Source organism: Cervus canadensis, chromosome 11 (assembly GCF_019320065.1).
Source record: "Cervus canadensis isolate Bull #8, Minnesota chromosome 11, ASM1932006v1, whole genome shotgun sequence".
Taxonomy (NCBI): domain Eukaryota; kingdom Metazoa; phylum Chordata; class Mammalia; order Artiodactyla; family Cervidae; genus Cervus; species Cervus canadensis.
Genome location: NC_057396.1, coordinates 59,815,861 through 59,887,949, shown reverse-complemented (window position 1 = coordinate 59,887,949; position 72,089 = coordinate 59,815,861). Strand labels below are relative to the sequence as shown.

Here is a 72,089-nt window from a genome sequence, read left to right as displayed (position 1 = left end):
CTTGGAGAATTTTGAGCATTACTTTGCTAGCATGTGAGATGATTGCTTAAACAACGATTGTTTGGAGGAAAGGTTATTTGTCAGTAAAGACAACTTTAACGAGTTTCTTGAAGATGTCCTAAGCCCTCCATTCAAAGAGAAAATACCCCTGATGCCACCATTAATTGAAGTTCTTCAAGTTACTGATAGTAGGACTGAAATACATGCAAAGTTGCAAGAATGCAGTAACTCTGAGCAGCTTCATGAAAAAGAAAAAAAGAGTCAACGAAGGAAGTCCTCTAATAGAAAAAGAAAATCTAGAACATGCTACCACCTCAATAACAGATTCTGATTCATCTGTAGTGGTCACAGTACTAGAAGCAGATAGTTGTGGTTCAGTTGCATGCTTGCAACAAGGGGCTCTTGATGTTTCTCAAAAGTGGTTTGCCAAGTCTCAGCAACCTAAGTCAGAAAAGGAACCTGAATTTATAAAAAAACAAAAGTGCTGTTTATGCAAATGAAAAGAAAAAGATAATTTAAAAAGAACCAGTAATAACTGAAGAGAAAGAATTGGATGGAAAGCACCCATCTTCATTACTGAACAAAACCGCAGTTCACAATACACCTGGTTTTGACCACATAAAGGAACCCAATATGCAAAATGGTAGTGATCAGGAAGCTTCAATAAGCCTCTTATCCCTATCCACCAGAGGGCAGACAGCATGAAAACCACAATCACAGAAAACTAACAAAACTGGTCATATGGACCACAGCCTTGTCTAGCCCAATGAAACTATGAGCCATGCTGTGTAGGGCCACCCAAGTCGGACGGGTCATGGCGGAGAGTTCTGACAAAACGTGGTCCACTGGAGAAGGGAATAGCAAACCACTTTGGTATTCTTGCCTTGAGAACTCCATGAATAGTATGAAAAGGAATATTACCAGGCACAAATAGGAATTATTTTATAAAATTGATCAAATCATCAGAAAGTGAAAGTCACTCATTTGTGTCTGAGTCTTTGTGACCCCATGGACTATACAGTCCATGGAATTCTCCAGGCCAGAATACTGGAGTGGGTAACCTTTCCCTTCTCCAGGGGATCTTCCCGACCCAGGGATGGAACCCAGGTCTCCAGCACTGCAGGCAGATTATTTACCAGCTGAGCCATGAGGTAAGACCAAGAATACTGGAGTGGGTAGTCTATCCCTTCTCCAGTGGATTTTCCCAACTCAGGAATTGAACTGGGGTCTCCTGCATTGCAGGTGGATTCTTTACCAGCTGAGCTAGCAGGAAAGCCCTAAATCATCAGAGTTCAGTTCAGTCGCTCAGTCGTGTCTAACTCTTTTCGACCCCATGGACTATAGCAAGTCAAGCTTACTTGTCCATCACCAACTCCCGGAGCTTGCTCAAACTCATGTGCATCGAGTCGATAATGCCATCCAACCGTCTTAACCTCTGTCGTCGCCTTCTCTTTCTGCCTTCAATCTTTCCCAGCATCAGGGTCTTTTCCAATGAGTCAGTTGTTCTTCGAATCAGGTGGCCAAAGTATTGGAGTTTCAGCTTTAGCATCAGTCTCTCCAGTGAATATTCAGGACTGATTTCCAAGAAGACCTAAATAATGCTATCAAACTAACCTGAACTAACTGGGATTTATAGAACAACAGCAGAATATACTTTCTTTTCTAATATTCATAAAACATTCACTAGACCACATTCCTGGTCAGAAATCTGCTTCATTTATTTTAAAGCATTGATATCATACAGAGGTTGGTTTTGAACAAAATGGAGTTAAATTGAAAATCATAGTAAAAATATACGGATAATGCCAAGTTTGGAAATAAAGCATTTGGAAATTTTAAAATATATTTTAAATAACTCATGGGTCAAATAAGCTATCATAAAGGAAGCTGGAAAATGTTTAACTAAGTAAAAATGATAACAAAATATATTAAGACCTGTCAGATATAATTAAAGTAATGCTTAAAATGAAATTTTGGTGGCTCAGAAGATAAGGAATCTGCCTGCAAGGCAGGATACCTGGGTTTGATCCCTGGCTGGGGAAGATAATCCTGGAGAAGAGAACAGCAACCCACTCCAGTATTCTTGCCTGGGAAATTCCATGGACAGAGGAGCCTGGCGGGCTACAGTCCATGGGGTTCCAAAGAGTTAGACTTGACTGAGTGACTAACACTTTCACTTTCACTAAAATGAAATTTACATTATTAAATGCTTATATTAAAAGGAGAAAGATCCAAAGCTATTTGTCTCAGTTTTCAAATTAAGAAGCTAGAGAATAAGAGTATATTAAACCCAAAATAGCAAGAAGGAAGGAAATAATAATGCTAAGACAGAAATCAATGAAATGGAAAAATGACAAACAATAGAGAACATCATGAAACCAAAATCTGAGTCTTTGAAAGATTAATAAATTTGGCAAATCTGTACTGATCAAGGCAAAAGAGAAAAAGTATAGATTATCTATATCAACAACGCAAGATGCAATAATGCAAGTCCTACAGACATTAAAATTATAACAAGTTCATATAATAACCAACTGTAACAATAAATTTAAACAAATCTAAAGCTACCAAAAGTATCTCAAGAAGAAATTTTAAAATCTTTATAGTCCTGTAACTATCAAATAAAATTACTTTATAATTTAAAATGTACCCACATTTAAAATCCAGGCCCAGATGGCTTCATTGCTATATTCCAACATTTAATTAAGAAAGTGTATCAACCAAAAAGCATGTTCAGAAGGGCTTTCCTGGTGGCTCAGATGGTAAAGAATTTGCCTGTGATGCAGGAGACCCAGGTTCAGTCCCTGGATAGGGAAGATCCCCCGGAGAAGGAAATGGAAACCCACTCCAGTATTCTTGCCTGAGAAAATCCATGGACAGAGGAACCTGGTGGGCTACAGTCCATGGGGTCACAAAGAGTCAACATGACTGAGTAACTAACACATTGATTCATAAACATGTTTCAGAAAACAGATGAGGAGAAACTACTTCTCAATTCATTTTATGAAGCCAGCATCACCGTAATTTCAAACACAGATATTTCAAAGAGGAAAAGAGAACAAAAGCAACAGATAAGTATTTCTCATGAACATAGATGAAAAATCCTCAACAAAATTCTAGCAGATTGAATTCAGAAATATATAAAAAGGATAGTATATTATGACTATATGTGATTTATTCCAGGGGAAAAAAAACAAACACAATGCTGTAGAAATGTGTCCATTTACATAGAAGTACATTAGCAAAGAGACTGGAGGAAAATATCAAGCCATAAAGAGTATCTCTTAAAGGGGAAAATATATAAATGTGTACAAACAGAAAAGAATCTCAGTGACTTCCATACGTTTGATGGAACCATCTTATTCAAGACCAGAACAATGACTTTCCATATTAAAAATAACGATTGAAAAGACATTGTTGAGCTCAACAATAAGATGTACTAGAAACACAACAAATGTGAAGTTATGAGTGTGGTTAAAGTCAAAGATGCACTTGGCTCTGGATCCGGAAGCACATAGTAATAACTGAGAGTCTGTTCCTGGGAGGTAAAAGGAGCAAAAAGTTTCATCTAATAAGTATCACAGTACTGCATAATCCACAGATGGTTGATTCCAAGGATACAGAACTTGGGATAAAGAAAGTTGACTATAGAATTAAATGTGGACTTCCTACTGTGTAGGAAATCAGTGCTCCTAACCCCTGAGTTGTTCAGGGTCAACTGTAGTTAGAAATATTGAATATAAAAAAATAAATACAGCCATAAAGGAAAGAAATGCAAAAGATAGAATCAACTCTAAGTTAACACAAAGAGAATATCAGTTCATTATAATGTGCTGGCAAGCCCTTTGAAAACATAGCATAAAGAGACAAAGATCTGAAAAATTAAGAGGAGATAAGAGACATGAAAGACAGGTTGTCAAGCCTTCAAAGAGGAGAGAGAAAGGGGTAATAGTAGAGAAGCAATATTTGAAAGGATAAGCTAAGAATTTTCTATGATTGGAGAAGAAACTGAATCTTCACATTTGAGATTTGAAGTCAAGCAGGATAAATAAAGATAAATCTACCCTTTAGGCAAAATGTGGTAAAATTGTATAATATTAATGATAACTAAAAATATTAAAAGCTACTGAAAGAAAAACAGTCTACAGCAATACTGTCTACAGCAATATTGATTTCCAGAACCAATAGGGTAATTTCTTCACACTAATAAGGAAAAATACCATTAATTTAAAATTTTATAAACAGTTAACAGTTATTTGAGTGAAAGCAAAATTAAGACATTTTTAGACCCAAAAGTACCAAGAGAAACTACCTCACCAACCTCAAGAACTATTAAAAGATATGTTTCATTAAGAAGTAAAGCAAACCCATAGAAAGAATGGCATTGACAAACACAAAACTTGTAAAATATGCCAATAAATTAAATTAACTAAAAACTTTTATTTTATTTTCCCTGGTGGCTCAGATGGTAAAGTGTCTGTCTGCAATGCTGAAGACCTGGGTTCGATCCCTGGCCCAGGAAGATCCCTTGGAGAAGGAAATGGCAACCCACTCCAGTACTCTTGCCTGGAAAATCCCATGGACAGAGAAGCCTGGTAGGCTATAGTCCATGGGGTCACAAAGAGTCGGACACAACTGAGTGACTTTACTTACTTTACTTTATTTTAAAATTGTATTTTGCTTATTTTAGAAGGTAAAAATTAAACTTCACACAACACAAACAAGATGAGGAATATGCAGTGGATAAACTTAAGGCATGCTAAGTTCTGAGTCTTGTGTATGAAAAAGTAGACATATAAGGCATTGATTAACTTTGGACTGTCAGAAAAAATTTACAATTGTGTATGTATGGCAAGCTGTAATTCTATTCAGCAAAGTTTATGCTTCTTGTGAGGTTTCCCTGCTTTTAAAATAATAATACTTCTCTGAATTACTGACATTAGGCTTGGTCATTGGACTTCTTTGGCCAGTGCAATGTATTTGGTAATAATATACATTACTTCCAGAACCTTTCAGAACCACTGAAAGGAACTTTCTGTGGTTCTGTTTCAGAACCATTGTGTACTTCATGACTTTTTTTCCCTCTGCTTTCAAACTGACATTGCCAGATAAATTGCAGGCTAACCTATTAAATTTGATTTTCAGAAAAATAACAAGTTTTAGTATATGTCCCATACAATATTTGTGACATGCTTACACTAAAACATTACTCATTGTTATCTGAAATTCAAATTTAACTGACATAAATATCCTTCCCCAAAATTAACTCAAAATGTGTCACAGAACTAAATGTAAAACACAAAATTGTAAAACTCCTTGAAGATAACATAGAAGAAAACCTAGACAGCCTTGGGTGTAGCAATGACATTTTAAATGCAAGATCAAAGACCTGGTTTGTGAAAGAAATAATTAATAAGTTGGACTTCATTAAAATTTAAAACTTCTCCCCTAAAAAAAAAAAAAAAAAAACAGTGTCAAGAGACTGCAAAGACAAGACACACTTTGGGAGAAAATATTTGCAAAAGACATCTCTGATAAAGGACTGTTATCCAAAATATATACAGAACTCTTAACAACAAATAACCTGATTTTAAAGTGAATCAAAGATCTTAACAAGCATCTCACCAAAGAAGACATACAAATGACGACTAAACATATGAAAAGATGCTCTACATAATATGACTTTCAGTTCAGTTCAGTTCCGTTCAGTTGCTCAGTCGTGTCTGACTCTTTGCGACCCCATGAATCACAGCACGCCAGGCCTCCCTGTCCGTCACCAACTCCCGGAGTTTACTCAAACTCACGTCCATTGAGTCGGTGATGCCATCCAGCCATCTCATCCTCTGTCATCCCCCTCTCCTGCCCCCAATCCTTCCCAGCATCAGGGTCTTTTCCAAAGAGTCAACTCTTCACATGAGGTGGCCAAAGTATTGCAGTTTCAGCTTCAGCATCAGTCCTTCCAATGAACACCCAGGACTGATCTCCTTTAGGATGGACTGGTTGGATTTCCTTGCAGTCCAAGGGACTCTCAAGAGTCTTCTCCAACACCACAGTTCAAAAGCATCAATTCTTCAGCGCTCTGCTTTCTCCCCAAAGTCCAACTCTCACATCCATACATGACCACTGGAAAAACCATAGCCTTGACTAGACGGACCTTTATTGGCAAAGTAATGTCTCTGCTTTTTAATATGCTGTCTAGATTGGTCATAACTTTCCTTCTAAGGAGCAAGCGTCTTTTAATTTCATGGCTGAAATCACTATCTGCAGTGATTTTGGAGCTCAAAAAGATAAAGTCTGACACTGTTTCCACTGTTTCCCTATCTATTTGCCATGAAGTGATGGAACCAGATGCCATGATCTTAATTTTCTAAATGTTGAGCTTTAAGCCAACTTTTTCACTCTCCTCCTTCACTTTCATCAAGAGGCTTTTTAGTTTCTCTTCACTTTCTGCCATAAGGGTGGTGTCATCTGCATATCTGAGGTTATTGATATTTCTCCCAGCAATCTTGATTCCAGCTAGTGCTTCTTCCAGCCCAGCGTTTCTCGTGATGTACTCTGCATATAAGTTGAATAAGCAGGGTGGCAATATACAGCCTTGACGTACTCCTTTTTCTATTTGGAACCAGTCTGTGTGTTGTGATTAGGGAAATGCAAATCAAAATGATGAGATACTATTACATATCTATTGGAATGGCCAACATTCAAAACACTGACAACACCAGATGCTGACAAGTCTATGGAGCAACAGGAATTTGTATACATACAGCTGATCCACATTATCATACAGCAGAAACTAACAGAACACTGTGAAGCAATTACACTCCAATAAAAAAATTTTTTGAAAAAAAGTTGGCCCAGATTAAAGTGAGGGAGAGGAGTAAATAAGCAAGCAAGAAATTTTTAAGGTCATGAAAATGCTCTGTATGATAATGAATATCATGAACATATGTTATTATACATTTGTCCAAACCCACAGAATGTACAGCACCAAGAGTGAATCTGAAGGTAAATAATAGACTTTGAGTGATTATGATGCATCAATGTAGGCTCATCAAGTGTAACAAAGGTACCACTCCGGAGGGGGTTGTTGATAATGGGGGAAGCTGTGCATGTGTAGGGTCAGGAAGTATATGGGAAATCTCTGTACTGCCCTCTCAATTTTGCTGTGAACTTAAAACTGCTCTAAAAATATTGTGTTTTTTTTTTTTTAAAGCAAAGCATGTACTGATTATAAATACATAGATAGTTGCAAAGTTATAACCCCAAATGGTTCCTATCCAGCATGTTATTTAAAATGCTTACAAGTCAATAAGAAAAATAACCAATGCAATGAAGTATGTTCATGTAAATGAGCTGGCAATTCACAGGTAAGAAAACTTGAATGATAGTAAATATATGAAAATGTGCTCAACCTCATTAACATTTGTGGAATGCAAATTATAACAAAAATGAGATATAGTTTCATATCCCTCACATTCATGAAAATTCAAAATTATGGCAGTGCCTATTATTGATGAGAACATGGAACAATGGTAACATTCATGCCTGTTGGTGGGAGGGTAAATTGATACCACTGCTTGAGAAAATACATTTTGGCATCATCTGGGAACACAGAAGATATTTGTGCTCTCCAATACAACATTCTAGAGAAATTTTAACACATGAGTGCAAGAAAACATGTGCGAGAATACTTATTGCAGCTTTTACATGGTAGTAAAAACTTGGGAGTGGTTTAAATATCTATCAGAAGGATGGATAAACTGTGATACATTTATATAATGGAACATCATTCAGCACTTTAAATGAAGCTGAGAGAGTAGCATATATATATATACATATATATAGGTAAAATATCAATTACAGGATGATACAGACAGCATAAAGCCATCTATATAAAATTTTAAATTGTGCAAAATTTGCTACTTACAGCTTAGAGATGGATACATAAATAGCAAAAGTATTAAATTCAGCATGAGAATTAAGGAGAGTGGTTATCTTTCAGAAGAGAAAGAAGCTAATAGAGTAGGGGATAGGCACCCAGGGGATTCCATTTGTATCTGTCAATGTAATTCTCTATTTCTCAAAAAGAAAAAAGCCTATCTGCTTCTTTATATTTGAAATATTTCACAATGATTTAAAAATTCAGAAGGAAAAGTAAAATCAAGGAGTTGACAGTGCTTCTCTCTGAGTATATGAATTTATTTTATTGATGTTTTAGGATTTCTCCTTTTCATTGTTGTTCAAAGCAAGAAATTCTTTTTTTTTCCTGAATATTAAATAATTAGGCTTTTCTGCTACCTGAATATTTTGGATGTGTATATGAATACATATGTGTGTGTGTGTGTATACACATACATATATGTGTGTGTGTGTGTGATATAACATGTATATATGTGTGTATGTGTGATATGGCACATATTTCTTAATAGTAACAATGACAACACAATTGGAGACATTTTTTTTCTCCATCAGTTTTCTAGAATGCTTGGTGGAAAAGGATTTTCTGGACCATGCAGATGGTAACCTCACAAAGGTCGTGGCATGTGCGGAATGGCCCCACCCATGGTGGTTTCCAGGGTTTGGATGGGAACCAGTTTCTGGCTATTTCACCATCTCAGGAGAGGTGAGAGGTGTTGCTCTAGAGACACCCAGTCAGCACCGCTTCTACCTGAGAGGCCCTGCCCAGCCCTGAAATCGTTTCTGAAACTAATGAGATCAGCAGCTTTTCACGAAACCATGAGTCATCTCTATCGGTGAAGATTTCCAGGAGTCTGAGGAGTGCCTTGAAGTGCTGGCTTCACCAGATGTGCTAGAATCACCAACCTTCCCCAACACCTAGTGCCACATCCAGCCCATGGTCATGAGGTCACAACAGCCAAAGCAAATCTCTTGGGTTTCAGGTGAAGACTGCAAAAGTAATGCAATCCCAATAAAAATTTCAGTCAGATTGTTTTTAGGAACTTTATCTTTTAACACTTACATTAGCTCACAACTAATTAAAACATTACTAGTTTTAAGACACATTAGAAGACCAATAATAGAAACTGTATTGTATTCAACAGAAACAGATAAATCAATCAGTGGAAGAGAAGAAACTAGTGTTATATAAAGACAGATAGATAGATAGTCTGAAAGATTTAGAGACACTTGCTTAATAAACAACATTGAGAAACTAGAAAATTCACTATTATAGGAAAAAATACTAAAGCTAGATTACTAACCCATTAATAAGGGTAGACTTTGGACAGACTATGCAGATGACACCACCCTTATGGCAGAAAGTGAAGAAGAACTAAAGAGCCTCTTGATGAAAGTGAAACAGGAGAGTGAAAAAGTTGGCTTAAAACTCAACATTCAGAAAGCTAAGATCATGGCATCTGGTCCCGTCACTTCATGGCAAATAGATGGGCAAACAGTGGAAACAGTGACAGACTATTTTGGGGGGCTCCCAAATCACTGCAGATGGTGACTGCAGCCATGAAATTAAAAGATGCTTGCTCCTTAGAAGGAAAGTTATGACCAACCTAGACAGCATATTAAAAAGCAGAGACATTACTTTGCCAACAAAGGTCCATCTAGTCAAGGCCATGGTTTTTCCAGTGGTCATGTATGGATGTGAGAGTTGGACTATAAAGAAAGCAGAGCGCCGAAGAACTGATGCTTTTGAACTGTGGTGTTGGAGAAGACTCTTGAGAGTCCCTTGGACTGCAAGGAAATCCAGCCAGTCCATCCTAAAGGAAATCAGTCCTGAATATTCATTGGAAGGACTGATGCTAAAGCTGAAACTGCAATACTTGGCCATCTGATGTGAAGAAACTGACTCATCGGAAAAGACCCTGATGCTGGGAAAGATTGAAAGCAGGAGAAGGAGACAACAGAGGATGAGATGGTTGGATGGCATCACCGACTCAATGGACGTGAGTTTGAGTAAACTCCGGGAGTTGGTGATGGACAGGGAGGCCTGGTGTGCTGCAGTCCATGGGGTCACAAAGAGTCGGACACGACTGAGTGACTGAACTGAACTGAAAAACCTAAATGTGGGCACTAAAACTATAAAATTAACAGAATCAACTGTAGAATATGGAGAGAATTTAAAACGCTTTTATACCTATGCTACCCACTCCAGTATTCTTGGGCTTTCCTTGTGGCTCTGCTGGTAAAGAATCAGCCTGCAATGTGGGAGACCCGAGTTCAATCCCTGGGTTGGGAAGATCCCCTGGAGCAAGGAAAGGCTACACACTCCAGTATTCTGGCCTGGAGAATTCTATGGACTGTGTAGTCCATGGGGTCACAAAGAGTCCCACACAACTGAGTGACTTTCACTTCCACTTCACTTTCATACCTAATGTAAAAAATAAAAAATTGAATGAGGTATATAATCAAACATAATTTACATAAAATAGAAATAATACACCTAGTGTTAGTCGCTCAGTTGTGTCTGACTCTTTGTGATCCCATTGACTGTAGCCTCTGTCCTTGGACTTCTCCAGGCAAGGATCCTAAAGTGAGTTGCCATTTCCTTGTTCAAGGGATCTTCCCAACCCAAGGATCGAACCCAGGTGTCCCGCATTGTGGGAAGATTCTTCACCGTTTGAGCCACCAGGGAAGCCCTACTGTATAATCAAACATAATTTACATAAAATTGAAAGAGTACACATACAATATATATTTGAAGAACACATATTAAAAAAAAAAACCTAAATGTAAACCACAACAACAAACACATAGATAGAATAGAATGGTTGTTCGTGGAAGTAGATATGAAAACAAAAAAAGACAATAAATACATAAATTAAGTAAAAAAGAAACCCTTGAGGGGCCACTAATAATTATGTCCCATAAACTGAAGAGTATGATTAACTCTGCAACTGAAGATATACTTGCCCTGTAAGTGCTTATGCTCTCATAGGGGAAAAGATACTACAAATGTTAAAGAAATTGTATATGTATTAAGGAATTCACATGCCATCTGGCAAAGAAGAGATACTCATTATACAGATGCTCCTATTTAAGCCAGGCAGACTATAATAAAAGCCATCATATAGGATGTATCACAGCATAATATGGAGTGACTAACATCTATTTTTTTTACAGACAGAAGATCCTAGGTGTCTTCTTCTGGAGGTATATTAATGGAACAGTTTATTCAATAAAAATCTAAGCACAACACATCAGAGATGCAAGTGTGGGAATTGATGGAAATGCATTAAGGCATTGCAGTCTTCATCAGCACTTTGGATAATAAATGACAGAAACGTGAGTCTATATCTTTTGCAGCATCAATAAACTGTTTATTACTTATATTTGTTTAAGTTTTTAGATTTTATGACTTTATAGAAGAAAAAAGTATCAACAAAGAAAATGAACCTTTCCTTTGCTCTCTTTTCTCTCCCATCTCTAGAATTTCTCCCCCATCATCTTTTAATACTTTTTCAACTTTAGTTAAATAAGAATAATCCTAAAGATTTTCTGGGGTTCCTTGGAAGCTCGGACACTAAAGAATCTGCCGAGAATACAGGAGACTCAGGTTCAGTCTCTTGGGTGGGAAGATCCCCTAGAGAAGGGAATGGCTACCCACTTAAGTATTCTTGCCTGGAGAATTCCTTGGACAGAGAAGCTTGGTGGGCTATAATCTGTGGGGTCACAAAGTTGGACACACCTGAGTGATTTTCACTTCACTCACTTCATTCACAATCCTAAAGGAAATCAACCCTGAATATTCATTGAAAGGCTGTTGCTGAAGTTGAAGCTCTAATACTTTGGACACATACTGTGAAGAGCTGAATCATTGGAAAAGACCTTGATGATAGGAAAGATTCAAGGCAAAAGGAGAGGGAGGCAGCAGAGGATGAGATGGTTAGATAGCATCATCAACTCAAAGGATATAAATTTGAACAAACTCTAGGAGATAGAGAAGGACAGGGAAGCTTGGCATGCTGCAGTCCATGGGGTCGCAAAGAGTTAGACATGACTTAGTGACTGAACAACAATAACAACTTTATTTAAATGGTGAAAAGGTTGAAATAACAAAAATGCCCGCCAAATAGGGGAATAGCTAAGCCAATGATGTTTCCCATTTGATAGACTATTAGAGACTCATGAAAATTATATTAAAGTAGAAGAGGAAGAATGAGCAATAAGGAGGGGGTGATACACTGTGGCTGGAAACATAGGTCCACAAGCAGATCTCAGTTTCTCCCCATGAGTTGTTCTGGCTGGAATCTCTGGTGATTTGTCTCATCTGCATTGCAAGCAGTATTTCACAAATTCCACACCTCTACCAATCCTTTAGGAATTCAGAATGGTTTTTGCTGACAGAGAGAGATCATGCAGGAAAAAATATGTATAATAAAATATTTTTTCAAGACTGATTGGATGAGGACATAGAGATTTGTAGAGGCAACATAAGTAATTCTGGCATAGCACTACTTGATTTCATCTATGTTAATTGAGTGTAAGATACTCCATTATTTTATGTATCATTAAGTAAGAAAAACACTGTCAATGTAATTATGACATAATGGAGTCTTTTAAAAAAACAATACAGCAGTCTGGAAAGCTGGGGTGTATGTCCCAACCCTCCTACTTCTAGCTACGCGGCTGTGAACACATGAACCAACCTCTCTAAGCCTCAGTGTCAGCATTTCTAATGAGAAAACAGTAGAGAAGTCTGTGTAGAGATTAAACAAGAAGAAAACACAGTGTTTAGCAAGGTGTCTAGAACATAATGAAACAATGGACTGGTTCCAAATTGGGAAAGGAGTACATCAAGGCTGTATATTGTCACCCTACTTTTTTAACTTATATGCAGAGTACATCATGAGAAATGCTGGGTTACATGAAGCACAAGCTGGAATCACAATTGCTGGGAGAAATATCAATAACCTCAGATATGCAGATGACACCACCCTTATGTAAAAAAGCAAAGAGGAACTAAAGAGCCTCTTGTTGTAAGTGAAAGAGGAGAGTGAAAAAGTTGGCTTAAAACTCAATATTCAGAAAACTAAGATCATGGCATCTGGTCCCGTCACTTCATGGCAAATAGATGGGGAAAAATTGGAAATAGTGACAGACTTTACTTTCTTGGGCTCCAAAATCACTACAGATGGTGACTGCAGCCATGAAATTGATGCTTGCTCCTTGGAAGAAAAGCTATGACAAACTTAGACAGCATATTAAAAAGCAGAGACATTACTTTGTCTACAAAGGTCTGTCTAGTCAAAGCTATGGTTTTTCCAGTAGTCATGTATGGATGTGAGAGTTGGACCATAAAGAAAGCTGAGCACTGAAGAATTGATGCTTTTAAACTGTGGTGTTGGAGAAGACTCTTGAGAGTCCCTTGGAGATCCAACCAGTCAATCCTAAAGGAAATCAGTCCTGAATATTCATTGGAAGGACTGATGCTGAAGCTGAAACTCCAATACTTTGGCCACTTGATGTGAAGAACTGACTCATTGACCCTGATGCTGGGAAAGATTGAAGGCAGGAGGAGAAGGGGACAACAGAAGATGAGATGATTGGATGGCATCACCAACTCAATGGACATGAATTTGAGCAAGCTCTGGGAGTTGGTGATGGACAGGGAAACCTGGTGTGCTGCAGTTCATGGGGTTGCAAAGAGTAGTACACGACAAGCAACTGAACTGAACTGAACTAGTACATAATGACCACTGATACTTAAAATATATTGGAAATTTTATGATGAATGAAAAGTTTGTAAGAATATAGACTGCACTCACAGGGTTAGCATGCTCAGTCATGTCTGATTCTTTGTGACCCCATGGACTATAACCAGTCAGGCTCTTCTGTCCATGGAATTTTTCAGCAAGAATACTGAAGTAGGTTGCATTCTCCAGAGGATCTTCCTGACCCAGGGATTGAACTCGGGTCTCCTGCACTGCAGCAGATTCTTTACCATCTGAGCCACCAAGGAATCCCCAAAAGTTGGTAATAATATAGTATGTGCTCACAGTATAATGTAATGAAAAAACAAGAGATAACATTACTATAATCTCAAATATATTTTTTAAAAGTAATGTGTAGGAAAAATACTGCAAAGAAATATATCAAAATTTTCATGTATGTCTTAACATATATAACACACGTTTGGGAGGTAAAACTATGGATTCTTTTTTCTTTTTGTATTTCCCTGGTTTCCTAACTTCTCTATAAAATTAATTTTAATGGGAAAAAGGTATTTTATTACTTTTATGATTTATTCCTAGATGCTTTTTTCATACTTGGGTACCACCATTGAATGAGGAAACAAATGCACCCTCAATGTGGCTACAAAGCATCAGTCCTGCCACTTCTTATTTTAGCCTAAGGACATTGCTAGTTAAACAAAACCTGTGATTCTCACCCTGGATTCTATTAATACCTGATATTTACAATCCTTATAACAATAGTCCAGCTCTTTCCTTCTAATCAATTGAAATAGCACAAACTGGTAAAGCCTATCTTTTGTCCCATGCATTATTCCTCCCCAGGATATTTATACATTAATTATTAACATATTTGATCACTAGATCAAAACTTCAGGCTCAAGACAAAAAAGAAAAATATCAAGGTGGAATTTTAGGAGGCCAATTTTGGGGAAAGGAGATTTGGAAAGAAGGACCTTTCAACCACAGCACCTTCATTTTCTTTTACCAAAAGGCTATATACTTACCAGCAGAATTTCATGTCCTTAAACCTCTGGCAGGATTCCAGATTTCCCTAAGCAGTCCTACTATTGAATGTTCTACCACTTGTGTTGGTCAGGCACTGTGCTCCAACCTTGGTTTTACCTCTAAGATCCTGTGAACTCACCCCTTTTTATATCCCAGGCACCTGGCTCTTGGCAGATGCTAAATCAATTGGTTGCCCAGTGATCAATTTCTTCTAGCAAAACCCTTCCTAGCAAAGCCGTAAATTTCCCCTCACTCTCAGACTTCCTACCTCACCTCTTCAGACCTCTTCTACCAGGATAGCACAGCCCACTCTGCCTGATGTGTGAACTAGACTAGTCCTCCCAGACATGTCCTGGAGCCAGTTTCCCAGAACATGAGAACAGGTGGTCAGGGCCATGCCATGCCCATGCTGTGGAAAGCCACTGAAAATGACTGGTGAGTGAGTCATATAGCTGTGTCACTGTTTGTTTACAGGGGCCAAAGCTACATTTGTTCCAAGCTTGTAGATTCAGAGAAGAAAAAAAATCTCAGGAAAAAACCAGAGGCTCATATTATTCCAACTTACCTGCAAAAGACAGAGTGATAGGCGGCCTACAGGTGGAGATAAGACAGCTCTTGAAATTCCACTGAAAGACTGCAGGCACCTGTCCCCAAGTGTCTTGGGTAGCTGGCAGAGAGATGTTTCCCTATCAGAAGACTGAAGAAGAGATATTGTCTTTGATGTGCCCAGAGAGGGGGGTCTTGGACGGCCTTTGGAATTGTTGGTTGGTGTGGCAGAGACAACTTATGACTTGGTTTCAGAAAGCCTGCATTCAAGTTCTGCTTCTCTCACCTAATGATCGTATGATCTTGGGGGTCACTTAATTTTCCTGACTGTCAGTTTTGTTATCTGTAAGCTGGTGGCAGTAATTCCAGGGTGCTGAGATAATTCAGAGAGTTTACATGAAACTCCTGGCGTATAGGAAGTGCTCAGTGAATGTTTCATTCCTTATCCATTCTCTTTTCAGTTTATTCAAGTATGGAAATTTAGGCTAGGAGAGATTCTATGGTTTGCCAAAGGTCTCCCACATCAATGGTGAATGAATGACAGACCTCCATTTTCTGTCTGGAAAGTGGGAGAACTAGGACTAGAGTCTAGTCAGTTTCCTGTTTTAAAATCAAGGGATTTCCCTGGTGCTCTAGTGGTTGAAATTCTGTGTTTGTAATGCAGGGGTCTGCGTTTGATCCCTGGTTGGGGAACTACAATCCCAGATGCCATGCAATGTGGAAAACAAAGCAAATAAAATTACTTACAAAAATAAAATCCAATGCGTTTTTCTGAAAATTCTTTTTTTTTTTTTTTTCAACGTGCTGGACCTCAGTTTCGATGAGGAGACGGTAGTGAATTCTCACTCATTTTGTTCAGATTTTCCAAGGAATGCATGAGAGGGTGTCGTCATCGATCTGAAAATTCTTTTTGCCTTCTTGCCAATCAATGCCAACTGGTAGGGGCCTAATCAGAACCGGAGTTGAGGAGGGGAGCACAAATTCTTCGGGCCAAGAGAGGAGAAAATCCAACAGGAAGCGCTCACTGAGAAGAGCCCTTAGTTCGGGGCTGCTGTCAGCCTCCCCAGCCAGTGACCCAGGTAGAAGCAGCACTTGGGAGGGTCCAGCCCAGCATCGTCACATGTGTGTGCGCCCTGCAGTCACCTGGCACCACTGATCCAGGACCCTGTCACTGTAACAGCAACAACCAGACAACGACAACTCCCACTTACTGACTGCTTCCCGTGTAACCAGTCACAGGCCAAACATGTCCCTTCCCAAGGTTGTTGTGAGGATGCAATAAGACAACATGTCTACAGCACTGGCCAGAGCAAGCGGTCCACAGTAAGTGTTCGATTAATGGTAGCTTTGGGTACTGTACATACAGTCCCCTTTCAGCTTTGCAATGACTTTATAAATTGCTTATTATCAAAGTCTCTGGGCTTTCCTGGTGGCTCAGACAATAAAGAATCTGCTTGCAATGTGGGAGACTCAGGTATGACCCCTGGGTTGGGAAGATTCCCCTGGAGAAGGGAATGGCAATCCACTCCAGTATTCTTGCCTGGAAAATTCCATGGACAGAGGAGCCTCATGGGCTACAGTCTATGGGATTTCAAAGAGTCGGACATCACAGAGTGACTAACACTACCATTGAGGATGCTGAGGCTTAGTGGATAAAGGAACTTGGTCACAGACAAAAAGCTGACCATCAGTAGAAATCAGGATTTAAAGTAGATATATCTGAGTCCAAAGCCTGTGCTTTTAACCATTAGGACATAGTAGCTCATAGGTCAGCTAGTGAGAGTTGTGAGTCACTAGATAGTCTCAGTGTAATGTTGCCAGAGTCCCCTCTTTCCTGGGGGAAATGGTGCTGAGCCCTCAACAGCACAGGAATGCAGCAAATGCCAGGCCTTCCGGCTCCCTCCTCTGCATTGCAGGAGCCTCTCCGAGACTGAAGGCTGGTGGCTCAGGAGAGAACTGAACTCAGTTTTTATAGGAGAATCCTTAGAGGTTTCCTGATCTCAAGGTCAGGAGACTGGTTAGTTTGTTCCAGTTTGATTTGGTTTGATTTTGCTTTGAAACACTTTGCTCAAATGAAATTTTATAGGAAAGCCTGAAGTGTGAAGTCAACAAAAGTGAAACCACTCTGTTGAAAATGAATGGCAGGGCAAGAGCCTCATCTCCTCCAAGAAACTCTGACATATGCACCTCTTAATGTGAGAAAGGAGGCCATGCATCTGGGGACCAAAGGACCGTGCCATCTGTACATGGATGGAGACAATATGGGCAGTGCAAAGTGCATGGGGCTTTGAAATCAGATAGACCTAGGTTCCCATCACATCTCCCTTCTTTAACCCATGTGTGATTTGAGCAAGGAAAATCATCCTTCTGAGCATGTTTTGTCCCATGTAAAATGGAGCCCTGATCCCAACCTGAGAAGGTTGTTGAGAGAAAATGGAATAATCGGTGAAAATGGCGTCAAACAGTTAAAGACACAGAAAAGAAAGGAAACAACTGTTAGCTCTTGGATCACCAATCTGAGGTTTTGCCTCTTTTATTTTTCATGAAAGGAAGAAGAAATTTTTATGGGTTAAAATGAATAAAGAAAATATACCTTTAAAAAAGCATATATAATCACAAAAGCTGAAAAAATGCACATCCTGAGACTTCCCTAGTGGTCCAGTGGCCAAGACTTCCCAACACTGGGCACCCAGGTTGGATCCTTTGTCAGGGAAGTAGATTCTGAATGCCGCACCAAGAGTTCACATGCTGCAACTGAGAGATCCAGAATGCCTCAGCTAAAAATCCAGCATGCCTCGACGAAGATTGAAGATCCCGTGTGCCGCCACTAAGACCCAGTGCAGCCAAATAAATAAATAATATTTTTTAAATGCACATCCTTGCCTTCATTCAACATTTTACCGCATGCCCAGAACTGTGGGGTACCAAGATGCAACAAGGAATATGACTAGCATCTGCCCCAGAAGATCTTACAGTCCAGTGTGTGTACAACCACACACACACACAGAGGAAAAATTTCCAAACTCGTCCCAGTGTGGCAAATGATGACAGTGCAGCAGCTTGAAGTCCCTGAATCCTGGGAATCCCTCCTCTAGTTCTTGTCAGAGCAGGAAAAACACCAAAGCAGTGAACCAGACCATCACCCTCCCAACTTAGATATGGTAGAATTCCAAGACTTTATGTACCAGAACAAAGACATTTTTCTGCTATTCTTCATCCAGTGAGACCAGAAAGGTAAATATTTTAGATAAAATATAGTGACCATGCAACTCTTCATTGCACTTATTGAGTGCTCACTCTATGGAATGTGCAGACATTACATGGATTATCTTTGGGCTCCAAACTACTTGAAAGCAGGGAGTTTTGTGTTCCCAGAGACAGAGCAAAAGACTAGACTTTTCAGCTCTTTCCAGACTGAAATAATTTTTTTTGTTCCTGAAGAATTCCTTCCAGTATTTGGCTTAGTGTAGCCAAAAAATAACTAAAATTATAAAAATAATATAAAATAATTCCATCTATATAACTTATATATTCTTCTTTACTGAATAGCTCAGCCATTAGTAAAGTTTATATGTAAGATTCTACAGTGTGAAATCATGCTTTCAGCAAAACCTTCCAACCTCCCAACTCCCAGCCCTTAATTCATCTATGTTTTTATTAGTCTAGAAGCCTGGAATGACATCCACCAAATGTGTACATGATTATTTGGAGTGGTGGGATTTGAGGTTATTTTTTTAATTTCTTCACATTTTTCCATACCTCTTTTTTCACATAGTGATCAGATATAATTTAAATCCCACTCTTCTGTGAAGACTTTGCTGACTGTCAGGACCAGAAATTACTTCTTTCTTCATCATCCATACCCCTTACTCTGCAGCACTCGCACGTCATAAACATATTCTCTGAGACTGATGCTATTTGTAGACATGCAATGCATTCCTGCTGTAGCAGCTCCCTGGATGTCCCATCTGTGGTTCCACTGTTAGCATTACAGGGACCAATCAACCTCAAGAAAAGGTGATATCTATCATGAGTTTTTAGTTTCAAATTACACTCAGCGCCCCAGGAAGTGGTTTATTTTTGCATTTTTGGTAAAATTTGACTTCCTGTTTCTAAGAAAGCCTACTCAACAAAAGAAGGGACTTTGCTCAGCTGTTTAAATTTCAGGAGGTTCTTCCTCTAGCAGCTTAATGGTTCTTGCAATAGAAATGTCATTGCTTGGGAGCTGTGTTCAAGTCCCAGTTCTGCTACCCGGGCAAATTGGTTAATCATACTAAGTCTCCACTTCCTCCTCCCAAGGGAAAGATGGTAACAATGCTATTTACCTACTTCATAGAGTTAAATGAGATCATATAAGTAAAGTGCATGGTACTATCCCAATCAGAGTAAGCACTCCATAAATATCAGCCCTCACTGTTACCCTTGAGTCATATTCCCAGGGGCTGCTTTCCCAGGTGAAGATATAGTTCTTAGATCCTGAAGGGCAGCTTTCCCTGGAGTTGACCACATATGTCCAAGGATCCAGGCTCTGCTGCTTTTGTCTCGACTCCCCTTCCCACTTCCACGGCCTTACAAAACCATCAGAGATAATTTCACGTTTACCTTAGTTCACCAAAGCTTCCCAGGGCAGAATCATAAATATTTAAATATATTTCAGACTACATTCAAACTTACTTTCATAAATTCTTGGAACTCTCTATCTGGGACAACCTCAGATGTGATCTAGTCCAACCTGTTGACTTACAAATGAAGAAACCAAAGCAAGAGCGTTTAAGAAACTTGCCTAAAGGCCCATGGCTAGTTAGTAATGGAGCCTTGCCTGGAACCCAGGTCCCAGCTTCCTGCATGTCCCTATTATGGATTGCTTTGCCATGTAATATGCTGGTTAATCGGCTGTCTCCCCGAGAAAGTATAAGCACCAGCTTAGAATACCTGCTTGTTCATGAGGAAGGTGAGGTGTAGAGGTTAAGTCATTGGTCACCCAGGTCACCCAGCTTGTCAGTGAAGGTATGAGATTTGGAACTTGGATTGTTCCCATTCAGAAGCCTGTACTTCTTATTCTAATAGTCTATTTTCCAGTGACTTAAAGATATCTCCTTTCTCAAGAAAGAATGAACATCAATGGTGGATGCAGAACAGTGGTGTAGAACAGGAAGTCAAGTGGGCTCATGCACTAACCTGCTGCGTGAACTTGGACCAGTCCTCTGACTTTGCCTTGTACTGCGTCTTGAGCAGCAAGACTGTGGCAGCCTCTAGTGCCGTGTATGGCACCTGGGCTCTGATCCATATGGAGCTGAAAACTGTTGACTGTGGGAAGCCCTTTTCCCCCAGTACCTCATAGCCACGTTCTTTCCTTCTTGTTTTCCCTCTCACAGGACACCTCAGCGGAGAGTCCCTCACAAGCCCCGAATCCTGTGTCTCCCTCCCCACTCAGGTGAGGCGTGGCCTCAGGTCAAAATGAAGAGATTGCCTCTGTTTTCCCAGCTTCAGCAGGGGTCACCGGCTCTATCGAGTGTGAATACACTGTTTGTTTTTCTTTTTCTCTCTCTGTTTGCCATTGGAAAAGTCCATTAGTGCTGAATGACAAGACTAAATAGTCAAGGGGAGAACAGTTGATGTGTTAATAACTCTTAGGTAAATACCATTTGTTATTGTCACCACTGAGGCTTTCAGAGAGATGGCACCATTCCGGGCCCTGGACTGGAACTGTCGTCTTGTCAGCCCTCCGTCTTTCAGCAACCTGGAAAGACAGGTTTGGAGAGGGAAGGAGTCTGAAAGGGATTGGTGAGCAAGAGGAAGGGAAGGTATGGGAAAGAAACAGGGACTCTGAAAGCGATACAGAGAGTGAAAGAGAGGAGGGTAGGCTCATATACGTGCCCACACGTGCGTAAGCGCACACACGCACACACACAATAATGCCGACGTGCGACGTCAGAGAGCTGGTGATTAATGGAATTTTTACCAGATTTCATAATCTCTTATATTCCTTCCTTCCCAGCACGAGGGATCTCTGCATTCATCACATTTTAGCAGCTCTGACTTGGTTCCTCTGGTTTCACATCTGCTCTTCTACTGACATCCAGGATGTGCAGTTTTTCCTATTGAACCTGTCTGGGGACCCAGAGGGGAGGTGATGTTGAAGAACCAGTATAAGATTGAAAGAATCAGCATAAGAAGGTCACATGGCATCACCGTGGAGGTCCGGAGAAAAAAAACTTTGTAAAGGATATCTCCATGTTACGGGGGATGGTGGAGTCCACAATCAGGAAAGCTCACATTTGCATGAAAAGATGCGTGAACAGAAAAACTGGAAGACTGCCTTCTGCTCTTAGTTAAGAGCCTGGGTGACCATCTTGGGTTTGCACATTAAGCTCTCTGCACTTTTATTATAGTGTGTGTGCTTGCATGCTCAGTTGCTCAGTCATGGCCAATACTTTGCAACCCCATGGACTATAGCCTGCCAGGCTCCTTTTTCCATGGGATTTTCTAGGCAAGAATACTGCAGTGGGTTGCCATTTCCTCTTCTGGGGTTTCTGATGGCAGTTCAAACCAAATGATCTTCCAGCTCCAACCATCTCTGGGGCTGAGATCTTAAGGCAGATCCGACACTGAATACTCCTTGAATCATCATCTCTGGCTAGGGATGATCAAGTATGACTTTAACACAAGGTAAAATGACTTGAAAACAACCTTGTTGGTTAGATATCATTGTGTTCCCAGACTAAAGACCTTAAATACCTCTCTTAGAGTTGTCACAAATTTAGTAATAATTTTTTTACATTGTTTAGTGGTTAATTCTTTTCATAGCAGTCTCCAAGAGAGACAATAGAGCATCATGATTGAGACACCAACTCTGGACTCAGCCAGTGTGTCATGCATGCTAAGTGGCTTCAGCTGTATCCCACTCTTCAGGACCCTATGAACTGCAGCATGCCAGGTTCTTTTGTCCGTGGGATTCTCCAGGCAAGAAAACTGGAGTGGATTGCCATTTCCTACTCCAAGGGATCTTTCTGACCCAGGGATCAAACTGGTGTCTTTTACCTCTGCCTGCATTAGCAGGTGGGTTCTTTACCACTCAGGCAGAGTTTCAAATCTCAGCTCTGCCACACACTAGCAGGGTGAAGTCAGGTAAGATTCTTTGCCTCTCTAAGCCTCAGTTTCCTCAACTACAAGATGGAAATAACAGTGAACCTATCTCATGAGCAAAGATTTAAAGAAACAAATAAATAAACAAATGCAAAGTGTTTAGCACAGTGCCTATCTGTATAAAACCTCCATAAATATTAGATTCTGTCCACTCCATTCCCACAACACTGCTGTGAATTAAGTGTATATATTTCCATTTAGGAAAGTAAGAAACTAAAGAATGGAGAAGTTAAATGACATGACTGCAGTCTCCAGCCAGTTAGAGTTGAAGCCAGGACCAGAAAGAAAATAGCCTGTTCATCCCTCATATCATTACAAAGTCTCTAAACTGAGCTTTCAAGAGCCTAAGCTTTGAGGGTGAGAATGTAAAGAGAGGAGGGTAAGGGCTAAGGATTTTATCTTGGCGAGCACATGTCGTTAGAAGGATGGGAAGAGTAAGAACTGAAGAATGAGGAAAGCAGGAGAAGAAAACTGTTGCAGCAAAGGAAATGGATCTTTTCCAAAGTAGAAAGGGAGGTCAGCAATATCAAAAATCATGAAGTCAAAAGAAAGGTCTTGGAATTTGAAAACAAAAAAAGTCCTTCATTTATTCAACAAATATTCATTGAGCCAGATACATATGTTAGGCACATCCTAACGCTAGGAATATATTGGTGAATGTGGTGGACAAGATACCTGCTCTCTTGAAGCTTCCATTCTAGCAGGGAATACAAATACTGTAAGAGTAACATAATGACCTAAAAATGTAATTTCAAGCAGTGATAGTTCTAAAAAGAAGATAAAATGAGGATAGTACAATAGCAAGTCATGGAGACAGTGGGTGAGCAGCTGAAGCTCAAGTGATTAACAAAGGTGGCTTTAGGAATCTGCCAACCACAAGGCCATCAAAAGTGTATTTTAGGTGAAGGGAACAACTGAAACCAAGTCCCCGAGGTATGGATGAGTTTGACTATGATCTTCACGGGGCATTTTCAGTGACTTGATATGAACAGAGGCCAGATTGTGGGTTAAGAGAAGAGAATTGAGGCATAAGAAAATAGTCTATAGGTCAGCTGGGCTTCCTTAGTGGCTCAACAGTTAAGAATCCAGCTGCTAAGGCAAGAAACACAGGTTCAATCCCGGATCAGGAAGATCCCCTGGAGAAGGAAGTGGCAACCCACTCCAGTATTCTTGCCTGGGAAATCCTGCGGACAGAGGAGCCTGGCAGGCTACAATGCGTGGGGTTGCAACTTAGTGGCTAAACCACCACCACCATTGGTCAACTACTCACTCAAGAAGTCGGTCCTGAAAAGTAGGAAGAAAATGGTGTTCATGACATTTATAGCCAACAGTGGGCAATACCAGCTATTCCTATTTTGGACGTTTCGTTTCCCTTCCCATTTCAGTGATATCTCCTCAATACCAAAATTTTCGACCAGAGAGCCACGTTCTTGGAATGTTCACATTAATAACTATAAAGTATTTGTGGGATTTGGAGATAAGCATAGTCAATTCCTCCCACTCCAAGACTCCACTGACAGCATGGAACTTGTTTGCACTCGTAGATAACTGTCACCATTCCAGCAAACACAGAGATATTTGCTTTGGATCTTTATTAATTTTTTGTTCTCTAGAATTCAGGGTCACCTCTGGTTTCTAAGGCTTAGTGGATCTTATTTCACTGTTGATTAGTTTTGCTCACTACCCTTTCCCCTTTCCACCCTTATCCCATCCTCCCAAGTCAGATTCTAGAGCAGTGCTGTCCATTGGAATGTTCTTTGATTATGGAAATGTTTTATATCTGTTTATCCAATAGAGAAACCTTTAGCCATATGTGACTACACATATGGTAGTGCAATTAACAAGCTATATTTTCATTTCTATAATTTTAACTAACTTAAATGTTAATCACCACATGTGGCTAGCACCTATACTTTTGGACAAACAGATATTTCTAAAGAGTTAAAATTCAGGAGAGTTCCTGATTCCCAAAGAGGAGATACTCCGCAAGCTCTTCATGATTACTGAGACATGTGTCAGTGCAAATAATTCCCAAGGCAATGAGGGAATTTCTCCTTCATGGAAAAAAAAATGGAATTTATATTAAGTGGGCTGATTCTGATGTGCTTGAATATTATCAGCATACTAATTTGGCCTGAAAATGAAAATACTGCTTCTTGTAGCTCAGAGAGGTAATCTCAAGAGATCATCATTTCCCTGAGTGTTCCAAAGGGTGCTGATTTCATGAAGTCTTCTTTGATGAAAAAGTTCCATTGTCAAATAGGCTTGGAGAATTGGGAACGCTTTTTTACCTCTCTTACAGATTCATAATGCACGTCATAACACAAAGGCTCTGGAAAAGCCTATAGTAAATAACTCTGTAATACATCATTTGACTCAGTACTGTTTCTTCAATGTCTTTAACCATGAAACTCTGTGTGTGTGTGTGTGTGTGTGTGTGTGTGTGTAAAACATTAGTGTTCTGACACACTAAAGAAATGTTAGTGTTATGAGTATGGACTTTGGGGGGAATTCCCTGGTGGTCCAATGGCAAGGACTCGGTGCTCTCACCGCCATAGCCCCTGTTAAGTCCCTGGTTAGGGAACCAAGATCCTGCAAGTTGCCTGGTGCAGTTAAAAAAAAAAAGGAACGTGGACTTTTGGAAAAAGAGAGCTGGGTGAACAATGCCAGTTCTACCAATTACTACTAACTGTGTGACATTAAGAAAGTCATTTAACCTTTCTGACCTTCATTTCCTTCATTTGAAAATTGGAGATAATATTTATATATAACAAGATGCATGTGGATTAAATGCAATCATGTATACAAAGAACACATCCCAGTTCCTGGGATCAACTGGTTCTTCCCCAAGTTATTTTCATTGTGACTTATGAATTTAAGTGAAGGACTGAAGACTCCACACCCCCAGGAGAAATATGCTATGAACTGGTAGAACGTATGTCCTGCCTGGAAATGTTTTTAAGTGTGGTATTGGAAAGCTGGATGTGACAGTGATCTTTTCTGCCTCCCTTTGTTCATCCTTCACTAGGAATGTACTCTAAGCATTGAATGGCTTCCTGCAATTTATCCTCAACAGAACAGCTAGAAAGACCCTTTCAAACCAGCAATGGAGCGTGGTATTCCTCTCTGGTTCCCCATCTCACTCAAACTAGAGCCTTCAGCATGGCCTCCAAGCTCTCTAATGTTATTTTCTACTATTGCTGAGTCTATCTTGCAAACAGACTATCTTCCTGTTCTTTGGACATCTCAGGAACAGGTGTCAAGAACCTCAGGAACTTTGCATTTGCTGGTGCCTCCAATAGGGTACCATTCCCCACCCCAGCTATCTACACGGTTCCTTTCCTTCCATCTTTCTTAACCCTGCCAAAACTCACAATCACCCCTACATACCCAGTATACTCTACTCCTCTTCCTTGCTCTACATCTCTTGACGACACATCTGATATGCCATGTTGTGTTTGTCAATATTTTGTTTCTTGTCTGTTTCCATCCAATAGAACATAAATGTCACAAGAGCAGAATTTTTTTTGCCTCTTTCCTTTTCTGCCATAATTCGGTGCCTAGGACAATGCCTGGCACGTAGGAATAGATGCTCGGTAAATGATTATTGAGTAAACACATGCAGAAACTGCCTAAGTTGTGTTGCTACAGACTAAGTGCATTCCTCTAAGCCCAGTTCTGGATGGCTTGTTGAAGCATGAAACACACAGTTACAGGCTGGTCTCTGTAGTTTTTATTAGTGTTTTCTGGGACCCATCAAACAAACAAACAAAAAAAAACCTGTATTTTGAAAAAAATAATTCTTTCATAAAACAGAAATATTCAGTTTGAATTTAACACAGTTTCAAGGGCAAGGTTTCTGATTGTTAAAAAAATAGCGGCAGTAGGGTTGCTTCCCCAAAAAATGTCAACCCAGAAGCCAGATGGGAACAAAAGCAAGAATTAGGCAGACAGTTACAGAAAGGTTAATCCCAATTAAGCTAAACTCTTGAAGGCTTACACATTTCAGTGGTTTGCGACACCCAGTCTCAACACGTTTTTATTCAATGTTCTCTCTCTTATTCCAGAAATGGAATCCTGAGAAGCAGTGCTGAGGCTAATTCAGCTCACGTACTTTCTTTCACATAGGAAGTAGCCATTCCGTGGGCTCCTGTGGAGCATCTCTTACACCCTATATGGTTAGATAGACCCCTCCCAAAGATGGTTCCATGCTGTGCACACAAGTAGTCACTCAACTTTTTTTTTAACGATAGAAGAATAATATAATTGTCTTTCCCTCTTACTATTTTAACTTCTCCTATATTTTATACATTTGAAAAGCAACACACTTGCAAAACTAAAATCTAACGTGCATGACTAACCTTATCAAAAGATCCCTCAATATTTTTCAAAAAGAAAAAAAAATACAAACCAACCCCCAAATACTAAAACTTAGAACTGCTTTACACTTAAATAGAAATTTACATCATATAAACATTCATAATCTTCATCGTTTAAGACAGGTTCAAGGTTCATAACTGGCTTCTCATATACCAGGTAATTCTCACAGTTCCCAGTGAGGTGACAGAATTCTCACACAACATAGGTTGATTTGCAGAACCAAATAACCTGTTTTGGTTTTATTTCAGCTCAGGTAGGAAGGCAAAGTAAAGAATCTCACAGTAAAATGTTCATCTGACAGATAGTAAGTCCTTGAAGTTTTGGCTGTTGTGCTCTTTGTCCAGTAAAGAAACAATTTACATCACGATTACGGATATGGGCTCCCAATCCGAGGAGTCTTCCAGAAGACATTTATTCATTAACTCATCATATAGTTACTAAGGACCTATCTCATGTAGGTATTGAAAAAACAGTATTGCTAAGATATCATCCCTGCCCTCACAGAGCTTACAGTCTAGCAAGAGAAGAGTTTGAAAGGAGAACAAGCACATTTCAAAGAAAAACTCACTGCCCTGGTCTGTGCTGCTCAGAAAGCAACTTCCAGAAGTTGTAGGCACGTCACTGGGAATCAGGGCTTTGCTGGTTTCATCAAGTCAATTAACTAGAGGCCCCAAGATGATCTGAATCTAGTAAAGTCTTAGCAATACATTTCCTTCCTCGGGTTCCTATGAAAAAATAAAATAAGAGCCCAAGCCTTTAGTGTAAGAGGGGTTTCAGGAGGCCATGTGTAGTGACCATAGGAGTGTTGGCTCAGATGAGAGCTTCTTAAGTGAGAAGCTGTGAGTTACCAAAAGAAGGGGGCTTCACCTACTGCTGGCTTGTTGCTGAGATTTTTCTCTCCCTTGCAACACTGGGGTGGGAAAGATTCTGTTCACACCCCAAGTTGGCATGGCTCAATTACCTTGCGTTCTCCAAGTCACGAATAGCACATAGAAAATGCATCAAACTCAAGCCAAGACAATAGAGAGATATGCTGAGAACTTAATACGCCAACCTATTTAAGTAGGAACCAGGTGCCAAGAAACCGTCACTTTCAACAAATAACACAATCTGCTAATTATCTGCAGTGTTCCAGTCAGTACACCCCAGACTCACTACCTAGCAGGGGTTGCTCTTCAACAGAGAGGGTGAAGAAAGAGCCAAGACCAATTTGGAGGAACATGAGAAACTTACAGTTTTGAGGAAGGGAGAGCTCAGAGAATGATCCAGGCAGCTTAGATGATGAACAGGCCAAGCCAGAGGACAGCAGAGAGCAAATTAGCAGATGTCTCTTAATAACTACACACAGACATGCAAACATTCACATGTTTACATTAATTCAAATATCTGGAAGTTTAATCTCTTCTGTGGGAAGTATGGTCAACTGCTGGGAAAGCCTCAGTTCTACAGCCTTGCTTGGAGAGCAAGGTTTGTCTTTCTTGTGGGAATGCCTCCGATTTGGGCTGCTCATTGTCCTTATAATGAGAGCCATTATGGCCAGTGACCTTGGAGCACAGCTTAGTGAGATGAATGACCTTCTGAAGGTACAACTGAGTTGTTTTTCTTTCTGCCTGGCTTGGTAACCTCCAGAGGTACTACTCAGCATTGTCAAATTACAGATACTGAGGAAAGTCTCTAACTCCTTCCTGACCACAGCTCCTGAACTGAGTTTTCTGTTTTTCTCTTTCATCCTTCCTTTCTTTAGTCTTTTTTTGTTTGCTTGTTTGTTTTAACATTCCTCTAGATCCCAATCTAGACAAGACATCATTCACTTTGGAAAGAGTTAAAATGAGACAGGAAGGTTATCCGAAAGAGGAAAGATTATAAGAAGCAATATCTGCAAATATATTTCCCTGAAAATAACCTCTCTCTGTCTGTCTCCCTCTCTCTCTTCTGTGTTTCCTTCTACAATATAATTTTTTCTCTGTTTTGTCATGCTACTGAAAATGTGTTGCATTGTTAGCTCTTGTTTAAGTTATCTAATTCTAGCTCTCATCTGGGGTTCTGAAAAGAAGTCCCTCTAGCGATTCCAACCCATTGTCCCAACATTTTAAAAATGAAAAATAGGTTGACTTTAAAGTCTTCACTCCAGGGATATTGTTGCTGTTGTTCTGAGAGTAAATCACCATCTTCATCTTGACTGGCTAAACCAGTGGTTCTCAGTCAAAGGCAATCCCCACACCTACCCAAACTGGGGGACATTTGGCAATGTCTAGAAACATTTCTGGTTGTCACAACTTTGACGACCACAGTGCTATTGGCATATAGCAGGTAGAGGTCATAGATATGCTAACCATCTCAAAACACACACGACAGCCAAAATAATACACAACAAAGAAGAATTCAGCCAAAAATGTCAATTGTGCCAATTCTGAAACCACAGATAATGGGAATACAAGAGAAAACTCATCATCTCCTTTTCCCACTGATTTTTTTAAGCAATTAATATAAAAATAACCAAGGCCAGGCCTTCTCTTAAATAACCAAAAGTGAGCAGAGGTGGCAACTGAAGTTTTTCACCAATGAGTTGAGAAGGAGGAGGGAAGATAGACTTCACACCAGGTAAATCATTCCTGAATGAGTATAAAGCCCCTTGCACCATTATTCTTCTCTGATTTAAACAAAAAAGTTATGTGATTATGCAGTGATTACAGTCCAGCCTGGACTGCAGAAGTCCTCAGTCTCCACTCACTCACTCCTGAAGGTCAAGGTAAACATCCCAACATCCTTCTGGTTCATCCCATCAATCTGAGACCCTGAAGTTTATCCTGGCGACCACATCCACCTCACTTGAGGAGGCCACGTGAATGCTTACATGTGGAGGACATGTCACCTTTTCCTAAATCATTTTGCATATAAAAACATTTAATGCCCTCTGATTATTTTTCTTTCTCTTAGCAAGAAGCACAAGACACTGTCCTTCTTGCAGCAGAAAAGAACTTCACGAAAGAGTCAAAAACAAATCACAACCAGATACAGCGTCATATTTCACAGAAAACTGTGTACGTTTGTTCCCCATATAGGACATACTTCAAAAGTAACAAAATAATTTTATCAACTGTCATGTTCCTTCTTCCTGTTAGAAGTAGATGTATTTTTTTTCCCCCTCGTGGTACATAAATATCAGAAAAAAGTAGTCTTTGAAATATTTATGTCCGGGAACTTCATGGTTGGTTATCATTTGGGGGGGTGTTTAGCTTTGTGTTCAAAGGTGTCAGCAGCTTCAGTTTTCATTTTCCCTCCATCCACGTGCATTCTTGCCAAATTTATATACCAGTCTTCGGCCATCCACACGTTCCAGAATTTCTCTTTTGTAGTAATATCTGTAACAAAAGACATTGCATAAGGGGGCTGGTCTAATTAAGATGGCTGGGGGAATAAATGGTCATGTGGACTTCTCATGTTTGGAGACGTGAAACTCCTAACCTCATGGCTCGGCTGAGTTTTTCGTAGGTCATGCTGCTGTTGTTTTTCTTTTTCCCCCATAGCTGGGCCACAGCCTCTGATTTCAAGAACCTGAAGATGCCCTCAGACCGGTCTTCCCACTTGATTAACCCTGGATTCTTGTCTGGGTTCAGCAGGATGTCGCGGATGAATTCCCATAAGTGAGTCCCTCGCGGATCTGAGGCCAAGTGGAAAAGAAAGAGTTTATTGGCAGCTTAAGTCACACCAAAGAACAGCTCGAGGAAGCCTGGAGCTGAAACATCTTCCATCAAGTAAGAGATACTCAGTACCTTGCTACCCACCTATGACACCACATCGCAGCATCCCCAGTATTGAGTATTTAAGAATGAACTAACACAGTTTTTTAATTTTACAAATCAGAAAGCTGAAGCATGGAGAAGTTAACTGACTTGACCAAGGTCACACAACAAATCAGTGGCAAAGTCAAGACAAAAGAATTAGGTCTTACCTAGAAAACAGATTTGTGGTTGTCAAGGGGAAGGGGTTGGGGGATGGATGGAGTGGGAGGTTGGGGTTAGCAGATGTAAGCTGTTATAGATAAAATGAATAAACAACAAGGTCCTACTGTATGGCACAGGGAACTATATTTGATATCCTATAAATAAACCATAGTGGAAAAGATATTTTAAAAAAGGATGCAGAGGGAGGGGATATATGTGTGTGTGTGTGTGTGTGTGTGTATGTATGACTGATTCCCACTGATGTACAGCAGAGACCACCACAATATTATAAAGCTATATCCTCCAGTAAAAAATAAATAAAATAATAAAAAAATATGTGTATATAGATATATACATATATGTATAACTGAATCACCTTGCAGTACTGCAGAAATTAACACAACATTGTAAATCAACTTCAATAAAAAAATCAAATTTAAAAAATCAGTCTAGATCACCTAGGCTAGTGGGAGTATCTTCAAAATATGGTTGACAGATTGCTGGGGATTCGTTTCAGCCCGTTACTCCCCAGAAGAACAATGCTCAACCACTTTTATTTATTAATAGAACCTCAACCAATTAGACAGCTGCAACCCAACAATTGTGTGTCAGCCAAATGCTCAGGGTTCTAGAACTCTTAGGTCTAGAATATACTGCCGTGGGGTCTCACAGGGGTTGAGGGAGTCAATCTGAAAATAAAACAGTGACTGTAATGACATTAGCAACCAAATTCAATTCTATCCCCATAGGATTTGTGACACAAACTCCCTCCCCAAGCCCCAGTTAGAGAGGCTGTGTTCCTTCAGTCCTTCAGGATGACCTGGAGCAGAAGATAGCAAAGATGTCCAACCCCTACAATTTCCAAATTATACCACCTTGATCTCTTTCCCCCACCAACTCTACATCTCTGATATTTCATACACTTTCATAAGATTTTATTATTGGGGGAAATACAGCTCCGCAAAAGCACTGCTGACGCTTAAGAATAAACAATATCTCTTGGCACAGTAACTCAACAAAAGTAAGAAGCCAACATTCAGCAAAAGAAAAAAAAGAATACACCTCAGCTGTTTCTTCCCACCTTTCTCCTCATCCCACCCCTTTTTTTACCCCTGGAGAAAGGGGGATAGCCCACCCCAGGCCTATAAGAAGTTCCCATTCACAGAGGTCTCAGTGGTAGAACAAATAGACCAGAGTGAGGAGGAAATAGCCATTGAAACTCTACTTTGAGAAACCACTGCAGAGGGGGTTGCTTGGCCAAGAAGTGATGCCTCTCTTTTCACACCCCACCCAATTTGAGGTGAAGAAATGCAGGCAGCAGGAAGAGGCAGTGTTTGCCTTAAAACTGGTGGCCTCCAGTAACCCTCCACTTGTACGAAAGGAAGGGCCAAGAGGCAACTGAAAGCCAGCCAACTTACTGTGCTTTTTTGTGTGGGGCTTTGTGGGGTGGTCTTGCTCCTTTTTCATATCAGGTGACTCTGCTAAAGAGAAAAAAAGGAGAGCTGCTTCATTTCCCTATTTCCTACAATTATCATCTTCATTCATTCATTTCACCAGTATTTATTGAGCACCTACTACATGCCTGGCACTGTTCAGGTAGTTGGTTGTGAACAAAACAGAGCAGAGATGATAAGTGCTCCAGAGAAAAACTGTCAGGGTGAGAAAAAAAGGGTAGACATGTGGGAATGGGAATAATTTGCAATTAAATATAAGGTGGTCACAGAAGAACTGATAAGGGGACCAGAAGGGTGTGAGGAAGACAGTCACACAGAGAACTTGTGGAAGAGCCTTCTATGCCTGAGAACAGTAAGTGCAAAGACCCTGAGGTTGATGTACACAGAATAGAAGGAAGCCAGTGTGGCTGTGAGCAAGGGGCAGAGGGGAAACAGTGATGTTCAGATCACTAAGGCATTATTGGATATTTTGAGGATTTTAGTTTTTATTCTGTGAGAGATAAGAAGTCATTGAAGGATTTAGGTCATCGAACAGTTTTTTTTTTTTTTTCTAATGTAATACCAAAATGTAAACATTTAAAACAAAGAAAGATGACTTTTAAGCCAAAGGAGTGCCTTTTTTGGCATGCAAAGTTACATTTTAATCAGCCAGACAAAGGTGCCATTGACTGGCCTGAGCTCAGCACAGAGGGCCACAGTGGACTGTGGAAACATAAATTAGTTTAACAAATGACTCATTATGGTGACCCTTGAAATTATCAACAAGAGAAAATGACAGAGGCAAATTTGTGAAATAAAACTTGTTAAAAACAAAACTAAATGACTTAGTGTGTGTGTGTATTCCTGTGTGTGTGTGTGCCTCTGTGTGTGTGTGTGTATTTATGTCAGTGGGCATGTCCAGTATCAGGAGAACTAAAGCAGATCTTACCCAAAAAAAAAAAATCCCACCATCAAAAATCTGCCAACTTGAATACAGAACTGCTTGTAAGTGGTAGCCAATCCCAATAAGAAATTGGGCCAGTTTATCACATCTCTTCTGTGGGCTTTACATCAGAGTTCCCTAACTTAGGGTTTGCTGACCCACGTGTGGCTTTCAAGAGCATTTTAATCAGACCAACACTGCTGGCAAAGGAAGAGGATCCAAGCATTCGAGATTGGCAGGAGTGGTTGATTATTCAGTAAGGTTTGAACACCACTAGCTCCTATGAAAATGGTAAAGACTAGCTCTTGTTTCTTTAGCACTTACTTTATACCAGCACTCGGTCAATACTTTACATGAAGCACATTATGTGATTCACACAATAACCCTATGAGGAAAGTACTAGCAGGATCCAGAGGTTTTACTCATAACGACTATTCTATGCCATTTACAAAGATGGTGCCACATAACAGATTTCATAAATGCTTTCCCTGCCAAGAATCAGGTTCAGTTCTGCAACACTCTAGTCAGTGGGGAGAAGTCATTCCAATTTGATGATTCTGTATTTCCCAACGTGCATAGACGCATTCACCTTTCTGAGCACCCAGACTGTCACAGCTCAAAGCTCCCAGCAGCTTGAAAGTCGTGGTGGGGTGGATGAAAGAGTTTTAATAAGATCTGGTTAGAAGAGAAACCTCTTTTTCTGGTGGTTAAATGCACCGCCACCCTCCACTACCCCCCCCTACTCCCTCCCCACTACAACAATGTCAGCAGGAGGGTTTGCACCTGACTCAGATTTCTCTGAAACCTGGAAAAACAAATTCACAGAAAATGCAAGGAGACTCCACTCTCCCTCTCTGTAGGTTTCACAGTGAGGTTGCGACATCCCATCAGGATGTGACAATATTGCGACAGGTTGGCACCCACCCCGGTTTCCAAGTGATGCATCACTCTGACAGGGCCACGTTGTTCTGCAGACAAAGAGTGGCATTTACCCAGCAGGCCACAAGCAAAGCTTATTTTCAAATGGCATCCAGGAGTGGTGCAGGGCCATTATTTCAGAGCCAGGGCTGAAGTCAGAAAAACCCAAGTGTAAGTGTCTCTCAGCTTATTGGCCTCAATCCTTACTTAGGGGTTGCAAACACATGTAATGCAAGAATCAATTACTTTGGGAGATTAAAGTACCGTTATGAATAAACTGGAAACCTTGGACCCTCTCCCCAGAAAAAGGCACATATGTGTGTGTGCACTCATGAAATTCTGTAGCAATTTCAGGAGTTTGTGGGCCATTTAGCTGTCCATGGATTCCAGATTAAGAACCCCCAGACCAGCTACACCAAAAGGAAATGTTCTCTTTGAGATGTCAACCATTTACCCATGCTAGACTCCATCCATCTTAAGGAAGAACCTCAGCCAAAAAAAAAAGCCCTCAATAAAAATGTGACCATCATTGTATGGAAGAATATGCAGCCACAGGCAAAAAAAAAAACTGGAATTTCTTCTAGCCTCTTCTTCCAGTCCCCAGTGCATGGGGGTCAATCTGTAGAATCACCCACCTGCCTCAGCACTAAAATCTTTTGATCTGAAACTTCACCTTAATATGATGGCCTCTCCCCCTGGCTCTTCCCCTGGCCCTCAAATAAAAGTCAGAACCTTTGAAGTTAGCCGTGTGGTTAAGTGACTCATCCTTATAAAATAATAGCTTGCTCTGAGGAAGTTGTCCAGCTTGGCTTTCTCCTGCTCTGCTTCCAGGCACCTCAGGCCAAGGTCCAGTCTGGACCCGGGCAGCACCAAGGCACAACTTTATGAAGAGTTCCAGAGCATGACTTCAGCTAAGCTGCTTCACAAGAAGCAAAGATTAGAAGTATTTGCATATGATTCAGCTGTGAGCCATTTCTTTACGGGATATACAAATTTCAGTGTTATAATAGACCATGCCACCCTCGCTCTAGGCTCAGCGAGTCGGTGAATAAACACATCAAGCCTGCGTTGGCATGATTGGCTTGGGGACTATCGGGCAGATCAGGAACACTGGCGGCAGCCATTTTATGAAATGAGCAGATGACAGAGAAATCAAAACACGGCCCGCTTCCCCACCTGTGTTTATCAGCGAGGGCATCAGTTTATGTGTGGCCTCACCTCAGTGTGGCTTGTAACTTGCATTAAAACACATAAAGATACTTAACTGCCTTCCATTTCATGGGAGCTGGAAATCAGAAGACTCAGACGAATGACAGGTCTTCGGGCAGGCCTGGGGGGTTGCAGCAGGGTGGGGAGGGGGTTGGGGGGTCCTGGTTCCATTCAGTAGAGACTAAACTATTCTGAAAGGGATTGATCCTTACAAGGCTGTAATTAACTATCCTACCTGGAGGGCTTGTTACCCCAAAGAATTTACCAACCCAGACACCGAATTGATTAAGTGATCATTCTGATAGAGCTCCTGAATGGCTTATCTCTTTTTTCAGCCTGTGTTACAATTTCAGGATAGGAATCCAGGATAAAGAGATTAAGAATCAATGAAGGGACTTCCCTGGCAATTCAGTGGTTATGACTCGGTGCTTCCACAGCAAGGGGCATGGGTTCAATCCCTGGTCAGGGAACTAAGATCCCCACATGCCCCATACCAGAAAAAAGGAAAGGAAATCTCTTGAACTAAATAAAAATGAAAATACAACATATCAACTTTTTAAAAAAGAACCAAGAGGTGTGAAGGAGAATGGATTTATAAAGCTCATTTTAAGAGGGACTATTCAAAAGTAGAGTAAGTGAACTCAGAAGGTAGTGAGTTCCCTGTTACCTCCAGAGGATCTTCCCCACCCAGGGATCGAACTCACGTCTCCTCTGCCTCCTGCATTGCAGGTGAATTCTTTATTCTTGAGCCACCAGGGAAGCCCACAAACATGAAAACGGACATTGGTCCCTATTGATTCTGAGATTCTAGCAGGTAAGTCAGGATGTAAAAGAGAGCAGAGTTGCCTGGCATGAGGGCAGCAGAGCTGTGATTACTGCTTTTGGTTTCCCAGGTGCCTTGAGAGCTAACCACCCCTGAGGCTCGGGAAGTGGTTAGTTCAACTTCATTCTTAGTTGCTATCTTCTGCCCTAAGCCAAAGACTCGGGACATGGGAGGCAATACCTTAGGAAGTATGGCAGGAAGTTAGAGGGTGACAGGGGTGGTTTCTTCAGCTCTGAAAACCTTAGTCTTGACTGAGTGGCAACAAAATTTTACTCTGACTGGCTCAATTCCCCCAGAATGGCAAATCCACTGCAGAACGTTTCCAGTGTTTGATCTAGTTCCCTAATTTCAACAAATATTTAGAGTGACACATAATGCGATGGGCCACAGTGGGGGAGGGGGAAGTAAAAAAATGAACTGTCCTTCTCTCTTCACCTCAATTCCAGAAGCATTTACCCTGGCTCCCAGCCCTGTCTCAATCAAGGGGCTTGAACCAAACAAAACCTCAAACCAAAAGCTTTCGTTTTTTCAGTTCTCAACAACACACTCAACAAAAGCCAAAAAAAAAAGAGAGAGAGAGAGAGAGAGAAGGGGTTGTTGTTTGACTCTTGCCTTTCACAAACACTCTTTTTAAATCCGAGTTCTGAAGCTGCCCCCAAATTAAGTTCCAGGAAAAGATAGAGTCACTTGTAACAGGTCTAAGGTCTATTTTACAGAGCCAGACAGAGCCACAAGTTTGCAATGAGATCAAGAGTTGGCAAGAAACCATCTCTTCACCTTCCCAGTGCGCTCATTCCTACCAATAGACCTATTTGTAAGTGGATGGAGAGGAATAACCTGAAAGCCCCTCTCCCAGACTCCCAACAGACCCACCCTCTCACTCACTGTGACTTTGACTGAGTCATGGATAGCCTTCGGATACATCCAATCTTGAACACAACTAATATGAACATAACTCATAATGTGCAAGTGGTCTGACTAACTATAGTCCTGATGAACCTTCAAGTGCAGACTTTAAAACTGACCCATGATTCCCAAGGTTCTAGAAGTTTTAAGCAGCTGCACCTTCAACCCAGAGACCATCTTCCCAAGTTCACGGACCTCTGGATTCCACTGCGAGACATTCTTTTTCTAAAGCCAAAGACAGCTTGTTGAAAATTAAATAGAGCCTTCTCCCCCATAAATATACCCATTTATTAATGATTTTATCAGATAATTTCACAAAAGTAAGTTTTTATTGAAAAGAGAGTTTTTCTTGTCACAAGAGAGTGACTTGGTTTCACAGTAGGGAAACACTTTTCCTAGACACATGTTTACCGATCATTTTCAATAGATAAATATGAACTCAAAAGCAGTTCTTTTATAAACCTTTCCCAGACCTTCTGTGGGAAAGCCTCCAGCAAAGCTGGAAATGCAGAGCATTGGTAATTCTCATTAATTCTCAGTAAGCACTTGCATAAGGTACACTCAGCCTTGGGTGTCAGGACAACTTACCAATGGGAAGGTGACCAGTGGTTGTCATGGAGATCTGGGCCCGGCAGAAAGTTTTGCTGTCCAACAAATCTGTGGCAGTGAAAACATAAGGGGCATTAAGATCCCCCTCCTTACGACATAAAATTTTGGCTTTTAGAAAAACAGAATCAGAATGTAAAGGGGGTCTTAAGTGCTGGGGAGTTAGTTACCTACTGTGCTACCATAGCTGGTGTCGTATAAATAGTTTTCTTCCTTCCAGGTGTTCATGATGGAAGGGTCTACAAAGGACAGAAAAGGGAAGCGTCAGCAGCCACCTTCCGCAGGCGGGGAGTTTGTCTTTTCTTACTCACTGTTCGTTATCAAAAAGGTGTGGGACAAGAAGGTGGTTTTCAGAGAAAAGAGATCAGATTCTACTTCAGTCACATGTTGATTTACAATAATGTTAGCCCAGTTTTTCCTCCAGCGCCCTGGGGGAGATGGACTTTGCTACAGCCTCATCCAGGTGTTCTAGACCTGTTGCATTTTGAGGGACCTGAGAGTAGTTGCCACAGTGGGATCCTACCCTAGACCAATGCTTTCCTGGGGGTATTTCCAGTCTGCACCTGGGGGTGGGGGAGTTCAGGGGCCTGGCATTGTCATACATTCTACTGTACTGTCACCAGAATACTTTCATACTAGTTTTAAAAAATGGTAAGGACAAGTAATTTCATGATGAATGAGCATCTTTTCCTAGTAATATCTTCCTGGGAGAATGAATTATGTTTCTCTCATAAAAAGTCCGCTCAGTCTTATCATAGAATCTTTATTGCTAAAATCCAGAGTGAAACTCTTTTTAAGTTGGGTGACAGCTCCCTCCCTCCAGGACATCTCCAATAGTCTTAAGAAGTGGACATAAAGTTTTCAAAATAAAACTGAAGAGAAGAGGAGATTGTAACTGAATCAAATAAACAGCTTTTAAGAGTAGAACCTCATTAAAATGGATAAAGAAGATGCAGTACATACATACAATGGAATATTACTCAGCCATTAGAAAGAAAGAAATAGTGCCACTTGCAGCAACACAGATGGTCCTAGAGAGTATCATACTGAGTGAAGTAAGTCAGACAGAGAAGGAGAAATATCATATGACATCCCTTATATGTGGAAGCTGAAATGAGCTTACAAAACAGAAAGAGACTCACAAACTTAGAAAATGAACTTATGGTTGCCAGGAGTGGATGGGATAGTTAGAGAGTTTGGGATGGTCATGTACACATTGCTATATTTAAAATGGATAGTTAACAAGGACTTATTGTATAGCACATGGGACTCAGCTCAAAGTTACGTTGCAGCCTGGATGGGAGTAGGGTCTGGGAGAGAAGGGACACATGTACATGTATGGCTGAGTCCCTTGGCTGTCCACCTGAAACTATCACATTGTTCATCGGCTATATCCCAATACCAAATAAAAAGTTAAAAAAAAAAAAAGAGTAGGGCTTCATTGCCTCATCTTGGAAAAGAAGTTCGTTCTTTCTTCAGAGTGCTGGCTAAGCACATCTCTTGACTCTTTAGATTTCAGACTCAACAGAAACTCCCCTCCACCTACCCCAAAAGCAGCCCAACTCCTACACACCCCCCACATCTGGGCTGATCTCCAACAGAAGATCTCTTTTTTTTTCCTGGCTGGCCAAGAGCTGAGTGATCTGGCAGGAGCTGTCACCTCGTCCCCACCAGGAACTTCCTGCTCTCCCCTCCTCACGGATGGAGATGCCCTCAGCTCCCTCCTGCCCAGCATCTGAATTTCAGGGCTGGAGTGGTAAGCCACTGGCCAAGTTTCATTTTGTTTTTATAGCATAAACTGTATAAAACCTGACTCACTGGCTAAGTCCTCTTGTTTATGACATAGGGATTTAGCTGGTATTTGAACTAATAGCTACGTGCTTGGGCACCCCAAGCCCAATCTCTTGGGGTTACACCCTCTCTCCTCGTTGGCTTACCTCGTACACCTGTTGTTGTCTCTGAAAACAAACTGAACCAAACGAGGTTTGGGGGTGTTGGCCCCTGTATGAGCCTCCTCTCCTCCCAGGGTGCACCTTCTTCTCCACCCTTCAGCTCAGCTTTCCTGAACTGGCAACACAAGAACGTCTGGATGGTCGAGGAGGAATTGTCAGGCACTTGGGACCTCTCCGGTACCCCCTCCTAGCTCTTCCACTGGGGCTATCTGTCTGGTCAATAATGGGGGTTAGAGGTGAGGGGCCACCATCCTCTTGGCCAAGTTCTATTCCTGCTTCTAAGGCAGTCAGGCCCATAAAGCACAAACCATCTGGGTAACTCAACCCCTGGTCTCTGGCGGGGGAAGGGCAGGGCTGGAAAACCTAATTAACATGCTTAGCAGCTATTGTTTTTTCTTTAATAATGGTAGACCAGCCCCCTTATACAAGAGTAAATAACTGCATGGGGCCAGTTTCTGCCCCTAGTGACTCACAAATCACCCCAGGTCAAATTCTGTCCTTGGTGACTGGCACGAAAGCCTCAGGGAGACCTGTGGCTGACTCTGTGGTTGGCCCATGTGACCCACATTCTCGCTGATGTGGGCATGGGGAGATACCCTGGAGCAGGGGCAGTTCCTGTGGACTTGGGGGGACTTGCAGAGTTCTCCCTAGACTAAGAGGTCATAAAAGGGCAATATGACAGGAAACTCTGACTGATACCAGGCTCTGGGGCACAACTTCTGGAGGCAGTTACTGTTCTCTGCAGGTACCCTGGGGCTGGGGGGTGGGGGGGAGGTGGGGAGACAGAAAGTCCCCAGGAAGAGAGAGTTCAGGACAGAGGAAGGAGGGAGGATTGGGCAGAAGGAGAACAAAATGAATGTAATGGCTCTGGGACCGCAGACTCTACTCGGAGCTCAGAACAGCAGCCTTTGTCTGAAAGCGCCCTTAAGGCAGGAGTCAGTTCCCCAACTGCTTTGGATATCCCTACAGAAACTCCAAAAAAAAAAGAAAGAAACTCCAAGGTCCCCAATCTCTCCCCAAGTCCAGTCTCTTGGGGTAACACCTTCTCTCCTCGTTGGGTCACCCCGTACACCTGTTGTTATCTCCTCATAGAGTAACTACGACACCCAGTCCGGAGCTTCCTCCTCTTTATGAAACACACTCCCTCCAAGGGAGAAGAGGGAGAGGAGACACTGACGCTTCCTCTTCTCTCCTCTTGCTTCTCCTGACTCGGCCAAGTCCAACCCCCTGACTCTCTGCGGTAAGGAGGATGCCGGCTTAGACTCTGCATTTTTCTGGGCTCCTGGATCAGAGCCTGGATGCTCCGCTGACCAACCACGGGAAGCAGAGACGTGTGGGAGGAATTAGGCTCACCACCAGTCTAGAAGTCAGAAACAGTTGGCAGTCATGGTCCCAAGGACAAGGAATGAGATTCGTGGCAGGGTGGGAGGCCCATTGGAGACAGCCAGGGAAGAGGCATCTCTGGATTTCCTGCCAAAATACTGGCTCTATCCTGCTCCCACACTCTCCCTCACACTCGCTCCCAACTTGTGTTCCCCAGGCCTTTGCTTCCCAAGTTGGCTCCCTTCATCTACCACGACTCACCGGTTTGTTCGGTTTTGACAATGACATTGTGCGTGGACTGGAACAGGTCACTGCTGCATTGGCCTGTGAAGGGCAGATTGGGAAAGTCAGAGCGGGCCCGCAAGGAGCCAAAATGTGCTGCTTGGCCAAGGACGAAGCTGACTTCATGGAACAGTTTCTGCCAAGCCCACTGCCTGATCATTATCCTTCACTTCAGAGAGGGGGCTTCCCCCTCTGCATCTGTAATCTCAAGCCTGGGGTCCTTGACCCAGAAAATCAGTAGCTGAGGCACCCACCTCAGATGGAATTATTTGGCCTTTTAAAGAGAAGACATCCAGTATAAGGGAACAAGAACTTTAGATGTTAGAAAACCAGTTTCTCCACTAATAGCTGCAAGTCACTTCAGCTTTCTTGGTCTTGGTTTCCTCAACTGTAAATTTAGGGGATTAAGCTAGATAAAGTCATTAGATGGCCTCTAAGGTGCTTTCCCATACTAAGATCTGACACAAAATGCAAACAAAAACACAAAACCATCTTAATTCTTTTTTGATCTTAAATGAAACCCCTTTTGGTTAGATCTAATCTGTGAGACGTCTGGGTACGTGCAGTGATTCTTCTCTTGTGTATGCCTTACAACTTCTCTTCAGATGTATCATGTATAAAAGCACATGCATGCATGTTCGAAGTAGCTTCAGATGTGTCCAGCCCTGTGGATTGTAGCCCCCCAGGCTCCTCTGTCCATGGGATTCTCCAGGCAAGAATACTGGAGTGGGTTGCCATTTCCTCCTCCAGGGGATCTTCCTGATGCAGGGATCGAACCCTTATCTCTAATGTCTCCTGCATTGGCAGACAGGTTCTTTACCACTAGCGCCACCTGGAAGCACCCCATTAAAGCACATATATACATGTAAATTCATTTTGTATGTTTGTCCTCCACAGCCAGATTACAAATATCTCAGGAGCAGAGGTCACTCTTTAACATCTCTGACCTTCAGTTTTCCCAGAAGAAAACTTCCCCTATCAAATGGGCGCAATGTTTATTTTCTCGTAAGGTCATCAAATGAATCCATTTACTTGGAGTCTTTGTATAAATAAATACTCAATAAATGTAAGTTAGTAGAATGTCTACAAAAAGGCAAACGGCAAAAACAAGGTGAGAAATCTGGCCAGGAGGCAGTCAGAGGCACCGGCAGTATGCCGTGGGACCAGACAAGTCATGGAAGGCCAAAAATGGAAGGCCAGAGCTGGGAAGTCAAGGGTGACCACATCCCCTCCCACGCCTCCCTGTCTTAAGCTTCAATCAGAGCAAAGCTTTAAAGGAGTGGATTTAATTGGAGGTGGGGAGGTAAATATTTTTAATTCTTCAAGTATAAGTCTGCTCTTTCTGAAGACTCCTGGGCGTTATTTTTAGAGCCTTGTTTGGTTTGGTTCTAGTAAAAGAAAAATGAGCAACCACCTCTGAGGAGGGCGGGAAGCAGGGAGTGCCCTGGAGCTGAATGAGGTCATCTCAAACGGCCACCATTGCTGCCAGCTCAGCGGCCAGGCATTGGGTCTCTTCAGTGTTGATGGCAGCTGTTGGGATCTGAATCTGGTCCCCAGCCCTGGAGCTCATGTTCCCCACAGCCCCAGCTCCACGTCCAAACACAGGTTCTGCTTGGATAGGTGTGCCCGTTCCAAAGTAGACAGGCCAGCCCACTATTCATACGTATCACTGCTTCCCAAAAGGGTTCTCAGAGGAGCTGTTTTTTAAATAAGCATTATCAGAAGAACTTTAGGCCAGTGTCATGGGCATTCTGCAAGATAGTTGTCTCCCCTTCCAAGCCAGTGTAGCGTGCACGCGTGTGTGAACCAACTATCACTGGTAGGTAGCCTTTGAATACTTCCTGTCTATGCCCTGGGTGAGGCGTCAGAAGAACATCTGGGGCTCTAGGATAGCCCCAATCCCAAAAGTCACTGCAGAAACATCCCAAACCTGTCCAGACCATTAGTTCTCACCCTTTTTATGATTTAGGACCTTTTAAGAATCTGTTGTCGGAGAAGGCAATGGCACCCCACTCCAGTACTCTTGTCTGGAAAATCCCATGGACGGAGGAGCCTGGTGGGCTGCAGTCCATGGGGTTGCTAAGAGTCGGACACGAGTGAAGTGACTTAGCAGCAGCAGCAGCAGCAGCAAGAATCTGTTGTAATAACATAAGGTTTCTCTCCTCCCCCAAAACAAACTAGATCTAATTTCACCTATTTTTTTACTATACTTACGTCCCATTGTAGGAACCTAAATATAGAAATATTTTTTAAAATATCCATGGTGATCTTAACCAGCAAGTGATTGGGAATGAAACAATCAAACCCCGTTTGTAAGAGAAAGAAGTGGTTTTCTGAGAGCACCAAGTATTCTGTGAACACCCAGCTAACCCTTGTCTCCTTGGGAATTAACCATAAGGAGACAATTACATTACCCTAGCTTTGTATGGGATTTGGCACACCTTGTACCCTAGGCTTCAAGCCTGTCCCCTCTCACCTCTCTTCTACTTCCCTGTCTTGGGAAACAGTCATTTGGAGGTGAGACCATCCTCAGATGTCCCTAAGCAGGAACCCTGACAGTCGTGGAGTCTCTGCCCTTCCCAGCTGGCTCCTAGCAGGGTAGAGAGAGTGAAAGAGAGTCACCATTCCACTTGAGATGCTGCAGGTTGCTATAAAGGAGCTGCCCCGCCGTCCCCGCCGCCCGGGTGAACTCCTGCAGACTCATGCTGCAGAGGTGCTCGCCGTTGACATCAAACTCCTGGAAAGGGATGCAGCTGGCGTCCAGCTGGTTGGTGTCCAGGAGATGCTGGAGCCACTCCCACACCTGGTACTTGGTCCAGTACTGAGGATGGATTTCATGCCACTGGCCTCCAAAAAACCCACTGGAAACTGCAAAAGAGGAGGCAGCCCTGTGAGTGACCTGTGTCTGTCTCTGAGCATGATCCCAGACAGGGAGGTACACCACCAGAAGTCACAGGGATAGTAGCCAAGGTGTGCATGCATCAGCAGAGGTTTGATGGACTCTGGAGAGGAGGCTCTGGGAAATGCAATTCCTTCCCTAGTTGTGGTGGGAGCCAATCATTCAGCCTCCCCACATCTTCCTGTTGTTCCTTGTATACTTACCCCTGGGCTCTGGATAAGGACACAAGACTTGAAATGCTCTGAGATCATGAGCTTCTTCCCCATCTTCCACAAAGTACCAAGAAAGCTAATGCATTGCTACAGTTTCAGCAACGTATTGGCTTTCTGCCCACACCCACATAGTTCCCATGGTTTTTTTTCCCTCTCTCTCTCACACACACCTATACATACACACATACCCCCAATTCAGACCATTTTCAACCAGAAGCCCTGAGACTTGGGTTCTCTTCTTTATGATGCCTTTGTTTCTCCCCAGAGTGGTCCAGATGATTCATCTGCTCGCTATACTGATGTCCCCCTGCCTAGTACTGGTTATTACAACCACTGTGACGTCAATTCCCTACCCAGTTACCTTCAGCAACTTCCCTTTATCCGCTGAAGTTAGGTCCAAAACTTCCAAGTCAGGTACTGAGGCTCTTCACTATTCCTCAAGTGACCTTTTGCCTTTTTTCTATATTGTCCTTTAGGCCAGTTTGAGGTTTAGCTATGACTCCCTGTTGAATTCCTGCCCAACTCACTGACTCCGACCACCCATAAAGCCATCACAGACCCCCTGACCGACTATGAGGGCTGCCGTCTCTAAATCTCCAGGAAACATTCCCATTTCTCATGACTTCTGTCCTGTTTTTGCCTTTTTTGATAGGTCTTTGCAGTCCTATTCTTCTTTGTAAATTGTATGCTCAATTTACCCATCCTTGTATCCATCTTACCCATCCTTGTATCTCATAAAAACTACTCAGGGCTTTTGCCATCATAGGTGCTTTCTCTATTTCTTCAGTAAATTTGTTGCTGAAGAAGAAATAACATTGGAACCTGGAAGAGCTGTGAGGTTCATTCACAGGATGGCTGATTCAAGTACCAGTTAAGAAGAGGAGTTCCTTCAAGCCAATAAATATTACTGAGCTCACTATGGACTAACCATCTATGTATGTGACTCTCATATTCACTTAAGAGAACATCACTAAATCAACCCAGAGTGCTGGAGGGATGGGAAGAGAGAGCCAGCTTCTGTTGGCATGTGACCAGGCTGGGAGCTCTTACGATCCCTTCTAAAGCAGGGACCAAGGAAGGGAGTGCTGTCTTGGAAAAGGCGAGGGGTAGGGACAAGGGGAAGACCCTATTATAGCCCACCAAGCTGAAGAAGGGGAAATCTAACTGAGCATAACACACAGATACTCCTACCAACTCAAGGATGGACCAATAAAGGAAAATGTGGCACGAGAAAATGGTCCCTAACTTTTTCTTCAAGGTCCTGCTAGATCAGTATTTCTCTAAACTCTAAAGTAATTATGAATCACCAGGGAATGTTGTTCAAATGCAGATTCTGATTCCATAGACTTGGGGTGAGGCCTGAGATTCTGCATTCCTGGTGAGTGTCCCAGGGATGGGGATGATGATGATGATTGTCGGTGGACACAGTTTGCGTGGCAAGGAGATACAGAGCTCCAAAAGGTCTGATCCCCATAATACCCATAGCCTGGCCCTCAACACTCCCCGAGGAGAAGCTGAAGGGGGAATGCTTCCAACCCACTCCTGTTTTTGCTCACCCTCTTGGACTTCATCCACTGCTCCCAGACTTAAGGATTGCTAAGAGCAGGAGGTCAAGATCACGTGGGCACAAAGGTACTGTCCTGGGTCATAACTGCCATTCACATTAGATGCCTTACTCTTCATATCTCACAACCACACAAAAGCAGGCCTGAACCCTCAGCTGGGGTCCTAAAGGGGAAGCCAACAGTGAAGGGGGAAGGGATAAGGATCGGAAGAATCTAGTCCCCACATTTAAATACATAGAAATATTCCCAAATATACTAACACACTGAGCCTAGACGGGATGTCTCTCATTCCCCCCACTTTTTTTGGTGTCTCACCAATACAGCTGTTGAAGGATGGGCTATATTTTTTGCAGCTCCCCAAGTCTCTGTTCTTTTATCTTTAAATTAATTATTTTGTTAACTGTGCAACTCTGAGCTTGCAAACCAGAGACAACAACTCTCAACAACCCCACACCAGGCCTCCAGTACTTTCTTCTTTCAATGTCACGTGATTCAGATGAGAGGAGGGTTCCTGACAGTGCAGCCTATGAGAACTTGGCAGAACCAGAGAATTTTGTCTGAAGTTGAACAGGGCAGGCTCCCCACTAGCCTCCAGAAGTTTGGGGAGAAGCATTGAAAAGCCTATGAGTTCAGCTCCTCTCTGGAATTCAACTGGTCTCCCCGACCCCATCAATCAAGACCAGGAGCTTCTGGAAGTGAGAATGTAACAGTGATGAGTGGATTCCACTCCCTGCAAAGCAAACAAGAGGAATGCTGCCATAATGGAAGGTCCTAGGGCTTGGGATGCAAAAGACTTTCCAGCCTGAAGAGCTTTACCCTGTTTAGAATTATCCTTCAAGGTCCCCACAGGAAAGCTCATGCCCAGAAAAGATAGCAGTTCAGGAGGACAGGTGATCAAATAAGAGAAGGTCTGCCTTCTGTTTTCTGTCTGTTTTCCATGCTGTGTGGCTGGAGATTCCAAACTGAAAGGTGGAGCTGCCCAGGAATCGGCAGCTTCTTGGAGAATGCAACCCTTCCAATTAGCATCCCACTCCTGCCTCCCAGACACTGTTCACCAAGAGCCACTTTCATGATGTTCAAGGGAAGCAAGAGCAGCAGAGTCTCCGGGGAGGAAATTAGCAATAGGCAGAGGGTGGGAGAAGGCCCAGACCTCCTTATACCTGCTGCGGTCCAGTGCATAGCAGTCTGCCCCAACTGACTGCCTTCACAACAAGGTGCATGGCCCTGATTAGCAACGACTGTATTCAATCTGGCTTCTACAGTAAGCCGTGGGCTGGATCCACCAAACCCTCTGTAGGCCCCAGAGTTAAGCCCTCCCTCTTCTAATCCATCAATCCCAGATTAAAGCACCACAGGCAGGCACATGGTCTCCTAACAAATCTACCCACCCTTTACAGAGGGAAGTCACCGGAAGATGAAACAGAAAAATGAAGCTGCTCTAACTCTCTTCTCCTTAACGTTCATGCTTCCATGCCACACACACACACACACACACAGAGTTTTCTCTCCTATCCCATCTTCATATCCCAGCCAACACTATTAAAATGGCCTTACTTTGGGGTATCTCTTCTCTCACCCTCTCTGTCAGCTTACCAACCTGGAACTTTGAATATTGAGAGGAAACCACGTAATATCTCAAGTGGGCTTCTGGCTGGGGCTCCAGGGACCTCTGGGGTCTCCTGCGTGAAGAGTTTTCTCCAGTCCCCCTGGCTCCCACATCCCCTGTATTTCCCACAGGCCTCCTGGCTCCCACACCCCCTGTATGCTTCATGAAGTTGGGGAATGAAGTCTAATCAGAGCAAAGGAAGAAGCTGCAAGGGGAAAGACATGCGCAGCCCCCTTACCATTGCACGTGGGGTAGCTGTCTGTCCAGGCCGGCTGCTGGTGGAGAAGATTGTTGCTGGGGTTGAGATTCATTACACCACTTCCTTCCAGAATCATGATCTGTAAGGGGATCAAACAGGCCGTTCGGTCAGTGCCTCTGGGACAAACGTCATTTCAGAGTATGGATCATAGAGCAAATTTAGGAAGGAAGAAAGAACGTGTCCTCCCATCCACTGCCTGCCAAGCATGTTGCCACAGCCCTTTCAGTAAAAGCAAAACTGACTGGCAATTAAAAATTTCCAGGTTCAATTTTCATATGCATGAGGCAAGTTTTTACAGCCACCCATTCATAAATGAATAATCTCTGCTCGGGAATGAAACAGGAGGAAAATGTAATACCTGCTCACCGGGTGAGCCTGGCTAGCAGCCAACTTTTTTCTTTTTTTCTACAAAAGTGAAAATGTCAGAGAGATTTTGTTGAAAGAGGAATTGCCATTCGGTAAAATCCCAAACGGGTAGCAGAACAGACCCAGCACCTGTGTGGGAACCCAGACTTGAAATCAGACATGTACGAGTTCTGACACACCTGAGCATCCTGCACCTCGGCATCCAGTAAATTTCCTCAGCGAGGATATCTGCCAAGAGATGGGCTGGTCTCAGGGGACCTCAGCCATATTTGACCTAGAGCTTTTCAAGTCCTTCACTCTGTGATAATGTTATAAATCAACTGGCTTCTCCAAGACACTGACCCTTCCCTTCCTTCTTGGTAAGAAGTTCAGCCTCATATTCCCTTTCCTTTTAGTTGTCACCATTCAGTTGCTCAGTCAACATCTGACTCTTTGCAACGCCATGGACCGCAGCACGCCAGGCCTCCCTGTCCTTCACCATCTCCCGGAGTTTGCTCAAACTCATGTCCATTGAGCCGATGATGCCATTTATCTGGAGGATACTGCAAGCTTCACAGCTGATCTGAACGGGACTTTCTCAGTATGGGGCTCATTTTCTCAGTAAAGGATCAAGGAGAAGAGCCTTTCTTCCATGAGCCTGCTTTTGGATTTTTTTGAACCGTACGAAAATTTTACGCTTTAGAAATTATTCACCTCAGTCCTCCAGCACTTACAATGTTCTTACCCTCATGCTGGACTCAAAGCCTCAAAAGTGTGTTCAATCATTCAAAGGATGAGCAGCCTGTTTCTAGAAGGTGACTGAGCCTTACCCGGGACCTCTAAGGGTAACCTGCTCTTTCTAAATGTTGGAGTTGGGAGAAGCTACCATTACAATAGAAGATCATGGAAAATTCTCTGCCTGTTTGGGCGAAAACTTGCATCTTCATGTGTCACCAACATCCCCAGGATGGAAATTGTCCAACCAGAACCATTCCACTCCCTTAAAACCCCTTCCTTTAATTTAACTACTGCTCCTTCGGGTCAATGTAGGGCTTAACCCTTATACAGAGTGAAGTAAGCCAGAAAGATAAAGAACATTACAGCATACTAACACATATATATGGAATTTAGAAAGATGGTAACGATAACCCTATATGCAAAACAGAAAAAGAGACACAGAAATACAGAACAGACTTTTGAACTCTGTGGGAGAAGGTGAGGGTGGGATGTTTCAAAAGAACAGCATGTATACTATCTATGGTGAAACAGATCACCAGCCCAGGTGGGATGCATGAGACAAGTGCTCCGGCCTGGTGCACTGGGAAGACCCAGAGGAATCGGGTGGAGAGGGAGGTGGGAGGGGGGATCGGGATGGGGAATAAGTGTAAATCTATGGCTGATTCATATCAATGTATGACAAAACCCACTGAAATGTTGTGAAGTAATTAGCCTCCAACTAATAAAAAAATTTAAAAAAAAAAAAAAAAAAATGTAGGGCTTAAGAGGGGAGAGAAGGAGTCTGGAAAAGGCATAGAAATTCACTCATGTATTCATTCATTCAACAGATATTTATTAGCCTTGAAATGGGTTGGGCACAGTTCTAGGAACAGGGAGTAGAGCAGTGATTAAGAGTTGAATTAGGCTAAACAGGAACATTTATGATGATTATTAACATCATCATCCTGGTTGTTTGGCAAATAATTAGGCCTGAATTCAGCCTGAGTAGAAAGTAGAAGGCAGGATGGGGTGGGAATGATGAGCGCTGTAACAGACCATGGGGAGGGGAGGTAGCCCAGCTGAGTTATATGTGGTGGTGCCATAAAGATGAGTTTCGACGTCAGAAAGAGCTGGGGTTTATCCCAAGTTCCACCACTTAATACCAGCTAAGGTTTGTACTAAGTCAAACAATTATTAGCCTCTCTGAACCCCAGTTTTCTTTTATATAGAATACAGACTATTATACCCACCGTATGTATTGGTTGGGGCTTAAGTGAGTCTCCGTACCTCGAGCACTTGGCACCAAATAGGACACGACTGCATAGCAGGCATGTTATGACGAGGAGGGACACTATGCCTCTGGACAACCTGAACCAGAAGTAACCGTGGGCCTCAGTTTCCCCGGGTGGAACGTGAAGGGCGAGTAAATTGCTTTTGAAGTTCGTTTCCAGAAATGTCTTGGATTCTCACTCTCAGAGAAAACCAGCCCAAGTCAAACCTCCTTTTCTTTTCCCCATCGAGCTTTCTAGAGCAATAGCCCTAAGCTAAGAAATCAGATGGGGGACTTGAAGGCAAAAGAAAGCTTCCAGGTCCCCAGAGAGGTGGCTGGGAGAGGGAGAGGACATGGCACCAGCTCCTGTTTGCTCAAGGCTAGGCTTGTTCCTTGCCAGCATTTGCTCAGCTACAAGCAGTAGAAAGGTTACTGTTTAACCCTGAAAGGGCTGGAGCTCAGAGCGCAGTCCATGTGCCCTCCAGGCTGGGGGTGGGGGTGGGGTGTGCAGGGGAGGCTTCCCTGAAATTCTTTCACAAGGCTTTGCCTGCAGGGCTGTTTCAAAGTGGCTATTTCAGTGGAAGTCAGGCCTGCTGGGGCCAACTATGACCTACTTCCTCAGCCAGCTCTCAGGGTTTCTCTTCACCAATTCCCCAAAATCTAGAAGACAGGGTGGGGTGAGGACCAAACACCCAGCTTTAGAGTTGGGAAGAGGTGGGCTCAGATCCTAGTTCTCCTGCTCCCCGTGGGTGACCTTGAACAAGTTCAAGTCTGTCCGACCTGAATCTTTCTGATCCTCACTTTCCCCACTTGTAAAACGGGAACAACCCAAACTCAAAGGGCTGTGGGCATCAAATGAACTTGTGCACACAGCTCAGCGGGTACTAAAAATTCAATAAATGTCGCAGGAACATGGGGGCCAGGCTCCCTCTTATGACCAAATGCCCCAAGAGCCCCTCTCCTCCAGGCGGACTACTCTCAGCCAGAGAGAAGTCCTGAGGACTACAAGGTCACAGCTGCCCCATTTCCATCTGGGCCCCCAGGAGGCTGAGTGCACTCCCAGCTGGCACCCCCTTTCCAAGGGAAAGCAGCCAGGACAACGAGGGGCCCTTTTTTACAGGGCCCAGTAAATGGTTAGCACCCATAAAACAGTTTATGTGGCTTATTCCTCAGTGAGTCAGAGTTCACTGAGCTCACCCAGGCTGCTGAGGAGAGAAGGTCAGTGTTCTCAACCCAGCTTGCGGCGGCGGCAGGGACCATGCCCTCAAGGTGGGCACGGAAGGCCCCTGGGGCCAGCATGGCTGAAGGCCTTTCAACCAAGTTCTACCCCCCTTGGAGGCCCAGCTTTTCAGGTGTAAAATGAGGACATTTGCCCCCCAGCGGCCTCACAAGATGGTTGAGAAGATCAAATGAGATAATAGATAATAAATGTGTCTTTTGAGAATGGGAAAAAAAGAAAGAAAGAAAAAGCATTATTATAACCAACTCACCCACACTCCTGCATACACAGGTAGACTTTCCGTGGTACATGGCGATTACCTTCTGCTGTGCTTAGTCACTCAGTCGTGTGTCCAACTTTTTGTGACCCCATGGACTGTGGTCTGCCAGGCTCCTCTGTCCATGGGATCCAGGTAAGAATACTGGAATGGGTTGTCATGCCCTCCTCCAGGGGATCTTCCCAACCCAGGGATCAAACCCACGTCTCCCACAGTGCAGATGGATCCTTTACCAGCTGAGCGACCAGGGAAACCCAAGAATCCTGGAGTGGGTAGCCTATCCCTTCTCCAGGGGAACTTCCTGACCGAGGAATTGAACTGGGTTTTCCTGCATTGCAGGCAGATTCTTTACCAGCTGAACTACCAGGGAAGCCCAGGTGATTACCTGATGAGGTATGAAAAGCAATCCTTTTAATTCAGAAGTATTAATGCTTCTCTTTCATCTTTTTACTTTACCTTCAGCATAACTTTTATTATTTTCTTTAAAAAAAAAGTATCCATTATGGGAGGTTGAGATTTTGGAGACTTTGAGGGCTGGGTTGGAACCCAGACTCCCCATCTTTGTCTTTGAGCTATGTGACCTGGAGTGTGTTACTCCTTCCGAGCTCAACATCTTCACTGATTCCAAAGAGGGAGTCAGGGGACCGTGGATGTCCTCCAAGCTTAAGGGCTATTTGGAAGGATAAGTAATGCTACGAAGTTAAATGTCCTGGGCTTCCCTGGTGGCTCAGATGGTGAAGAATCTACCTGCAACGTGAGAGACCTGGGTTCAACCCCTGGGTTGGGAAGATCCCCTGGAGAAGGGTGTGGCAACTTACTCCAGTATTCTTGCCTGGAGAATCCCATGGACAGAGGAGCCTGGCGGCCTGCAGTCCACTGGGTCACACAGAGTCGGACACGACTGAACTTCTAAGCACAGCACATAGTACAGCGCCAGCTCACGTGCTCTTTTAATATGTTTCTTTTCCTTTTCTTAAACATCAGTTCTCAAGGTGTTCCTCTAACACATTTTACTTCTTCCAAGATGGGAAGCAGTAAATTGAGAGCCTAAGGAAAAACAGTTCCAACCCTTTGAGCTAAAAGCAAGCTGGAGAAGGATGCGCTTCACCACATTTCCAGCTAGAGAGAGAATTCTAGGGTGAAAAGCAGAGCTTCTCAGCCTGGGAGGGACTGGCATTTTGGTCCAGGATGGCACTTGTTGGGAGGGCTGTCTTGTACACTGCAGGATGCCTAGCTGCATCTCTAGCCTCTTCCCACTAGATTTTAGCAGCACTCATGCACCACCCTGGGAGAAAAGTCCCGGAACCAGATCACGCCTAGTCATGAGCTCCAGTCAAATCAGAGCCTGTGGAGACAACAGCTCAGATTTTTTCTTGCTGGTGTGGTGACTTTGGACTAGCCTTTCTGAGCTGCTATATCCTCTCCTGGAAAACTGCCACCTAGGCTTGCTGGAGGACCGAAGGAGATTCAGGACCATGGGGCCCCTGGCACAATGCCTCATCATACCCATACCCGGTAACTGCCTCTTAGGTGGAAGTTTATGAAAATGCACTGACTATTGGACCCCCTTTGTCCAGTCTCACATAGTATGTATTCTGGTAACACAGCATAAATTGTTACTTGGAGTATTGAAAAATGCATATCAGAAAAAGAAAAAAGTAAGTTTTAATTCAAACCAAAAGATTGAAATGCACTGAGATATACAAGGTTTTTCCATCTGCATTCTCTTCACTGATTCCTCCACATTCGCCCAAGACATCACCCTTTGCACCGCAATTCTAAGACTGACACTTTGGATGATAGAAGTCTGCTCTTTATTTCAAGAGGAGGAACCACGGGTGGGATCCAATCAATTACAGCAGATGGTCCCTCGTGCCAGCCGTCCAGTCGGACACTCTTCTACCATAGGCAGCAACTCCCTGGGCCACTAGTGTTTGGCCAATCCGAACCCAATTTGGCGGAGAGGCAGCACTGTGCTATGCTGGGGTGGCCAGAATCACTCTTTATTCCCCACTTGGGTAAGGGGCCCCTTGGGATTAAACACAAGCACCCACAGTGCCCTAAACTGCTCCGACTCAGACTATTTCTGGGCAACCCACATATAGAGACAACCCACCACTTCTGTACCCACCCTACCAGACCTTCATCAAGGGTGGATTCCCATCCAGCACCAGCTTGACCACCATGCACCGGGAAGACCAATGGATTGGGGAGGGGGCCAGCAGAACACCTAGCCTGACCCTAAAGTTTAAGAGTGTCACATTTTAACTGTTGCTCAGCAACTCAATTGGGAGTGGGTAAGACCAGCCACAGAGGCAGAATCTCACTAACATCTGGGTTGCAAGGACATACTCAAGGTGTGAGGAGCTTCAAACCCAGCCCAGCGTTGCTATGCTTCTGGAGGGCAGTTCTCACGGTGACTCAGATGGTGAGGACTGAAATCTTGATTCTGCTCCTTGGCAGGCTGTGTTGACCCTGGGGAAGTACCATCCTGTTTAAAGTTTCACTTTCCCCCATGATAAAAGGTGGAAGAAATTGGAGTTGATGTGTGGATCAAATGAGAATGTTTGTAAAATTCTCACATAGTACGTCAGGAAATGTTAGCTGTCACCGTGGGGTCTGCCCAGAAGTCTCTCTCTGAACTGTGTTGGTTGGCTTGGGCAATATTCTTAGGGTTGAGGTAGACTCTTCAGAGGCAGGGTGGTGCAATGGAGGGAAGCACCAGGCTGTGGAGTCAAATGGCCATGGTTCAATGCCAGGTTTTGCCAACTGACTAATCACTTGGACAAGTGATTAAATTTCTTTGGGTCTCAGTTTCCTCATTAATAGAATGGGGATGATATGAAAAGGGTTGTTGAAAGACAAAATGAGGCCATACCAGTAGAATGCTTGATACATATTACACATATCACAATATACATATTAAGTACTTGGTGAATACGAGCTAATAAGTGTCAGTCGCTCAGTAGTGTTCCACTCTTTGCAACCCCATGGACTGTAGCCTGCCAGGCTCCTTTGTCCATGGAATTCTCCAGGCAAGAATACTGGAGTGGATTGCCATTCCCTTCTCCAGGGGATCTCACCGACCCAGGGATTGAACCCAGATCTCCTGCATTGCAGGCAGATTCTTGACCATCTGAGCCACCAGGGAAGTCCCTAATTATTATTATTATCTTTTATTTATTGTGTTGTGACTTATTATTTCATTGAGCCTCCAAGGTGGAAATTGAGGGTTAAGTTTATTTCAAGCAAGGCTTCTAACCTCTACCATCTACATAATGTTCAGCAGTCCCAATGAGCTGCCACACTCTAGCCTAGGGCTGGACTCGGGCCTCCCCAGCCCCATCCTGCTCTGCTGGGCGACACACCATTAGGCTGAGCGATGGACACGTCTCTGAGCCCCCGCTCACAGAAGCCGGGCTCTGCCCCTCCGCCCGCTTCCTGCTCCCCTTCGTGCCACCAGACACATGCTGCCTGCGGCTGCCAGGGGCAATGGGAGGGCACACCTCTGCAGGCCCTGGGTTGCCGCCCCAGCGCGTTGCTCCCACACACCATGGCTGGTTTGTAGGTGCACAAGACAGCAGCTCGTCTAAGATGGGAGCTCCCGGCAGAAGACGGCCCGCAGATCTCTATCCTACAGGGTCCCTTAGCACACGAACTACGCAATTACTAGAAGGGGTCTGGGATTTGAGTCCATAAGGACGAAAAGTGAGCAGAAGGAGGTTCCCTTGGAACTTTGGCAAAGGACCAGAGCCATGCCTTCCGGAGCCCAGGAGGCTCTGCCCAGTCTCGGGACTCCTAACAAGGCCCAGCCCTGCTCCACTGGTCTCTCTTAAACATACAGAGAGGACCTGCCAGCAGAGACAAACACAGCCCAGCCTGGGCTCGCTCATCTAGAGCGAGGTGTGTCTTTTGCTCTGTGGTGGGGCTACTGAGACCTAAGACCAAGTGCTAATTAATAATAATAACAGTGGCCATATACTATAGTAGCTAGGGCTTATTGAACATTTTAAATGTGCTGCCTCTGTGCTCGAAGTTTTGAATCCATTATGTCAGTCAGTACTCACAATTGCTCTGTAAGGCATTATGTCATTCAGCAAATGGTTCATCTGCGGCTCCAAGAGGTTGTGTCACTTGTTCTAGCTAACACAGTTTTGAAAGAACTGAAACTAGCAGAGAATTCAAACTCTGAGTGTCTAGCAACAAACCCTGGGCACTTTCTGCTGAGATGGGGGTGCTTTGCCAAAGAAGAAAGATGCCCTCAGCTCATCCTCAGCCCCAGTCCCATCTTACACATAGTCACAGCATTCTCCCTGTGCCATCTGGGGCCTCACACCTTTGCCAGGTTTCTCTTAGATTCCAAAGTTCTCTGCGTCATTCAATCATGCAGGGACCCTCATTGAAACACATTTCTTTTTTTCCAGAGCAACCTGAAGTCATCTCTCTTCTCAATATATTCAAGAGTTCTTTTTAGAATGAAAGGGCAGAATTCCGTTATCATTTTTCCATACCTACAATATACTCAGATAGGAATATTTAGGGCCAGTTTTATCTATGATACTCTTTTAGCCGTTAAAATAGGTTTATGTGTGCTAAATTGCTTTAGTCGTGTCCAACTCTTTGTGATCCTATGGAGTGTAGCCCGCCAGGCTCCTCTGTCCCTAGGGTTCTCCAGGCAAGTATACTGGAGTGGGTTGCTGTGCCCTCCTCCAGGGGATCTTCCCCAATTGAGGGATCAAACCCAGGTATCATAAAAGGAGTATTTATATATTCATGCAAATATATTAATCTATACATGTAAATACATGAATATATTTGCATACACATATGAATATTCCTTGTATGATTCAATAAAATGATTTTTAGTTTATAGTTTAGAAATAAACCAATCCACGATTCTTTATGCTTCATCTGAATTAGAACTGAATTAGTTCAAAAAGTAGGGTTTTCTTCTGTTGGGAGGGTGAAGATACACTGGAAGCCACCAGGGCCACAGGGCAGATCATAAGCAGGGCTTTGCTTGCATTCCCTGTTCCCAGCCCTAGGGGACTGAGAGTCAAAGCCACAGTCTGCCTTCTTCCCAGATCCCTGATTCATTCAACCACATCATCCCCAAACTGCCTCAGAATACTGCCTCATGTGGGTATTTTTACTCCTCAAGCCCAAGGAGCAATTGGGCATTTTAAATAATCGCTTTTGCAATGACAGCACTATCCAGACCATTCTCGGTCCTTAATCAAAGTTACCAGCAGGTGAATTCACAGCATTTGCCCGAAGGATGTTGCAACAGCTTACTGACTTCCTGTTTCAATATGACTGTCATTTCAAGAGAACTACTCCCAGTGAGGAGAAAACAAAATTCAAGTACATGTGAAATCTAACTGAATGTAACAAAGATGATAATTTATGTTTTCCAAATGAATCAAAATGTGAATCAAGCTTGGGGAATGTATTTGATCCTCTCGGGATTACATCACAGGCAATTTCATACCCTCATAATGTGTTTCAAGACAGACATTTCATGTTCCCAGGGGCAACATCGGAAGCATTATTCCTGGGCTTTCAAGGGTTTACATGAGCAATGATGCCATAGTGGGAGCCTGAGAGTCAATTCATTATAGGTACACTTTACTAACTATAAGCCAGTTGAAAATATGCATCTTATGCTGATTTTTATCAGTCTCAGTGACAGTTCAGACAAGAAACAGACACTGACAGGGGACAGGAACCAAAATTGATCAAAAAACAAGATTCCCTTATATGACCTCAGGGGCCTTTATCAATCGTGTTCAGCTATGACTAACTAAGGATAGGGCAAGCTTTGAAACATGAATGTCACGGAATCTTTTCAGACCTCAGGAGAAACTATGGTTCTCTCCTCCCCAAACTGCACATTCACACCAAGTTTTGCACATATTTTGTGCAAAAGGCCCTCCAAAGACCATCCACTGACCCCTACAGATCTATTGACACCATGGATCTTTAAAACAAAATCTCTGTTGCACTCATTTAGGGTTGAAATGAAAAGAAAACTTGTAATGGAGTCAGGGTCAGAAGAAAGTCTACCCTGACCTCTGAGAGAAGCCCTGAGAGTTTTTATTCTTGCTCTTACTTGACATGAGTGTTGCATAGTTTTCCTACAATGGCAGCAGGAAGGGCCTCCCTGTCCCTCTCTATCAGCAGCTGAAGTAGGAACCAGGCTGCATCCAGGACAGTCATTCTAGACCTCTGCTCGGCAATGTAGTAAAAAATTCATCATCTACCCCACCACCCTGAACCTCAGTATCTCTCTCCTGACTAATCCTTGATCTCTCTTCTAAAACAAAGTAACCATAAACAACACATAGCAGAAAATAAAAGCAAAAACAAACAAAACCCAACCTACTTTTACAACCGAGGTCTCCATAAGTCTTTGGAAAGGCATAGATATGGGAACTGGGAGATTAATTTTACAATGCTTATTTTCCTACTTGACTGAAGAGGCCACATGATTGGTCTACAAGCGACTTGTATCATCAGCCCCCAAGAAGTTAAACTTGGAGTTTCCTGAGGTCCTACCCAGACCTGTGAATCAGAATCTATGCTTTTAAGACTCCACCTTCACCAGTCCTTAAGCACTCTTACCATTAAGAGCTTCTGGTTAAAGACTCATCTACTTGAGTTCCCGCAAGTTCCCACAACAAGATAACGAACTCCAGCAGATATTGGCCCTAAAATAAACATCCATAAACACCAGGAAGTCCTCATAAAGTCAGAGGCAACACATTTCAATTCGAAGAACTCAAGCTTCAGTTCATCTGCGGAGATTCTCTCCCTGTCTTATTGCCTAACTTGAAGTAAAGCAGTTCCTAACATCTAGTACTACCAAATTGTTCAATGCAACAGTGCTCAGCAACTTAACAAGTATAAGTCTGTGAAGGCCAAACAAAGTCCTGAGAACACAGCATTTGCGGAGGATTTTTGTAATGATTATTTCCATCAAGGGGATTTCATAAGTGGCTGAGTCACCCCTTATTCCATCCTACCCCCACAACAGCTCTTCCAAAGATTACTTAACCACCCTGGCTTTTAGACCTCATACCAAAGAAAACTGGTGTTTTAGCCTTCAATGGAGAGAAACAATCATCAAGAAAGGTTTGCCCTGCTAGTACAGATATTGATCCCTTCCAATTAATAGATATTCATTGACGAGCTACTAGATGTTGGCACTATACTAGGTGCTGGGGGCATAAGAGTGAACAAAACACAGAAGCTGCCCTGCTCAATTGGACTGTCCAGCAAGGGCACCCCTTCTGAAAATGATGTAATAGCTCTTTCCAAGGTCATCTGGCCTCATTGGCCATCTCCTGCTGGGGTTACAGTAGAACTAGAGCAGAGAGAGCCAGGTGACCTGCTTTGGCATTTGGGAATGACCACGCTTGGAAAGAACTTCAACTCCCTTAAAAAACAGGGTTAGGGCAGGAATAGCGATGCAGGTGTAGCGAATAGACTTGTGGGCACAGGGGAGGAAGGAGCAGATAGGACGAATTGAGAGAGTAGCATTGACATATATATATATATATACTACTGTGTGTAAAATAAATAGCTAGTGGGAGCCTACTGGATAGCACAGGGAGCTCAGTTCGGGCTCTGTGATGGCCTAGACGGGAGGGACGGGGGATTGGGAGCGAGGCTCAAGAGGGCGGGGACATAGGTCTACATATAACTGGTTCACTTCATTGTGCAGCAGAAACCAACACAACATTGTAAAGCAATTATCCTCCCATTAAAAATAAATTAATTAATTAATTAATTTCAAAATTAAAACCAGGACTGATTCTCCTTTCTCCAACAACCCCAAGCCCTTGGCTTCACAGGAAACCCTCATCAAGACCTGGAGTTGGCAGCCATGAGTTTCACAACGCAGCCTCAGCCAAAACCAATCTCCACGCAGGACAGAATAAAGCAGCTGGTTGTCTGGATGGCTGCATGTCTCTCCCTGAGACAATAGCGTGTTTATGTGTCGGAGGGTTAGGGGCAGGTTAACATAAAACCCACCGTAAACAGAGCTGTTAATTCAGTTGCTGGCAGGGGCTTCTGTTATCTTCTGAATACCTCCCAGAGGGTATAAGCCCTACCTTTTCGTTTGAGTTGGCAGCAGAGTTATTTTTTTGCACCTGTTGCTCTGCTCCAATAACAACTCAGTTAAGCATTGATTTGTTGGAAAATAAACAGAAAAAAAGCAAAGAAAGGCATCTGCCCAAACAGCCTGAGCTGGTTTGACGGAGCATTCATGCCAATTTGTTTTTCCTATAAAAACCAAAGAAAAACCAGCGCTTTCAGTTTGAATGCTATCCTCCCACTCCCTGAGAAGAAAAGGTGGTATCGAAGAGACCAGCCAGAGCTGGCAGGGCCCAGGAGCCAGAAGACACTGTACTGTTCCATTGGCTGGCTCTACGAGGGCGCTGAGGGGTGTCTGAGATCTGCAGAATGACATGGCCAGCCTCCAGCCAGCCCAGGTTAAGATCCTGAATCAGATTAACAAGGCCAGAGAAGGGGCTGCCAGGGTATGATCATAACCCAAACCACACTCTTCCAAATGGTTGACTTCCGCAAGTCAGTAAATTCGGGGAGTAGGTGTGGTCTCTGGGTTACCTCCCCAAGCAGAGACTCAGCGTGGCTCTCCCAAAGGCTTCTTTCATTCAGTCCTGGGCGATGAGCATAATTTGAAAACCCCCGGTCCCTGGACCATAGCTTTCCCAATGGGGAAAGGAAGTTAGCCATACCTACCTCCAAGGCAAGCTGTGTAGACTCATTCATGTCCTGCCAAGTGACTTGAGATCCCAGGTGTCCTGTCAAAAGGACCTAAGATGTTCACTGTATGATGCCCGCATTAATTCAAGCATCACCGCGCTCTCATTTCCCAACAGTTTGTCGATATCACATGATGTGCTCAAGCCAGAAAGGGCTACAAAGAGCTAAACAAATCACTCAAATGGAGATCATGACAACACTAATTAAGCGGTGGCATCATTACCTAGCCTTCAACACACTGTCAGGCAGAGCCTCTTAATATCTCTTTTTTTAAGCCTTGAGTGGAAAACCTGGGACGTGCAGGCAATGCGTGATGTTCCCCAAGATTACCACCTCCCCGCAGCTTTCTCTCAGCCATTGGGCTTTCATTATCACCAGACCACTGGCATAATGGGGAGGGGAGGTCACAGCAGTGGGGGGGGAAGCCTCCGAAACGCCTCTTCTCAAGGAGCGTTAAGAACAGGGTGTTCTGACAAGAGGAGGGATATGGCTGGCTGAGCATTCCCAAGCATTCTTGTCATGAGCAGGGCAGGGAGTGGACTGCCTCAGAACCAAACTGGGCAGCCAGAAAAATAAAAGATTTAACAACACCCTCAGTTGACTGAAAAATAAATAAGACCCAGGACGCAGGAATGCGGGAAGGGTGGAGGGAGGTTAAGAGGCTGGAATCAGAGCCAGGAAGGGTTGGGATGGACTGGGACAATGGATTTGACCAGGTCGAGATTAAAGTTTCTTCCCAGAGAAAGACTGAGATGCCCCAGCCAGGGAAAAATCAACAGCCACCGATTTGGGATCTCACAGATGGTATAATTACAAAACAGCAGTCAAAATTATGATGAGGATGACAGTTTATATTTATTGAGTGTTTATGATGTGCTAGGCATTGAGCTACACTTTACAGGAATTGTCTCATTCACTCCTTGCAATAACCCCAGATGTGGATACTAGTATTATCTCCATTTTTACAGAAAAGGAGGCACAGAGGACTTGAGTAACTTACTCAAAGACACAAAGCTAGTAGATGGTTGGATGTATTATAATAAATGTATTGGGGTGTGGAGGGAAAGTGCCATATAACTTTTCATAGCTTTGAAAATGGACCCTTGTATTTCCAAAGTCAAGGTGATTCTCTTTTAGGATCACACACTTTTATTTTTGAAGCTGAGCTCCTTTAAGTTCAGCTGTATAATTTTTTCCCCCAAATGTGAGCATGAAGCATACTAAGCATCCCTGTGCCCTGAGTTGAAAGTTATTTTAGTATCCATCCGTGTGGATGCTACCAAAACACCCGTTCATGTCCACCCAAACCCATCTGTCAAAACTTCAGCCTGGCTTCCAGTTGAAAGCCCCAGGTTGACTCAGCAATTGGGCTTGGCTGCTTGAAGTCACCTCAGACTTATTAGCCATGATAAAAGAGCGGTAATAATAACAAGGAAATTGAAAAATTAAGGGGAAATTATGCCTCCTTTAGAAAAGCATCTGACGACTAAGCCATCACACATGGGTCCTGATGTCAGACCCACTGTGTCGTGGACCTCACGCTGATGAGGGGAGGGGTCTGGGAGCCTGCATTCCATCCCTCTGAGAAGTCTAGGAAAGTTTTCCCCGACCTCCGTCATACCCATGACCCTGCAACTGTTTGTAAAAACGTAACCATAAAACAGACAGGACTTCACTAGACTCATTCCAGCATCATCTTTGCAACCTAAGAAACAAATAATACATGAATTTTTTCATGCGTTAGAGCATCTCCTGTTTAGAAGAAGTAGGGTTTTCTCTTTGTACAGACAATCATTAAACAACCATAGACAAAAAAGTCGTGTTCCTTTCTAGAGTTTTGCTGCAAGACCGATAGACTCTAGGCATACCGGGTCTCATTTTCCCTTCCAGAACACCCTTCATTCTGCTTCCTCTAGCTCTCTGACCTGTGGAGTAAGCCCTCTGGGAAATAACACATGAAAATACTCCTCAGCAAGGCAAGGGACTTCCAATCAAAAAGGTTTTTCCCAGGGATCAAATTCCTTCCAGCTGATTATTCAGGTATTCCTCCCCTTGCTTCAGTGGACATCTCTGACACTCCAAATGCTCAAATCAAAACAGCCGAGGTCAGCTAGATGAGCATGATAAGAAGGAGCCGGGGCTCTCCCTGCAGCTTCCCAGCATCAGGAGTTGTCACACATTTGAATAATTTCATCATATCAAAGGGAGCCCAGCTACGTGACTGGCAGGACTCAATGCAAAAGGAAAATCCAGAGCCCCTTGTCCCAAATGTGTTAAGAACTTCAAGACAGCAACAACAGAGTGTTAAACCAATCACGGTGCTTTCTAAGTGCTGGACCCTGTATAACTGCGTGGCTGTATTCCGCTGACCCCAGCCCTATCCCAGGGGGTCAGTGCCAATTCTTGCCTTCACCTATGCCCTTGTTCTATCATCATGGAAGGCAAGGGGACACTTTGCTGTCTAAAGCTCCTAAAGTAGTTAGAAGAATAAAAAAAAAATATGACATGGAACATGCCTGTAATAGCAACTGGCTTATGGCAGCACTCAACACAGTTTAGCTGTTATTAGCATGATTATTATTATTGTTATTATCTTCATGATGCCAAGGTCCCTTGACAACTCCAAAGCTACCCATAGACAAGAACGATGGGTGGGAAGAAAACACACCCCACTCTGATAGAAACTGTTTATTAGCCACTGCTGTTCGTTTCATCAGCTGTGTGTAAGCGAGTGCTATGAGTTAGGGACTCTTAGCGTTCTCTTTATACTGTGAACCCATCTTGCAGCCCACTGAGGATTATGGACTCCTCAAAACAACACTTTTGAAATGACAAAGTAAAATACTAAGATAAGAAAGGAAGTTTGTATTGAAATACAATTTTCAAAATACTTTTAGAAATAAATGTGTGATAACATAAAAATATATGTGCTTCTTTGTTGTTGTTGTTTAGTTGCTCAGTCATTTCCGACTCTTTGCAACTCCATGGACTGCAGCACGCCAGGCTTCCCTGTCCTTCACCATCAGAGTTTGCCAAAACTCATGTGCATTGAGTCAGTGATGCCGTGTGCTTCTTTATTAGTACATTAAACAAGAATAGCTAGTGCAGGTTCAGTAACTTCCATGATATCAAACTAGTGATGAATATTGATATTTTAAGACATCTGTAACAAGTGCAATGTGATATAGAAATATCTGTAATTTCTCTGGGTGACAATCAGTTACAGCTCTTGCTACTGAGGAGTTCAGTACGCTGCAGTCGTACTGAAATTGAATTGAATTCACATTGAATATTGAATTTTAAATTACTGAAAATAAAAATTTTATTTGTTTTCACATCCAAGTCCACAAAGCCTCTGATTTCTCCCCATGGACAGTAAGAGATCCTTGGATCCCAGGTTAGAAACATTTCCTGTTTTTGTAGTAAGGACTGCTTGTTTAATTCAAAGAGCCTCAGCTACCACTTCTACATGGCCAGAAGCCTCATTAGAACAATTTACAGGAGGTAGACCCCATAGTGCCTTGCCAAAATAAGTAGCATTTTTTTTGAAAGCCTCTAGAATACCCAGAGTGATTAATGCCTTAGATGCTGTGGCCAGTTAAGTATCTGGAGACACTCAAGAATTTAAGGGGTGGGCAAAGCATATAAAGTTGTGATTAGTCATGTGGACTGCCGGGAAGGAGATCAGTTTCTTCTAGAGGCTTCTACATGCCAGGCATCAAGACAGGATAAAAAAAAAAAAAAAAACGTGCTATGTACCTTTCCCAGGTCTTCCTTGAGGCTCCCGTGGGTGGTGGTTTGCAGCCAGCTCAACAAAAGGCTCCGCTAAGAGATCCCCCTTCACATGGATCATCCTACCTCCCTGCTTGCCTACCTTCCCCACTGAAAACGCCGCTTACCAAGGTCACAATGCAGAACCAACATTGATCATTTTGACAAAACAAAATCCCAGAATTATCCAGCCATTCCTCCTCAAGAGAGACTCCCTGAAAACACCCAGGTTGAGGACTGATCCTCCAATTCCATTCCACAATTACTAATTGTTTACTCATAAGCGTGGGTCCAGATGCTTTCAGATTCTTTGTCTACTTTAATCCTTATAACAACCTGTGCAGATGTTATTACCCCCATTTTCCAGATGAGGAAACTTATATTCTGGAGCTTAGATAATTCACCCAGTGTCACTCAGCTGCTCCGTGACAAAGTTGAATGTGAACCCAGGTGTTCTGACTTTACCAGAACGCCTGTGTTCTTTCTACCACATTCCAACTGCTTCCAGGCAACAAAAACCCATAGCCCCCTGCCTCTTGAGATACACAAGCAGCCAAAGTCTACACTTCACCCATGTTTCTCAAGCCACAGCCTCTGGTCAAGGGAGTTAGAAAGGTAAGCTAGGTGTCCTCCGATTTTCTCAGTGGGCATAATTGAGACAGAGGTTGAATTGAGGCCAAATCTAAAGTCCAGTTGCAAGGAAAAAAACAAGTCTTGTCAGTAGTTACCATGGAGACAAGGTTGAAATAATCTTTACCTTTCAGGCCCTACTTACCTCCTCCAATAGAGTATATCATTAGTCCTTATGAGAGAATTTTTTTAAAGGTTCCTCAGAGGGAACCCTCAAAAACCTCTTTGAGAGAGTCATATGATCCAAGCCCTATTGTCATATATAAAAGTAGCAGACTTCTTTCATAGTCCAACAAAGACTTGATAGACTTTTGGAAGAAGTCTGCATCAGGTCAAGAAAGGGATGGCAGGTGAGCTAAAATTTCTCAAATCCACATTTGGACCAATAAAGGTCTAACACCAAAGGCCATTTATGTGGTGTCTATGATATAGAGTGAGGGGTATGTGGCTGAATAAGAACTTTTAAATACACCACAATCACGCCCATAAAGGCCTAGTCCCCAAGGCCATTTATGTGGTGACTAGGATACAGAGTGAGGGGTACATGGCTAAATAGGAACTTTTAAATTCACCACAATCACAACATCAAAAAACAAGTGCTCATCTGGACAAGGACCTACAAAAGTAAAAATAAGTAGTTATTATAATAGTGGGGTTCATGAAGTAGTCTAATAGTCCAGTAATCAAAATATTATAGTAGACCTTTTGGCTCCTTTTGATTTGGGACTTGGTTTTCATCAGAGGCACATTTGGAATGTACGAAGCATGTTTAAAATGCTGGTCATATTTAAAATAAATAGATACCCTTAATAATAATGAAGATGCTGCTGAAAAAGGACAGGAAGGAAACTCTTAGGGCCAGGGTGTGGGGGAAAATTGGAAGAGAAGACATAATATTAATCCAATGAACCAGAACAAGGGGCTCAGCCCCGTAAAACAGACCAAAGACAGAATGTGGTTAGGTGCTAGTGAAATCAATTTTCAAAGGAGTATTTTACAGGGTATTTCTTTTAAAACAAGGCCAATTAAAGCCCTGGGAGCCTCTTTAAATGGGCCATCCTGCTTGATTCTATTACAAGCTCTGATTTTTCCAGACTCAGGCCGAGGGCCTCTGGAAAGACTGGCGTCTCCAGGTGGGCTGCCCAGTGGCTAGGCCAGCCATGTTCCTCTTCTGATGAACCCTCAGGTCTTCCTCTATAGGAGGTGAGCCCACACCCATCCAGTCTACCCAGTAATTCATGGATAATCAGTCAAGTGAGCTGATCAACACCACACAATCTGAGTGGCCTCTATGGGGGCCTGAATATCCACTTTTCAGCCAGCTGCTTCGGGGTTTTACAGAAAAGGGCATTAGAGTGCCTACCGGGGAGTGCTATCGGCTGCCAGCGGCCACAGAACAGTCAGCTGCAGTTGCTGCTATACCCACGCTGACTTCAGATAAATGAGACAATGAATAAAGATGGGATATTGTCATGGGAACTGACTCAAGCACCCCTGGGAAAGTCTCCCGGTATCCAGTCTGCAGTACCTCCACAAGCCATATCCCTGGGCCAAAATTCTGAAGACCCCAAGGAAGCCATTTAAGGGCTCCCACTGGTCTTCTTTCCTGTCTCATCCTTATGAGGGCATCTCTCATCCCATTCTTAGCTTTCACAGCCCCAAGTTAAACCTGCTGACCTCTAGACGTAGCTAGCTTTCCCCAGTCACCAGATTCTGAGGACCGAAGTGTATCTTAAGGATGACCAGGTTTCAAAATGAGGAATCAAAAGCCCAGAGAGGTGGAGTGTGTTGCTGGGGGCACACAGCTTTGCTGGGACTACAAACCCAGGTCTCCTGACTGCCAGTCCCGGCTGTCCCGCACCCTGCCTGGTCTACGCCGTGCTCCCATCACTCAAAAACACGAGTCTGGAATTCTTCAAGGAGAATCTGTAAAGAAATTTTTTTCCCCTCTGAAGTCCGATAATTCGTTAATCAAATAACTCTGAGGGATCCATGAAAACTTCTACTCCGGCACATCTTAGCTTCCTGACATCAAAGCCACTTGGCTTGAATATATGTTCCATCTTAACATGACCCATTCTCCCTCACTGCACTCTTTGTTTTCTGCACAGCTTAATAGCCTGGACCTTTAAACCCCTGTCTGATTTAAATAAACATAATAGTCACATATATCTAATAAGAGCACAATGGCTGCTCCTCAAAACAAATCATATGATTTAAAATCCTATTATGAAAAATTAGACAAGAAAATGTTAAATAAAGTTTATTATTTTCCCTGTCCCTTCAGTGATTGTGCAACAGATTTAAAAGAACCCCACCATGACACGGCTGCCGTCCTGCCTCAGTCTTCAGACGACCATCCCCCGCGCACTGCCGGCGTGCCTCACCCCGGCTGAGAGCTCAGCGCGGTCGGTTACCCAGTAACACAACCAGGGTGAGAAGCCAGGTCTCCAACGCCAAAGCCGCATGGAGCCGAAGCCTCCCAACTGGGGCCTCTCCCACAACAGAAATGATTGTCACTTCAATTCTACCAGAGAGGGATCTTAACAAGAGAAATGGTCTGAAACGGCAGAAAAAGGTATCACTGAAAACCAGGTTCCGACCTTGTATTTGATTCTTCCAAACCGTGGCATTGCCTCTCAAGTGTTTTAGCAGTTTCTACCACGGTGTTCTCGGTATCCACCCCACCCTATCTCCCAGAGGTCTTTGAAAATCCCATCTGTTCCAAAGGACTTAGGGAGGACTCTAACTGGAGGAAGCAAGGCAAAGACTGAATCACTTTCGAATGATTCGTGTAAACCTCTACGACTGGGCTTGATACTTGAACATTAAACAGGGTTCCTACACTGAGTTTTCAAAAAGCAAGATGGTCTAAACAACACAATTCAGGGCTAACCTTAATTTAGGGGTGGGGAGTAGATGGGGATGAGGAAGAAATAAAACATTAGAAGAATCCACAACATTAAATTCTACTTCCTAGAAGTGAACTTTGACCCACAGCACTCGCATTCTGGCCTAGGACCTGATATGAGTTCCTTCCAGTTTCTGGTTTGCTAACCGAATACAGTTGAGTAAGTATTTTAGCCTCTCAGTTTCCATTTTGTTTCGGCCTTTGAAATCATCAAAAAGGTACTGAAAGAGAATCTGCATGAAGTTAGTAAATTAAAGGGAGCACAAATGTGGAATCATGAGTGTGAACATAGGACTTCTCAGAGGTCCAGAAAGGCACAAATTATTTCCATCTGGAGGCACTCACAGTATATTTTTTTAAAAAAGCAAAAAAAAAAAAAATCAAAAGAGCATTGTTTGAATTTAACAAATAGATGCTTTTTAACTCAAAAGAAAAAAACATAATTGAATTTGAGATTTTTCATACGTATGAGGCCTGGATCTAAGGCATCACACTCCCCACAATCACCCTAACAAGTTTCCAAATAACGCCGCCATCTTGAACAGTAATGCACGAAAACTAAAAGCAAAGTTGTTCCCTCAACGTTACTTTCTTCTAAAGTGCCTCTCTAAAATAGTTTAGAAATATGGAGGATTATCTCCATTATATTTATTATTTTTTCAAATGTGATCACACATTTTCAAATGACCTTCATTTCACGTTCCACTGTCTTTTAAAGTCTGTCCACATAAGCCATTAGCGATGGTGCAGAAATAATGTAATCCTACACGATTTCAGATTATAAAAAGATGAATTTGATGAGTTATTTCATAGTTTCAGGACTCAAGTTCTCAAAAAGAAGATAAGTGGAGCCTTTTACAAAATCCGAACACAGCTATTAAAGTCATTCTCCTTTTCTTAGAATTAAAGAGTATTCACTTTTATAGGGATACATAAAGTCATTCTTAAAATCTCTTAAGAGCCTTTCCTGGTAGCATCCCTTACCCCTAAAATTCTTCCTAATAACACAACTTCATCTCTCCTGTTGGAAATCAACTCTTCCCTTGACCTCAGTGGAATTAGCACATGGCCACTCATGAGCCCCAACTACACTTTTATGCAGTGAAAAGCTCTATCTAAATACATCCTCTCAGCCATGCCTACAGAACAAACTCCTGAATTAGACCTTCCATTGAAAAGTTCTCCAGTCCAAACACTCCCTCACTTTATCCCTGTTACTAAGGTCAGTGCAGCAAGACACCTGTGAACTTAGACCCAGAAGCTTACGCTTCATCTTAACAAGATCATGCTCCCACAATCCTAGCAGTATCCTAAATCTTGGCAAAGACGGATGGTGAAAATGTCACTTTCCTGACTCGGCATTGTCATTTACCAACAAGAAGATTATCTCCCCACTGTTTCCAGTTCTAGCCACATGGAGGCCAATACTTCTCCACTGTGACCAAACGAAATCAAAAGAACCCCTGTCTTAGAAGACATCTGGTGCTGCTGACTCACGTCTGCCTGTCTGGTCACAGTATCCCATCATGGAACAAAGGGCTAGTCTGTCCCCTTGTGATATGGCGAAACTCTTTGCCCAAATTGTTTTTGTTTTCTGGACAGAGGTGTGCAACGCTCCCCAATACCCTTGCCTACCCACGCTGCCTGAACACTTTTTCTAATGTGGGTGCATTACACCTTTGCCTGTTTCCAGCCATTTTCCAACACCAGAATATACTGAAGATGAATCTGCCTTTCCCTACAACTAATGGAATGAGTCAGGAAAATCACCAATAGCAGACATCTCTAGAAAATGAGAATGTGTGTTCTGAGCCCCAGCAGCAATTTAGCCAACCAGTTCTTCACTGAGAAGAACATGTCCCCAGCTTTCAGAATTTCACAATTCAATCCAGGGAAATGGCTTTGTCACAAAAAGAGAGGGAAACCAGGGGACATTTAAATTCAGTGATTGGGAGCCCCTTCAGATAGCATTTAAAGTCAGCCTGCCACCCTCCAAAATCAAGTCCTAAGACGACCCAGTGAGGTGAACACAGCTGAGGCGCGTTCACTTCCTGCCAGCTGCCTCCGGGAGTCTCTTTTATTTTCCTCTGTCTGATTCAAGGCAGGTTTCTCTTTCCACTCAGGTATTTGAATTCCAGACTCCAAAGAAGGTTTAAAAATAAGGACTTACCTCATCTACCTAAAGATTCTGGGTGGGAAATCCAATAGATGTGGCGAATGGAGGGAAGACTGCTAGAAGCACTCACGCCAGCTTGTACGGGGACAGGGAACCAGGAGTGTTATCACGTCTGAGCCCTCATCAGAGTGAAGATCAATGCACATGACAATAATTTTAAATCATTTTGTAGGATGTTAAGCAATAAGCCACCAACCGGGAATTCCCTAAGTCACTTCCCCCTCTTCTGATTGGCTGCCGGGCCCTTTAAAAAAATAAAATAAAGGATTACAAACATTTGCTCATTTGCATTTGGCCAACTCACACGTTAGTGTTCAAACAAAACAGGTCTAACCAGGTTATGCCTGTGTCTCGAGAACAGAGAGACAACCTGTTAATGGATGAGGAATTGATTTGGTGGTGACTGTTCTTTTCAGCTTAGAGGCTGTTTCAGGTGAAAAACACCAGGCTTGCTCCCCAAAGATAGCACCAGGAGGAGAGAATGTAAAAGTGATGTAAGCAGAAGCTCAAATCTGGAGGAGATGGTGGTATAGGGGATTCAGGGGCTCTCTTAAACCTCTGTCTTCATGTACTAATTTGTGTTCAGTCCACTCTGCTTCAAAATCAAGATCTTTTTCCTGGCCACAAAGACACCAGGTTTTTATGGGGCTCCCGGCCAGGTTGCTGGAAACATAAATTCTCTCTCCAGGTGCCATGATTACCTCCTTGACATGGACCCTTGGAAATTTCAGTGGACTTTGAGAAGCCCATCCCCCCTAAAAGCCCATACTCCCTGGCCCCAGGTATGAGTTTTGGAAAATCTGAAGGAAGGGTCCTGGGAGGGAGAGTCTACCCTGAGTTGAAAAAGTGTAAGAGTCAGCTGTCAACAACGCAAAGGCCTGACTCTCTGGTGTCTGCTTAGCCAGATGCTTCCTCTTGACACTTCCATGGTCTTTTGTGTTTTAACTATACATCAACCCTCCGTATAGGTGCTCAAGAGAGAAAAACCAAGATGCTGAAACTAGAAATACAACAACACACTTTGGGCAAGAAGATGGAATTTGAGGGAGGATCCAAATTTGAGGGAGGGATTTCAAATACCTACACAATTCCCACCCCCATGGCCAAGGGCCTGCTTCACTGGCTCACAGATGCCCTTCCTCCAATACAGGTGAATGTCAGCTCCTGGCAAGGAAAAATACTATGAACTTTCTCCCTTGGGTCTCCTTGGACACTGGCCTGGCGTGAGCTAAGTGTCTAAGTGGATTTCTTTAACTCACCAGGCCTCCCCTCTATGGGAGGGGAGAGGGAATTTGAGTTTTGGCAAAGAGACAAAGATTTTGTGATCAAAAGCAAGAAGTTCCTTGTGCAAAAAAGGAAAGTCTGTATATGGGCAACGACGAACAAAAAGTAAGCCGTTGCCCAACAGGAGGCGGGCTATTGAGTGGACGGTAGCACTTCTTTTTTGCTGGTTGTCCTGTGTGGGCGCCGTGTTTGCTGAGGTTCTGGAGGGTGTAAAAGACTTGGTGGGAGGGTAGGTCCAAGAGGGTCTCAGAACTCAGGCAGGTCCTGAAGGTTTTTGAAGGTTTTAGAAGTATAATTTAAGGGGGCTCTGAAAAACACTTCTATCTCCCTGGCTTTCACTAAACATTCCCACCATTCCCTACCTTCAACCTTCGTTTCCCAAAGGCCTTGTTAAAACACACATATCTGATAAACATAGTAAATGTCATTATTGCCCATTATCACATTAGCCCTAATTAGTCTATCAGCTCCAGATCTGAGAGTAGGGCCCTCAAGGAACAGACTGGGTTTTGCTTAAAGGATGAGTCAGGAGCAATCTTAACTAGCAGCCCCACCCACTTCAGGGGGGTGCTCTGTGTGTGTGTGTGCAGGGGTGTGTGTGTGTGTGTGTGTGTGTGTGTTGGTGGGAAGGGGTGGTGGGGTGTTATGAGTACCAGTGTAACTCCAGGAAGCAAACTTGATCTTCTTTACAGTTTTGCCTGAGGTTAACCTGAGACAGCATGGGCATATGTGGGAGGCAGGGGGTGTGTGATCAAGAAGTGGTTAACTTCAAAAACAGCTCCAAAAGTGATGTGATTCTCAGATCCAGTCCCAGCCACCTTTAATTGCAGGCTCTTTTATTAATATTTCTAGTTGAAGAGGTCTAGTTATATCTCCAATGTCTTCATCTGCTCTTACCCTGCTCATTTTCTATCAGAGGACTACTCCATTAAGGCATTCCTGAGAAGAGTCATTTGAAGATGGAAATGATGAAAGGGGAAGGAAAGATGTCACCCCATTCTCATAAACCACTTTATTTGTGGAGTCTTTATGTATATATACAAAATACCTAACAATGTGTCTGGTCCTTATT

At 43.0% G+C, this 72,089-nt stretch overlaps 1 protein-coding gene, 1 non-coding gene and 1 pseudogene across 2 annotated transcripts; 1 reads left to right on the top strand and 2 right to left on the bottom strand.

Annotated features, from left to right (window-relative positions):
- The window catches only part of LOC122449333, a 23,219-nt pseudogene extending 22,514 nt beyond the window's left edge, over positions 1–705 (top strand).
- A 15,319-nt stretch (positions 706–16,024) lies between these two features.
- Positions 16,025–16,117, bottom strand: LOC122450668. The gene has a single exon (XR_006272170.1). It is a non-coding gene; the product is annotated as a small nucleolar RNA SNORD116 (small nucleolar RNA).
- A 9,965-nt stretch (positions 16,118–26,082) lies between these two features.
- Positions 26,083–69,861, bottom strand: EHF (ETS homologous factor). Its single transcript, XM_043482516.1, has 9 exons — positions 69,728–69,861; positions 47,604–47,703; positions 43,706–43,951; positions 41,063–41,125; positions 37,697–37,765; positions 37,509–37,577; positions 32,107–32,169; positions 30,210–30,405; positions 26,083–30,106 (listed from the first exon to the last, which is right to left on the bottom strand). The coding sequence occupies exons 2-9, from the start codon at positions 47,698–47,700 to the stop codon at positions 30,007–30,009; spliced, it is 903 nt and encodes a 300-aa protein (XP_043338451.1). The 5' UTR covers positions 47,701–47,703; positions 69,728–69,861; the 3' UTR covers positions 26,083–30,006.
- Between the last annotated feature and the right edge of the window lie 2,228 nt (positions 69,862–72,089).

Bases quoted from the DNA above. Each gene is read 5' to 3' on its own strand.
- EHF (XM_043482516.1), bottom strand. From the start codon at position 47,700: ATGATTCTGGAAGGAAGTGGTGTAATGAATCTCAACCCCAGCAACAAT. The intron at 43,952-47,603 runs GTAAGGGGGCTG...CCTCTTTTGCAG, and splicing joins CAGCTACCCCACGTGCAATG to TTTCCAGTGGGTTTTTTGGA. The intron at 37,766-41,062 runs GTGAGTCGTGGT...TGTCCTTTGTAG, and splicing joins TGTCAAAACCGAACAAACCG to ACCCTTCCATCATGAACACC.